The sequence below is a fragment of the Cibotium barometz genome, chromosome 12 (genome assembly GCF_041138505.1).
Source record: "Cibotium barometz isolate CiBa-2024 chromosome 12, ASM4113850v1, whole genome shotgun sequence".
Classification (NCBI taxonomy): domain Eukaryota; kingdom Viridiplantae; phylum Streptophyta; class Polypodiopsida; order Cyatheales; family Cibotiaceae; genus Cibotium; species Cibotium barometz.
This window is the reverse complement of record NC_141057.1, coordinates 52,261,305-52,333,393: the sequence shown is the minus strand read 5'-3', so window position 1 is coordinate 52,333,393 and position 72,089 is coordinate 52,261,305. Positions and strand designations below refer to the sequence as shown.

Below are 72,089 nucleotides of genomic sequence, written 5' to 3'. Positions count from 1 at the left end.
ATGTTATAAGTTGGCAATAGAATATGAAGACAACATGCTTAAATTACCACAACCTGAGGATGCCAAGGCAGTGTCAGTAGTAGGCACCAACATCACGAGTCTCAAGTCACCACAGGACACGGGAGCCCAGAGTAAGCAAGTTGGAAACATGACTGTAGACGCGAGCTCAGTAATGCCATACTAGATAAATCAAAAGTCAAGGATGGAAGAGAAGGATCAGGGCATGCTCATCTCTACCCCCAGAGGGATCTAGTATGGTGCTCCCTTTGCAGAATGAATCACACCACTACCAAATGCCCTCAATTAAGAGTAAGGCAGTTACTTTATTGTTCTTATTGTGTCAGACTAGGGAACCATGAAACTTCTATGTGTAGGTACCCGAGGCTCTAGCCTATAGCACAATTGTCGGCACCTAGAGTGCCACTAGCTTTACCAGCACCACCAGTGTAAACCACTATGGGCTGCAAGGCAGCCAAATCCATCCTACTTACCAAGATGGATGTTCTAGATACAGGATAGGTCGTCCTTGCCACCACCTGTTCTACCACCACATGCTAAAATCAATCAGGTGTTGATTGAGGAACCCTTGGACAAGGATGAAGTCATGCGTGAGGTAAAAATCAATAATGACTACTACGAGGAGACTATGGAGATTGCACCAAAGTTTTACGTCTTACAAAATTACATGCCAGTGCCAATGTTTCAAACCGTGGTACAATGGAAAGGTAAAGACATAAATTCAACTATGAGAAGGGGGCCACTACAGTGTTTTGGGTGTGGTGGACCCCATCAAATAGTAGACTGTCCTAATAACAAGAATGTGGTTCATGCACACCAAGCTCAACCAATGGTAGCACAACCTAATGATATGCCAACACTTACTTGTGTTAAGTGTGGGATTGATCATTTGATCAAAGACTATCCATATCGCACCAGTGCTTCTGCTTCCACTTCTAATCAAGCTACTATCAGGACCATAGGTGTACAACCTAGGAACATTGCGCCATTGAATGTATTCACACGGGCACAAGCTAAACAAGGCGGGGAAAAGGGAAAAATCCAGCAGGTGTTACAACCTCTAAAATTGGGAGAAGGGAGGAGTCAAAAAAATGGGTAAAGGTGACACCATGGTCACAATCCAGGATGGATCCGAAGAAGATACCATTGACCGGATCCACCCTATCAAAGGAAGAGAACGACCAAGCGTCGAAACCAGATGATAATACTCAAGATACATCAAAAGAGAGACTAAGAAACCCTAAGGGGATTGGTGAATATCCGAACATTGAAGAAGAGAAAAGGAAGCTTGACGAACCTAAAGCCTTGGTGGAGGAGTGACAATGCATTCACAAAGCTAAATTAAGGGCTAACAAGGTCAAGGATACAATGTATCCCAGACATGAGCTGATAAAGGAAACAAAAATTGGAGTTGCCTACTCCAATTCCAGAAAGAGAACAAGGCTTGTCAATTCATTCATTCCCTAAGGGTGAATATGAGACAAACACATAGAAGGAGCCCTCATGTGCTAGGGAACCAAGAGACATAGGTAGTCTCATGGCCTACTATCCACCACCATCCAAATGCCATTAGGACCATTGTTACACAGTTCACAGATATAAAGGATTGGGTAGAGGGAAGAATAAACCCAATATCCATTGTAGAGGAGACCCAGTCACCTTTAACAGAGAAAGACCTAAGGCATGCAAAGGTGAGAATCCCCAAATTTGACAAAATATCCGTTAACCAAGTGGGCCGATATTATGAGAGTGATGACACAAAGGATACAATCCCAATCCGTCATAATGGGTACCAAGCATTAGCTATCTTGGGGATGGAGGAGCGGGGGTGAGCATCATTACGAAATGATGTTGGAAAAACTGGGGTAAACCAAATTTGGAAAGAGCAGATCTAACTGTCAAATGGTAGATAGAACATCTTCAAGACCTATGGGACTATTGAAAAACGTTAGACTTAAAGCTCTTTTCATTCCGCTACCATCATACATTTGTTGTGATGGACTTTCTGTGCCAATTGGATTCATACGACATCATCTTGGGCAGACTACTCATGAGAGAATCCAAATTGGTGCATGACTGGGCATTAGACCATGTGTATGTTCGAAAGGACTTGCAAATACTAATGGAAGGACAATTGTTTGGCAATGATTCAGTAACAATCGAGCGAACTACGTCTTTACAAGTATGCCAACCAATGGTTGAGGGTTCAAGAGAAGAGGAAGAGGCTGCAATGTATGCATCGCTTCCACCTCCAAATTTCAGAAAACTGGATACATGTGCTTGCCATTATAGATATGTTGCAAAACCCAGAGGAACCCAATATGTTGAATTAGTGTTATATGCACATTATGTATGCATATACTAGGAGGCTAACGCACATTAGGCTTGTGAGCATGGGAGCATGGGAGGAGCATGGGTTAGGACTAACCTAAAGGGTTAAGGTTAGGGTCATGCATACAAGGGTCACACATGGGAAATGGAGAGTCAAGAGTCACTTGAGGGCCCTCCTATATAATAGGGGCATGGGGCACACTCAAGGGAGGCTTGGGGGCTTGGAGTCCAAGACTACGTTATCTTGAGGCTTAGGCTGTCGTCTCTTGATGTTAGCTTGAGGCTAGGTTCTGTTATGCTCTCTTGTGTAGAGGATCATAACTACTCACCTACCATTTCACACATGGGTTAAGGTTAGGGTCAGGCATATAAGGGTCACACATGGGAAATGGAGAGTCAAGAGTCACTTGAGGGCCCTCCTATATAATAGGGGCATGGGGCACACTCAAGGGAGGCTTGGGGGCTTGGAGGCCAAGACTACTTTATCTTGAGGCTTAGGCTGTCGTCTCTTGATGTTAGCTTGAGGCTAGGTTCTGTTATGCTCTCTTGTGTAGAGGATCATAACTACTCACCTACCATTTCACACTATAGCTACATGCTATTGGATTGGAGTTATACCTTGATGGTATGGGACATCAAGGTAAAGGTATGATGTATTTCATTTTAATTCATGTGTGCATCCCTTGGGCTCAGGGTGGTCGGGTGAATGAGTTTATGCCTGATTTAGCATTGTTTATGCATAACAATTATCTGGAGAGATCTTAGGGTTTTAACAGTGGTATCAAAGCAATCTCTAGTTAATTGTTGTTAATTTTTCTTTCTTATTGTAATTTTTGATATTTTTTTAAGTAAATTTTAATATTTACTAAATAAAAATGTTATTTTGTTGATTTGTGTTGATGATTTGCACGTGGATCATCGATATGGCGATTAGAACACGTGCTACTACTATTCAATGGATGAATCGACGTTGCGGGAGAATTCTGCTAGTTTAATGCTATTTTTTATGGTTTAAAATAAGCATTAATAGAAATTTTTATAAAAATACTACATGTTTTACTGTGGATATTTTTGGTAGAATGGATTCCCTAAATTTCTAGAATTTTTAGAAAATTTTTAGAAAATTTTTTAAAAATTTTTGAGCATTTTTATGGTAAAAATATATTTTTAATACATTTTTGCGGGTTTTTCCACGGGTATACGATCAAGTTTCTGCCAACTTTCTGCTGAAATGTAGTAGGGGGCAGCATGTTGATGCATTGAATGCTCTCCTGTGTGCATGGGACCCTCGTCATCTCTCAATTCCGAATTTTCCTCTCGCGTGTATAAACACCTCTTAAAAAAATATTTTTTAAATTAATGTTAATCATAATTAAGATTTAATTATGATTAAAAAAGATTAATTAAAAGTTAATCCTTTTCTCTGATTAACAAAGAAGAGAAGATGGTGAGTAGAGAGAATGGAATGGAGAAGAAGGAGAGGAAAGAGGGGAGAAGAGAGAGGGAGTCTTCTCACTCTCTCCCTCTCTGGATTTTTTACACAGATAGGGGGGGTTTTCACTGCAGGCAATGAAAAAAATCGCCACCCCCCCAAAATTCTTTCTTTAAAGGTTTTTTAAAAACCTTAGTTACAAAGGTTTTAATTTTTGCTTTTTAAATATTTTTTAAAAAAATCCCAAAAAAGAGCTTTTCAAAGCTTGAAAAAAAAGCTTTAAAAAAGGGGGAGAAAATATGAGATTTGAGAAAAAAAAAATCTGTGAAATTTCTAAATTTTTTCTCTTAAAACCTTTAGCTTTCCGCATTCTCGGGAAACCTTTTGGCTTTCCGAATTCCGAAAAATTTTTTGACCTTTCGGATTCCGGAAACTTTTGACCTTTCACATTCCGATTTTTTTTGTCTTTTCATTTTCCCGAAACTGTTGGCTTTCTGTATTCCGGGAAGATCGTTGGGATTCCAAAATTTTTTGACCGTTCGTATTCTAATGCGTTCGGGGTTAATTAAAATTTTTTAAAAATTCTTAAAAATTAGTGAAAAACTAGACAAAGGTCATTTTAAATTTCAAGAAAATGTGGAGTTGGTGATTGGCATGTGGTGTGTCCATTCCGGCGCCCGTGAATATTCAAATTCCTTTAAAATATATTTTTTGACCCATAAAATTAAAAAATCCATTTAAATTATAAATTTTTATTGGATTTGAGAATTTTTGGGCGAAATTAGAAATTTTGTGAACGATGGGATTCTCATGAAAAATTAAGAATATTCTAGAAATTATTTTTAAAAATCCTTAAAATTGGTATTTTTTAAAATATCAATGGTATTTTAGCAAATCTATTCACTGAAAATTTTCTAAAAAAATATAGGCTTAGAATGCCAGAAGATAAATATTTTTGAGAGTTATTTAATGTTGAAGTACATTTTCTCGTGCTGACATTAGATAGATGCGGGTTATTCGCATATTATTAATATGATTATATCTTGTATTAGTAGGTATTTTTGTTTAGATTAATTCTAAATGATTTTTTGTCATTCTTTTTGAAAATGTTCCTTACTTTCTTCAATGATGGCTAGGATTTACGTTCAAAGTGTGTTTCACCTTTGACACTTTTTCATGATAATTTATTTTGCACTTATTTAATTGTGGTCTATGCTTAATTTCCTAAGCCTAAGACAAATTCTATCATGGGTTAGTTGATTGGTTTGTTTTGGTGGATTTTATTGGATGTTTTCCAAGTTTTATATGGACTCATCAGGTTCTGCCTGGATCACTTGTATCTCGGGGTTTTTTAATGAGTGTTACACACATGTGTTTCACTTGCTTACTTTGGAGTTTTTCTTGAATGACACCACGTTCATATACTCCGGATTGTTGAGTTGGCCACGAATTTTAATACTTCTTTTGGCATGATTAATGACCATTAGATGGTATGCATTGATTTTTATGATCAATTATGGTTTTCATGGATTTGAGGAGCTTCTATACTTTTATCCATGGTTTTATAAGGATCTTTTGACCTTTTGGCTAATATCATGTGCTTTGAAGGTAGCATTTGCCTTCGTTTTTTGCACATAATTTTGGAGTATATTGCTTGTACTCTTGTACATGTTCCAACTCAGATACCTAGTTGTTTATGTAGCTTGGTGAGTTATTTTCCTACCCTAACTTTATTGTGTTTTGGGTAGTTATCATTAGAAAGGCGCCAATAATTCAATTTCTTTTCTAATGATGTACTCAAAAAGAGTTATTCCTTAATGTAGTCTCAGGTATATAGAGATAGATTTTAGTATGTGAAAGTCTAGGATAAGGTCCTCTTATTCCTTTTATACATGATTTTATTCATATTTTCTTAGACGGCATACTAGGGAGTTTCAAATTGTTAAGGTATGTATGGGTGGTATCATGGTGGTATGGGGGGATGCTAGTGATCCCTCACATATATTATCTTATGGGATAATTTGGGCTCAAGATTGTTGCTTTGCTTACATCACTTAGCATGTTGACCTCAACATTCAAAGACAATCTCATTTTCTAAATTCACTAGAAGTTATAGTGTGGGCATTCTCTAGATAAACTTCTTATATCTATAGCCTTCATGTTTTGATGAGTGTAATCTCGTTGGTATTTTCACTTGTTGAAATCTCTTTCTTTAGAGTTCAACGAGTTTATCTTCTTGTGTTTGGATTAAGGAAATTTGGATTTTTTCTTTGTTGGCATTTCTTTCTTTAGTTTTGTACTTTAGGTGATTTATACAGACAACTTGATGGTTTACGGATGGACATATGTGACTCATCGAGATGTTGATGACTCTCTATATTGATATGGATAACTCGGGACGTCGATAATTCCATGTGTAGACGTGGGTACGTCGGGGCGTCGATGAATCCCTAGTTCCTACTGTTATAATGTCATGTTTTCCTACTTTATTCCGAATGGTTTATAATGAGGAAATTACTTTGAGTATGAATTCCTCTGATCATCCGAAGTCTGATTGGGCAAACAGAGCATATGAATCAGATTGTGGAGGATATGTTTTGTGCATATATCTCTGGAAAAGCATCAAATCGAGAAAAATATCTTCCAATGATGGAATTTGCCTATAACAGTTTTAAACATACAGCTATTGGTTTTAGTCCGTTCATGTTTATATATGGGTATCAACCCAGGGCACCTATTGATGCCGGTCTTAATAAGGACATCAAGCTTACACATCGAGGGATTTCTTGCATGATATGTAGGAAATGCTAACTGAAGCTCGGGATTCTATCATGAGTGCTCAGGATAGGGCACGGTTCTATGCTGATAGAGGACGCTCAACTTGGTCTTTTAAACCAGGAGCGTTGGTTTATTTTAATATTCCTAAAGATTCTTAGAATTTGTCAATAAGAAAATGCTCGAATTTATCTCCTAGATATTGTGGTCCATTTCGAGTTATATATCGGATTGGCACGATTGCGTATGAACTTAAACTACCTCCACATGTTAACGTTCATCCAGCTTTCATATCAATAGATTGAAAGAGAAACTAAGAGGTGAGGATAACACAGTTACTCCTCAAGAACTCGTTGAAGTCGAAGAATTGTCCTATGTTCCACATGAACCTGATAAGGTACTTGAATTCAGGGAAATGAAACTTTGTAGTTGACTAATCCCTGAGGTTAAAATTAGGTGGAAAGATAGGGAAATAGAGGATTCGACTTGGGAGTCGGTTGAGATTGTTCAGCGCAGTTCTCCTTCTTTTCATTGCAAGAGTGCTATGTTTTGAGAGAGGGAAAGTATGTTATATGCACATTATGTGTGCATATACTAGGAGGCTAACCCACATTAGGCTTGTGAGCATGGGAGCATGGGAAGAAGCTCTAGTGGAGCATGGGTTAGAACTAGCCTAGGGTCAAGATTAGGGTCAGGCATCCAAGGGAGCATGGAAAAAAGCTCTAGTGGAGCATGGGTTAGGACTAACCTTAAGGGTTAAGATTAGGGTCAGGCATCCAAGGGTCACACATGGGAAATGGAGAGTCAAGAGTCACTTGAGGGCCCTCCTATATAATAGGGGCTTGGAGGCCAAGGCTATGTTATCTTGAGGCTTAGGCTATGGTCTCTTGATGTTAGCTTGAGGCTAGGTTATATTATGCTCTCTTGTGTAGAGGATCATAACTACTCACCTACCATTTCACACTCTAGCTACATGCTATTGGATTGGAGTTATACCTCTTGATGGTATGGGACATCAAGGTAAAGAAATGATGTATTTCATTTTAATTCATGTGTGCATCTCTTGGGCTCGGGGGTGGTCGGGTGGATGAGTTTATGTTAGATTTATGCATGTTTATGCATAACAATTATCTAGAGAGATCTTAGGGTTTTAACAATCAGGGAATGTTCTTGCTACCTCGCTGTGCATGTTAAATGTACAACCAAAGGAAGAAGATACGGAGGATGAAGTCTCCAGAACAAAAGGGACTGGATCACATGCCACACGAGTGCCCAATGCCTCAGAAGATGGTGGAAGTAGAAGAGGTATATTGCTTGGTAAAATGCCCTGTTTACGAAGTAAACCCACAAACGCCTAGTGGATGAGATATCTCAAAGCCACTAAGGTGCATGAGGAGTTTTCTACGAATTGGGGTGAAGAGTTGAGTAAGATATCCCTAGAAGGTAAACATGAGGAGAAAATTACCACAAGAGTCGGAAATGCCCAAACTTACAAAAAAGCAAGGTGACAAAAATGGAACAACGCCTGGTTGAGTCTGAGCACGAGGCTAGAAAAATAATGGCTCAAACAAAAAAAGAGGATGAAGATAAACCAGACATACTCTCAGTGCCAGACCATTTTAAAACTTACACTATTGAGACGAGCAAAAAGTGGTCCGATTGATGGCTAAAATAGTAAAGGAAGATGGTCTATCCCCGTTGTATGACGGTCCAGCCGAAGTTAAGGAAATTGATATTGCAGAGCCAGGGGAGGAACCCAAACTTGTCTATATTGCTAAGGACTTAACTGCGTCTGAGGAAGAAGAGCTAATATCTCTCCTTAAGGAATTCAAGGATTGCTTCGCCTAAATACACCAGAGATGAAGGGTGTACCGCTTGAAATGGTATAACACACGATTCCGAGCATGGAGGGATTCAGACCATCTAGGCAGAAGCCGTACTAGATGAATCCAAAATATGTAGTGATTATAAAGGAGAAAATTGACAAACTCATTGTCTGTGGATCTCATCTACAAAATCGAGTACACCGATTAGCTCTCACCAATCGTGATAGTGCAAAAAATAAAATTAAAAAAATTGATGGTTTGCATTTATCTCAAAAAGGTCAATGCAGCCACTAGGAGGGACCATTACCCAATTGCCATATATCGAGCATGTATTGGAAAGGGTAGCTGGTGAAGAAGCTTACATCTTCTTAGAAGGATTTAAAGGCTGTAATCAAGTGTCCACAGCACCAGAATACCATCATAAAACGGCCTTCAACACAATGTGGGGAACATATGCTTATAAGGTTATGCCTTTTGGCCTCACCAATGTCCTAGCAACCTTCCACAAGGACGATTGATGTGCACAGCCTTCAAAGACTACTTGCAAAAGTGGTTGGAGGTATTCATTGATGACCTGTGTGCACACTCATGATGGTCTGAACATTTGGCTTGTTTGAGAAGGGTGTTTGAGTGATGCCGACTGTATCGTATATCCTTAAACCCTTCGAAATGTCAATTCTGGGTCAAGCATGGTGTAATCTTAGGGCATATTGTATCTTAAAATGCTATTTCCACGGACGAAAGCAAGGTAAAGTTGATCTTGGAATTATTGCCACCTACTAATTACAAAGGTGTATAAAGATTTGTGGGCCACGTTGGGTATTATCGTTGCTTCATCATATTCTATGCTGAAATCGCCATACCATCGTAAAGAGTGCTCATTGTCTTTAAATGGACTAAGGAATGCCAAGAAGCATATGATAAGTTGAAGAAAGCACTAGCCAGTGCACCTATCTTGACACCACCTAACTGGGATCATATATTCCACGTACATATCGATGCATCAAACTTTACAATAGGCTGTGTATTAGCATAACTTGGGGAATTCAAATTGGATTACCCATTTTTCTTTGCCAGTTGTCAGAGCTATAAACAATGTAGAGATAAATTACACAACCATGGAGCATAAAGGATTGGCCATGGTTTATGCTGTAAAAAAATATCGACATTACTTATTATTGGCCAAAAAAAGTATATTTATTGTGGACCATCAAGCCCTATTATATTTAGTGAACAAGCCTTGCACCATGGGAAGAATCACTCGCTGGTTACTTTTACTCTTGGAATTCGACTTAACAGTCACAGTAAGAAAAGGGACACAACATGTGCTGGCCGACTATATGTCTAGACTTTCGAATGGATAACCTGGTGTGGAGGATGACCTTCCAGATCCTTGTTTGCTCAAACTACACATGGTACCTGAGTGGAGTGAGGAAATATCTGAATATCTAGCTCATGGTTTTCCACAAGAACGACCCTTGAACAAGGACAAAATGTGTCGGCTTATCAAGCTAGCTGCACCTTATCAATTGATTGATGGAGAATTATATAAACTAGGCAAGGATGATCTCCTTAGAAGATGTGTGCGAGAAGATGAATTTATCACAATACTAGAGGAAGCACACTCAAGAATAGCCGAAGGACAAATTATACAAGCATCGAGTGTCCAATGCTGAGGCCTAGACAACAATACTATTGTGTTCAGTGCTAGTGTTATGAAAATCATGATACAACTCATTATTGGTACCAAGGAAACCCAACATCACAACCTGTGTTCTGGATGCCAAATCAAACTTGTGACAAATTTCTAAACGAGACGCTTCTCTTCATTGTCACATAGACTCATTTTCAAGCAAGTTTCTATCCACGAGGTGAGTTTTCAAAGTATGGAGATCAACCTTGAGATGGTATTAAAACCTCAACCAGTTTCTCCTAGAGCTGCACTAGTACAATTCTACTCATTGACATTACCAATAGCAAATTCAGAGAGTCCAGAATAGGAGAGCTATGAGTTATATGAACAATATGATTTTATATGGATATCTGGAGTAGCCTCCAACTGTAGATTATCTCTCTATTCAAAGCCACGGTGTAACAAAGAGTGAGAGACCTCAACAATATGGCACACATGCCACCTATGTCATGTTTCAATTGTAAGCATCCACATCGCATTGTGGACTGTGCTCATAGAGTCACTATTGTACCAAGACTTTCAACTCCATTTTTGAAACCACAATGTTATTCCATATGGAGACACATGTTACAAGTGCGGATTTAAGCATATTTTAAAGGATTATTCTAGCAGAGTGATAACCCTCCACTAGTAGGTGTATCAACCAATTTGGTGAGTCTTAACTTGTGAAGGCAGGAACATTATCCTAGTGGCAGAGCATTTGGGTCACTTCGAGGAGCCTTAACTTGGTAAGTGTACAAGGTGGTCTTATTCATACAGTCCTCCTCAATGCTATCATAAGGTTCCAAACCAAGTCAAAACATCCAAGGCAACAAAGAAGAAAAAATTTGAAGCTTCAACCTCGAAGCCTGTAGCCCAAGAGACAGAGATGCAAGTCCCAAAGGCTACAACAATCCCTAAAATTTTCAATGAGCCAAAATCGGATGTCCAAAAGAAGAAGACCTCAAAGAGCACATGGAAATGCAATACACGATCAATTATCAAGGGCAATGACATTGTGACCATTGAAAGTGGTTCAGACGATAGCTCCGAAGTTATCTCCCTCACAGAGCGATGTCTCATTCAAACTAGCACTTCCCAAAGAGAAGAAACCCATTGACTATAGAAACATTCCAAATAAAATGAAAGAGTACCCTAACCCCGTGTTGGAGAAAGAGCATATGAAACAAGTCCAAGAGCTTGTAAGGAAGGTGCATGTTAAACTAGAGCTAGTACTTGAGCAAGTGGTCAAGTACGAATCACTAACTTTTATTAAGCCAATCCTTGATCCTATCTCAAAGTCAATCATCAAACCAATGAAGGAACCTCAGTGCTTGCCAAAGGCCTTGATTGAAACTATAAGCATTCTAAAGAGGCTGCAAAAAGAGTCTTCCGGAGCCTCCACCTCTAGAACGAACTAGATTTTGCATTGCTTGACGTAATGAGGGAGGACTTAATGGGAGGTGAAAGTTGGCCTTTCATGGGTCATAATAGTCACCACAATATTTTCTTCGATGTGATAAGTGATGACTTCATAAAAGGCATCGTCTCCTAGGAAAAGATCAGTGCACATATCCTACACATTAGTAGGTCCAAGTCCACCTCTGAGTGAGTACAAGCTAAGTAAGTGTGATTATCACGGGGGACATAACAGGTCTTAGAGTCTTCTTATCCTTGGAAGCTTGAGTCTTGACAAGTTCTCTAAGGAAATTCTCAATTTGGAGAGACTTATCTGATTGGATAAATGGGAATTTAAGAGCCCATATACCTGAACCTTAAGAGGAGGAGGATGAGATGTACCACAATGAGCATTCTCCCTCTATACCCAAGATGAGAGCATAGCTAAAAGGTTCCATGAATAAGCTGGGGGACTACTTTGAAAGCAACAAAATGAATGTCGTGTCACCTATTGTTTATAAGGGAATGACGATCTTCATAGCCTTGGATGGTTGTGATGGTGTTAGCATAATCACCAAGGATTGTTGGGAGGCCTTGGGAAGCCCACCACTCATAGGCACAAGCCTCATGGTCAAGCTTGTTGATGGGAACACAACTAAACTTTTGGGTGTCCTTTAGGATACGAAGATTAAGGCCTTCGGGGGGCTAAGCTTCCACCACACATTCGTGGTGATGGATTTTCAGAGAAGAGGGTCATACAACATGATCCTCAGAAGGCATTATATAAGAGATGGAAGGCTAGTTCATGATACACAAGGGTAACCAATCTTTGAAAATAAAATCTAAAATAAGGAAGACTCATTCCATGGGTCGAGGCATTCTTTCCATTGAGTTCGACACAACTGCTTGAATCACTTCAGTTTGATATCCGTAGAGCATGCAACACAGAAGCTCACACCACGTCGATTGACATTTATAGAACTTGTAACAAGATGTTGGATGGTGAAGATAAGGACCAAGAATATGAAAATCGTTTACTCTGAGGATTGGATTCATGTTTTTGCAATCATGGACACTCTTCCACAGAAGCTTGGGACAAGGTTTGTAAGATTGGACGGTGTTGATATCACATTCCTATTTGCGCTTTTGATGCATTTGAAATAGAACTAGCACTAGAACCGACTTGCCTTAAGTTAGAGTCCACTAAAAAAGACCACCTAGCTGCATGGCCTGTCTTAATTGACATCGGACTAGCCACAACATGTTGTCTTAGGAGATGTGGACCTCATTAGGTCACCCACCGCTCGCACCATATCTACAACAACCATCACCACGGTAAATAGTTTCCAATCTATGACCATCAGTTGTTTTGAAGTGGAGTTTCTTATTGGATTTGAACTTGTGTCGTATAAGTTTTATGTGATTCTCATGGATACATTGAAACAGAACATCATCCTTGAGAGGGGATGGATCGTAGCCATGGATTGCATTGAAGCAAGTGAAGAAGGACCATGACACTACTTGAGATCCCCTTCAGAATGGTTATTGTACCCTTGGTGAATGAGGTCACCCTGAACTTATCAACATCCCAAGCCTTGTCCTCCACTTATGAGCCACCACCTCAGGTAACATCTAACACTACACAACACTCTTGATGCATCGTCAACCACCTCTTCAAACCATTATGGAGATCCTGAACCTCACCGACAAAGATGAAGATCATTCCCAACCTTAACTTCCGCAACCCTTCAGAGAGGTCACCAAAAAAGAATGGGTACCCAAGAGTACCTTGGCTAGCCAGGGAAAGAACGACGCCTATGCAAGGACTTTGTAGCCACTATTTGGCCTGAAGCTCAACCCTGAATGAAGATCTACCAAATGGGAGTCCCATGCCATAGAGTTCTATCCCCAGACCTCAAGCCTTATTTTGGATCCTCCTCAAGTTGCTAGAAGCCTAGGGCTTCTATGAAGGGAACCCATCCATTTGGATCTCAAAAACCTTGCCATCTACACAACCCTAGAAGCTCAAAAGATCTAGATGACGTACCCAGTACCACCCTTGAAGTCTATACTTCATTAGATCCCAACAAAATGGATCACAACCCCACAATAACTATGTGTACCATGTTGCAACACCAACTCGCAAGATGGAATTGGAAAGACACAGCTCAATCAAGCATGCCAGCAAAGTCGACCGCAGTGGTATCCAAGCTTTCACCGTGGACGAGCAAACAATTCTCCACTCTTACTTGTTGAGTGCACGCATGGTAAGCCTCGAACACTAGCTCATGTGTACATATGTAATGTTTACCTTTCACCCTCCCCCCTGTGTACCATCACGACCTTCATTAGGAATGATAAAAAACGTAGAAATCCAAAAACATAACAAGAAACACCAAAAAACAACTAAAAACATGCACATGCACGTTTACACACTCTGCACGTGCATCCACACATTTGCATTTGCATGTGCACACATCTTTGCACATCTGGCACGTGCACAAGCTCTTACTCCTCCTTTGCACCCCCTACACCTCCATTCGCATGTGCATGTCATCACACAGGCACATCACCCGTGCATAAAACACACCCCTACAAGCACCAACTCCACGTACATACCCTCTTATCTTTTCCCATGCAATTGTGCACACTCACACCTGCACTCAGACATCCACATATGCACTTACATTCATGCATTTTCATGTGCACGCATGTTCACCCATGCACACGCACATCACACACACGCCTACCCCCACATGCACATATTCATTCAATTCCTGTGCACACACCTCGTACGTGTCTGTGCGCACTCATATTTGCACCTCTTGCACCCGTGCATGCCCGTACACCGACATTTGCACCCACACGTGCACAATTGATTGCACACTTGATTGCACACACACACACGTGCACACTTTCCTTTGTACAATTGCACATTCTCATGCGCAAATGTACTCCATGCATGCATCAACACTGCATGCGTCTCCACGTGCACAATGCACACACCCCCCTCTTTTTAACAAAATAAATCCCCCCTCTCCACCTTTTTTTTGGTGTGCTTTTTCTTTTAAAATTCCCTCCCTACTTTTATTGTTTATCTTCTTTTTTACTTTTTGTTTATCTTCTTTCTTTTTTTAACTGTTTTATTCTTCTTTTTATTCCTTCTTGTCTTGCACTTTTTATCCTTCTTTTTCATAAAATTTTTAATTTTTTCTTCCTCTTTTTTACTTTTTTAATCATCTTTTTACTTTTTTATCCTTCTTTTCATTTTATTTTTCTTCTTCTTTTAATCCTTCTTAAAAAAACAACCCCTCCTTTTAATGCTTTATTTTTTTCTTTTTATCTAAAAAAAAGATTTCCCTTTGCTTTTTTTTCTTAAGTATTAAAAAACACTCCCTCTTTCCTTTTTTTCTTTTAAAAAAATAAATTTATTATATATTTTAAAAAACAAAAAAATCATAAACAAACTTATTAGTTAATTAATTAAAAAATGTTGTCCCTTCCCCTTCCCTTTTTTAAAAAACCTTTTTACTAATTATAAAAAAACTTACCCTACAACCCTAACCCCTGCACACCCTGGGTCATAAAATCCCTAGTGATGGGATCAACTGTGGAAACCCAACCTTGTGGGCACTGACTGATTTCCGACAGCTAATTTGGAAACTCGACCAGCATGTGTCCAAGCGAAATTTGGACGGTGTCCCGCCCACGAGCAGGTTATCCCCCTCCCGTGTCCACTTCCCACCGTGCCTCTTAAATATCCCGTTCTCACGAACCGACCCCCTTGGGCGAGCCTGGATATTTGCTCCACCTGCTGCGTGCCGCTAGCCTGCGTCTCGTGCGCTGCCAAGCTGCTCTGCCTTGACCCTTCGCCCCCATACTTCCACTTCCTGCTGCGCCCGTTAGCAGATTGGAGAGAGAGGAGAGTAGGGATTTGAGGCTCCAGTGCTGCCGCTAGCCCCCTTGCCCACGACGCATCCCATGACCTCCTTGTCTCCGATCTACCCTGCAAGCAGGATTGTCGCGTTGAACCCCCCTCCACTGATAGGGGTGGAATGCCAGAATGTGGGGGAATGTCTTAGTCTACCTCTTCCAGTTGGCGAGCAACGAAGAAACATATATCCCGAGTTCTGAAGGTGTAGGGAAAGGCCATTGGAAGGCCTTTTGCTAGAGGAAAATGGGGGGCTGGCGCTAGTAGCTAGTGCATCATGGTCTTAGGGAGTGGAATAAATTTTTAAAATTCTCTTTGTTGATGTGTTGATGTGTCAAGGTTTTATTGTCCATCTATTTTTTTTTTTTACATTCTCTATGTGTCATCAACTCTTTTGCTTTCATTTTTCTCATTGCCGATGTGTCAATATCCTATGGTGCATTCTTTAAAAACAAAGCTTGTTGATTTGATGGTTGGAATTTATTTTCCCACGACCCAAGACCATGATGGAAACCAGAGGAAGCTGAGAAGCTTGAAGAAGCTCAGAAGCCTGAACTCTTGAGTTATTCCCTATGCTCTTTGCCAGGATCTTTACAAGTGGTATGCTGACAAGCGCAATGCTGGGACTTTCGAGTGCTTGGTCTGTCATAGTGTTGATGGTGAAACAAGCAAGGAGTGTAGGAATTTGATGAGTCTTATCATGCATGCCACCATGAGAAAGTAGAAAGGGCCTAAGCACCGGGGTTATGGGCTAGTTGTGTGTTTTGTGCTCGAATAGGATTCCTTGAGAACCCTCAAACTACCCCGAGGGAACAAGGATACTCTTGATTTTGATGGATCAACCACAGAGGAGAAAGAAGGTGGAAAGCCTAAAAGCCAATGTGAGAGTGGTGAACAAACTACTAAGGGTTTTGACATTAAAGTTGCAAAGGTAAATTTGAAGAAGAAGAAGGTCATGCTAAAGATTCCATAGCAGAATGAATAGTTGATGCTTTGAGTTATCGGGATAACATAGCTTTTACAAAGCTACAAGCCCCTCGATCTCTACACCATCACCTGTGTCGCCATCCCAACCACGATGCCGGCATGCCTGCAAGGTACTCGGCCACACCATGAAGCAACACGATAGGTGTTTCAAGTTTCAACAGTAGACTCATTAGGCACAGACACCATGGGTAGCTTGAGGCCATTCTTTAGTCAAGCTTGGAGGGATTTCTAATGTGTAGCCAATTCTCTTCACTCACATCCTTTCGCCAATCCTCTTCACTCACATCCTTTCGCCAGTGGCACTTAGGCACATTTGACCGGATAGTCCTCCCTACCTTATGGTCTATCCAGCACCAATCCATGCACCCATGCCTTTCATTGATCGCACCCAATGGTCTAAACTATACCTTACCAAGGCACTCCAACATTGCTTCTTGCACACAACATCTATGTCCCATGCCAACACTTTACATGCTTGCAAGAGAGAGGGGAGGAGGTGCAAGCAACCTCTTGTTAACAGCAAGAGAGAAGGCGCTAGCGGTGTATCTATATAGGCCTGTATATACGAGGTGTTTGTTGCGGTCATAGTCGGTGCCATCGTCCATGGTGTCGGTCCATAAAATATGTATACTAAAAACTAGATAGCATTTTTTCCACCTCTTATGGCCATTTAGGATCATCTTGGGCCCCGTTTGAGCCCCAATTAGGACATGGTGTCCAAGAGTAAAGTCTACCTCTACTCCATGTGTGTACAACATGTTATGAGATATAGTGTGCCAAATCTAATCAAAGCCATTTCTAAACCATCTGGCCCAATAGGCCACCTTCTCGTGTAAATACATGGATGTCGCATGCTTAGGCTACTCAACCATGGCTACACCTCATAATCGGGGTCCGTACTACAAGCATGAGCTAGCCGCGGTTCGTGGACAATACAATACTAGGGTGGATCATTGATATTCAATAATACTCATGTAACCTAGAAAACGAAAGCACTCGACCCACCCTAGTATGTTGACCAAACTTAAATAAATGCATGTTACATCATGTAATGTCTTTTGTGCTTTCTTTACGATGAGATAGAGAAAGAGAGAGACACCTACACGTTGAAGTTTTTATCATGAAAATCACCTTTTAAGAGGGAGGCTTCTATTTTTCCTCTCAAAGTAATAACTAATAGCTCTTTGTTCAAAAATTCAAAATTTAAGAAAGGGCGAGCATGAATCACTCCCTTGGCCCTCTCTCTCCTCTCCTTTGGCCACTTGGAAGGGGAAAAGCTTGCATTTAAATAGAGTATAGATTAACTAGTAGAATTATTAATCAATCTCACTTAATTTCATAACACTAGTAAACTTTTTTTTTTTGGGGAGGGGGGGGATGTGAGGGTATAGAATTATAATGCCACGAGGGTAGATTCTAACCTTGTACTTGCATGATGAGAGGCAACTGTGCTTTTGTCCCACGTAATATAAGCCCTTATAGAAAAAACATGTTGCAAATATCCCTTTACAAAAGGGTGTCTTGCCACTATGTAGTGTTTTTATTATAAAAAATAACTTTACTTGCATAAACAATAAATGCTAATCAAAACATATTATACCAAGTCCCCAATTCTCCATTTTTTTTTTGCACAAACAAACCTCTTTCCTTAGATCACTTGATGATTTAATTTTTGTTCTAAACAATAACTATACATGCACAAACAATAAATGCTATTTAAAACACGTACACCTTAAAAGAAGAAGAAGAAGAAGCAAAATAGACCTCTATCCCTAAACAATAATTATACACACACAAACAATAAATGCTAATTAAAACACATGTACACCAAACCCGAAAATATAAAAAAAGCAAAATAAACCTCCACCCTTGGATCACTTGATGATTGACCATCAAGGACGGGGGTCATCAGAGGGGGGATTAGGGCCGTCCAAGCATGCCTTATTTTTTACAAATCCAATCCTGGGCACTTGCATGTCGCCATCGAACTCATTAAATTCTGTAGTGCTGAGTGGTCAGAATCTCCTATAGTCGCATAGGCTAAATCTGAGACGTTGAAATTCGGTCCATTTGCATGTCTCCATGTCATCAGGAGTCGATTCTGTAGATGCATGTAAACTGATTACTTCTTCTCTCACTCCCCCATCCTTGACGACCTGAAAAAGCCATCGGGAGGCTTTTCCCACCACGAGTACGGAAAGGCCTCTTGATAGCCTTTTCCTACTCCTTAATAGCTTTGACCAGACAATTTTCCCCCATTCCTCACAAGGTCTTGGTGAGAAGGCAACCAAAAACAACAGAATGTAGGGTCAAAATTAAATTGTCTTGACCACCTAGCTTTGAACTAGCCACGACAGCTGCACGTTTATTGCTGCAAATAGGAAGTTGTGAAGAGAAAATAGCCTTAAAGCTTAACTACGAGTCACATTGAGGCACTTTCGTGGCTATGGGGAAGTGGCTTGCGTTCATCTTTGCAGCAGCCGTGTGGTGCGCAGCCTACAGCACTGCTGCCTTCCTCTCGGTTTTCCCTATTTTGCAAACCACCCTCTTGTTCTTGCTCAGCTAAAAAAATAAATAAAAAAACATTTAAAGGGAGAAAAGGAAACCAGGAAGCTATGCCTCGCTACGCTCAACTTGTAATCGGGCCAGCCGGAAGCGGAAAAGTAAGTGTTCACGCCAGACAACTTAGGGTTTTACTCTTTTGGCTAAGTTTTTTTTTGGGGGTTTATTTGGGACCTTATTTTTTCAAAATACACACATTCCGAGACAGAGATATCTTGATACCGTAACAAAAATGCACACATTCCCCTAGGATAGGTGATAGCTCAAGTGGTGAAAGTTTTTTCCCAGGACCAAGAGGGCCTGGGTTGAAAACCCGCATTGGTGCTTCCTCGGCGGCATCGCCTATGGGTGGATAAATAAGTGCCTACGGGTGGTGAAAATTAGTAACTATGGGAGGATCTTGGGCCAAAGGCCAGTTGAAAAAAAAATAAAAAAAATAAAAATGCACACATTCCGAGAGAGAGAGAGAGATTGATTTTTGTCCACAGAAGAGTGTTACCAATTAAGAAAATCCATGAAGTGCCTGGGAGTTGGTGCTATCCATGGCCTTTCCTGACCATCATGGTCTTGGGAGTGGATTTTTTTTAAAAAAATTCTCCTTGTTGATGTGGCAAATTTTTATTAGCTTTCTATTTTTCAACCTGCTTATGTGTCATCAGCTCATTTGCTTTCATTTGAGTAAAATTTCCACTGTTGATGTGCCAACATTCTATGTTGCATTCTTTAAAGTTGATTTGATGACTGGGATTTATTTTTCCAAGACCCAAGACCATGATGAAAATAAACCAATTACTATAGAGGTATGGGGGAGTCACTGAGCTGGGGATGTATCGATGACCTCATACATGCTTTCTACATCCACTGCCTATCAAGAGGCATCCCTGTGTCTCTAGGGTATCTCTTGGACCATCAATTGGCTAATGGAGGTATGCCTGGGTCCAAAGGGCCTTGGACGTTTGGGTCATTGCAAGTGGAGTGCTCTATCTAGTGTGATTCCAAGGTGTTGTGGTGGCTTTGGCACTGCCTATGTCTGCTGCTGCTGGGTCCAACTAGTAGTGTTTTCCGAGTCTGTCCTTGCTTAGCTTTGGTTCTTTTAAGAGAGTAGATCTCTATTTTAGAGTAGCTCCATCAAGTAGAGATCTAGGCAGCACAATGTTCTGGATAATGTGCCAAATAGAGAGATCGCCTCCTCTCTTTCTCTCTCTCTCTCTCTCTTTCTTTTGGATTACAACCACTGATTACTTAGGCCCGACAGGAGCAGAAGGATCAAGTAAGTCATTGCCCTTGTACCCAAATGCGTGACCTTTTGGCCTCCCACACCTGGTGGTCTTTGCTTGGTGTCTCCCTCCTGTCACATGAAAGAAACTGGTAAAAGGCAGATGTCAAGTATCTGAAGCCTTAGCTTTAGTCTTTCTATAGAGAGTATATCTCTATTTTGTGACAGCTCCATAAAGTAGAGACGTGAATAGCACAATGATCTTGGATAATGGGCCAATAGAGAGAGCACCTACTCTCTCTCTCTCTCTCTCTCTCTCTCTCTCTCTCTCAGTGTGTGTGTGTGTGTGTGTGTGTGTGTCTCTCTGATTGTAGCCATTGACTACCTAGGCCTGACAGGAGCGATAGGATCAAGCAGGTCATTGCCCTCGTATGCCAATGCGTGACCCTTTGGCCCCATGCACATCGGGAGCGCAATCTCTTCTGAGAGCCACACCATAGTCACAAGAAACGGCCATTTCAGTCCCTAGAAATGCGTTTCTCCATTCTAGGACCCCATCTGTTTCCATGGCCGTTTCTCTTTTCCCAAGTGCTATTGTCATAGGAAATGACCGTTTCCACCCCTAAAAACTCGTTTCCCCATTTTCATTCCTCGAACGTTTCCATTCCCATTTCTCATTTCTGGTGAGTGACTGAGCCACACGCCTGTGACTTGAGGATCTCAGCCCTCCACTATCACTACAGATCCATCCAGGATATCCATCATCGAGGACATGGAGAGCTCCCATCACAGGGAAGAGATGTTCTTACCACCTTCTGTTCTATTCTAGAGGAGAATTTTATCATTGTTGTATGATCCCACACTATACACATTGACATCATCTATTATCCACATGGTTACTTGTATTGTTCTTGGTAGGTAGTTTCTTTTCCATGACTCAATGTCTCGTGGATACATGGTACTACCCTTTGGGTCTTTTGAAGACATGAATACAACCTCCCCCCTCCCCCCCCCATGATGAGATATGCCATGGACATTATTGTTATTGCCCATTGGGTCGCTTAATCTCTCTCTCTCTCTCTCTCTCTCTCTCTCTCTATCCATTGATTTTGTTTTGGGCACTCCACTCAATTATACAATTGTACGGCCAGCCTCTTTCTGATGCCTGCGAGCTGTATTGCAGTTTTCCTCCAATGCTTGCGTCCCCCCCCCCCCCCCCCCCCCCGCCGCCCCCCCATGATGAGATATGCCATGGACATTATTGTATCGCCCATTGGGTCTTTAGTAGACGCTTAATCTCTCTCTCTCTCTCTCTCTCTCTCTCTCTCCATTGATTTTGTTTTGGGCGCTCCACTTAATTATACAATTGTACGGCTAGCCTCTGATGCCTGCAAGCTGTATTGCAGTTTTCCTCCAGTGCCTTGCGGGTTGTATGGCTCTCTTCTCCCTCTTGTGGTTGTATGGAAGTTCCTCCTCCCTTTTGTAGCTGTACAGCAGCCTTTCCTTCGTCGTGTAGGTGCAACCATTTAGGGTTGCATGGAGCTTATGTATTGCTGTCCAAGATTTGGAATACCTGCTTATTTTTTTTCGAGAGCTGGTCCGTGTATTGGGGTGTAACACGCGGAAGCTCTGAGAGTCTTCTTTCAGCCCTAAACACCAGTGAGAACATGCTGATGCAAAAACACAGACAGAAGGGAGAGTAGAGAGAGAGAGAGATAGCTGGAAATTGAGTATATTCATATGGTACAAAAAGGTACCTACATCTACAGCCATAGGCTGCCACATATAAAAGGTGGAATACACCCAAAACTACTCGTAGTACTTGACCCATTCCATAAGGGAATGAATGAGTACAACAATGAGCACTTGTGCCTTTTATAGGCCCTTTGAACCATTGGAGTGCTGGCCGATTGGTCATAAATTCATAGATGGGAATGCGCATGTAGTCGCCTTTGCTCTTGTACAGCTGACAGCTCTCTGTCTCAGACGATAGCACCCAAGTCCTTCTCCAAGTCCAAACTTGCCACTTCTGCACCTTATGCTCCATTTTTTGGTTCTAATGCTCTTTTTCTGGCTGCCCCCTTCTGGACTAGCTCCAGAGAATGTCCATGGCATTTCTTGCACATGACATTCCCCTCTGCTAAACTTGATGACGGGATTCCAACCTGTTCTTGGATGATTGTCATCATCCCATTCTTTTCTCGAAGTCATCCATCCATCTCTGGGAACCCTTTTCTCTGAAAACCCGGCCTGGTCTCCAAGACCACTCTGACTCTAAACAAGATCTATGCACCTGTTCCATCCAGCCCCCAATCCATTCCTGCCCTGACTCTGAACACTGTTTTGGTCTTCATTCCTGAGAAATGAATCTGGCACTCTCACAACACCCCTTGGAGGATAATCCTCCCTTGGGACCGTTGCCTGAGAACCTATATGGCTCACAGGACTGCCATCCCCTCTGGCTTTGTGGAACACCACCAACAAACCTCCAGGGAGCTCTTCCCGATCTTGTGTTCCTTGCCTTGGGCTTCGTACCTGTGCACTTTCCTGCACCTTGGACCTGTACACCATCATATGGGACTGAATCAGCGTTTAGCCTTGCTGATCCTGATGCTCTGATACCAATGTAACACATGGAAGCTCTGAGAGTCTTCTTTCAGCCCTAAACACCAGTGAGAACATGTTGATGCAAAAACGTAGACAGAAGGGAGAATAGAGAGAGAGAGAGAGAGCGAGCTGGAAATTCAGTATATTCATATGGTACGAAAAGGTACCTACATCTACAGCCATAGGCTACCTCATATAAGAGGTGGAATACACCCAAAACTACTCCCAGTACTTGACCCATTCCATAAGGGAATGAATGAGTACAACAATGAGCACTTGTGCCTTTTATAGGCCCTTTGAACCATTGGAGTGCTGGCCGACTGCTGGTCGGCCAACCGATTGGTCATAAATTCATAGATGTGAATGCTCTTGTAGCCACCTTTGCTCTTGTACAGCCGACAGCACTTGGTCTCAGCCGACAGCTCCTTTGTTTGAGCCGACAGCCCTTTGTCTAAGCCGACAGCACCCAAGTCCTTCTCCAAGTCCAAACTCGCCACTTTTGCACTTTATGCTCCAACTTTTGGTTCTAATGCTCTTTTTCTGGCTGCCCCCTTCTGGACTAGCTCCAGAGAATGTCCATGGCATTTCTTGCACATGACATCCCCCTCTGCTAAACTTGATGACGGGATTCCAACCTGTTCTTGGATGACTGTCATCATGTCACGTGCACACCATTCAGGTGTACAGTGACATGGCATCATAAACATCATAAGGATTTATCAGGCATTATTCAGGCATTTAAATGAATGTTTTCAGCATTACCACATGGTATGAGTTGGATTCAGCATTGTAGCATCACCTTAGTCATCTAGGCAAGCATTTGCGGTTTGTGGAGGTAGCCGACAGCATGTATACATCAGTCGACAGAGTATGGACAGCAGCCGACAGCATTTACAGCCAAGTTAGTATTTTATGCTATTTATTTGTCCAAAGTTGCTGGCCGACCAGCCTTATTTGAGCTATATAAAGCAGGCGCCTCTATTCCTCACACGATCCTAGCATTCAGCAAAGCATCTCTCAAGCGTTTCTCCTCTAGGAAGCCTTGGGAGCAGCATATTCAGCCACGCATCAGCATTCAGTACATCATATTCAGCAAACGCATCTATCTCCTCAGCGTTTCCTTCCTAGGTAACAGGAGTGCATCTGCGTTTCATCATCAGATCAGCATCGCATCTGTTCCAAAGCATCCCTTCAGCGTTTCCTTCCCAGGAGACAAGGGAAAGATAGTGGGACAACAGTATTTTCAGCATATCAGTATATTCAGCAGCATAGATCCATTTGGATCTCATTGTAACCGCATTCATCATCTAATATAGCTGCATTGCATTGCATTGACACTATCTGTCTTTCTTAAACATCATTAAGTGCAGTTTAGTTAGACTAAGGTTGTGATTACTACGGTCGAAGACCTTTACATGTCACATTGGTATCAGAGCGTTACAGGGTAACCAGCCTTAGATCATGTTCATTCCATCAGTCAGACATCATGTTAATCGCTTCCGCATAGTTAAACCCAGTTCTCAAAATCTTGCAGGCCACCCTTAGGGATTTTCCCTTAGGTATGCATTAGTAACCCATCCATCTGCATTCTTGCACAGCATATAGGGTTGCACATGGCTTGCATAACAGACATCTTAGCAGTCAGTCTTGCATCTGCAAGGCATACATGTTTACCCATGAACTCTCTGGGAAAGAATGACATCCATCATCAAAGGAGGACATAAGTTTTGGGCTTCAACTGGCAGCAGCAGGGGGTTTCTCTTCCACAGAAGACGGAAGTTTGCTCCAACATCGCCTCAGGAGGTTCAGAGCTTGAGGAACGACGGAGATGGTAGGTGAAAGGTTTCCACAGGCAAGTCAAGGGTGACTCAGGTATTTCCAAGCAGTTTTAGCAGCATTTGCCGTTCAGTTCCCGCAGTACATAGAGTCTTGGCTCAAAGGATTTCACTCCTGCAGACGACCTCAGTCTTGGCAGCAGAAGACAGAAGGGGGCAGTGGTTCGGAGGAGAAGGATCACAGAGGAGTCGAAGGTTGCCAGGTATACCACCCAGCAACAGTTTAGCAGCGGGGAATGTCACGTGCACACCATTCAGGTGTACAGTGACATGGCATCATAATAAACATCATCAGGATTTATCAGGCATTATTCAGGCATTTAAATGAATGTTTTCAGCATGTACCACATGGTATGAGTTGGATTCAGCATTGTAGCATCACCTTAGTAACCTAGGCAAGCATTTGCGGTTTGTGGAGGTAGCCGACAGCATGTATACATCAGCTGACAGAGTATGGACAGCAGCCGACAGCATTTACAGCCAAGTTAGTATTTTATGCTATTTATTTGTCCAAAGTTGCTGGCCGACAGCAGTATGCTGGCCGACCAGCCTTATTTGAGCTATATAAAGCAGGCGCCTCTATTCCTCACACGATCCTAGCATTCAGCAAATCATCTCTCCAGCGTTTCTCCTCCAGGAAGCCTTGGGAGCAGCATATTCAGCCACGCATCAGCATTCAGTACATCATATTCAGCAAACGCATCTATCTCCTCGGCGTTTCCTTCCCAGGTAACAGGATGCGTTTCATCATCAGATCAGCATCGCATCTGCTCCAAAGCATCCCTTCAGCGTTTCCTTCCCAGGAGACAAGGGAAAGATAGTGGGACAACAGTATTTTCAGCATATCAGTATATTCAGCAGCATAGATCCATTTGGATCTCATTGTAACCGCATTCATCATCTAATATAGCTGCATTGCATTGCATTGACACTATTTGTCTTTCTTAAACATCATTAAGTGCAGTTTAGTTAGACTAAGGTTGTGATTACTACGGTCGAAGACCTTTACATGTCACACATCATCCCATTCTTTTCCCGAAGTCATCCATCCATCTCTGGCAACCCTTTTCTTTGAAAACCCGGCCCGGTCTCCAAAACCACTCTGACTCTGAACAAGATCTATGCATCTGTTCCATCCAGCCCCCAATCCATTCTTGCCCTGACTCTGAACACTGTCTTGGTCTTCATTCTTGAGAAACGAGTCTAGCACTCTCACAACACCCCTTGGAGGATAATCCTCCCTTGGGACCGTTGCCCGAGAACCTATCTGGCTCACAGGACTGCCATCCCCTCTGGCTTTGTGGAACACCACCAACAAACCTCTTGGGAGCTCTTCCTGATCTTGTGTTCCTTGCCTTGGGCTTCGTACCTGTGCACTTTCCTGTACCTTGGACCTGTACACCATCATATGGGACTGAATCAGCATTTAGCCTTGCTGAGCCTGATGCTCTGATACCAATGTAACACGCGGAAGCTCTGAGAGTCTTCTTTCAGTCCTAAACACCATTGCGAACATGCTGATGCAAAAACGTAGACAGAAGGGAGAGTAGAGAGAGAGAGAGAGAGAGAGAGAGAGAGAGCTGGAAATTCAGTATATTCATATGGTACAAAAAGGTACCTACATCTACAGCCATAAGCTGCCTCATATAAAAGGTGGAATACACCCAAAACTACTCCTAGTACTTGACCTAGACCCATTCCATAAGGGAATGAATGAGTACAACAATGAGCACTTGTGCCTTTTATAGGCCCTTTGAACCATTGGAGTGCTGGCCGGACTGCTGGTCGGCCAGCCGACTGGCCATAAATTCATAGATGTGAATGCTCTTGTAGCCGCCTTTGCTCTTGTACAGCCGACAGCTCCTTTGTTTCAGCCGACAGCTCTTTGTCTCAGCCCCGACAGCACCCAAGTCCTTCTCCAAGTCCAAACTTGCCACTTCTGTACCTTATGCTCCAACTTCTGGTTCTAATGCTCTTTTTCTGGCTACCCCCTTTTGGACTAGCTCCAGAGAATGTCCATGGCATTTCTTGCACATGACATGGGGGTTGCTTATGTGAGCTACTTCCTCTTGGCTCAGATATGCATGTGACAAGGATTCTCTTGCCTGGTTACTTGTACTAGGTAGGTAGTTTCTTTTCATTACACACATTGACATTATCTATTATCCACATGGTTACTTGTATTGTACTAGGTAGGTAGTTTCTTTTCCATGACTCAATGTCTTGTGGATACATGGTACTACCCTTTGGGTCTTTTGAAGACGTGAATACAACCTTCTCTCTCTCTCTCTCTCTCTCTCTCTCTCTCTCCCCCCCCCCCCTTGCCCCCCCGCATGATGAGATATGCCATGGACATTATTGTATCGCCCATTGGGTCTTTAGTAGACGCTTAATCTCTCTCTCTCACACTACATCGATTTTGTTTTGGGCACTCCACTCAATTATACAATTGTACGGCCAGCCTCTTTCTGATGCCTGCGAGCTGTATTGCAGTTTTTCTCCAGTGCCTGCGAGCTGTATGGCTCCTCCCTTTTGTAGCTGTACAACAGCCTTTCCTTCGTTGTGTAGGTGCAACCATTTAGGGTTGCATGGAGCTTATGTATTTCTGTCCAAGATTTGAAATACGTGCTTATTTTCTTTGGAGAGCTGGTCCGTGTATTGGGGGTGCTTATGTGAGCTACTTCCTCTTGGCTCGGATATGCATGTGACAAGGATTCTCTTGCCTGGTAGTTTGTTGGGCAAAAGACTCAGTGTACCTGTGCCGTCAACACATTCTTTGACCATCAAAGTTTCATGTGAAATCTAGTGATCTTGTGATCACCCACAAAGCATTGACAAAGCGGTCTATCATTGAGGTTGAATGATGGTCGTCTGGGTGTACTACAACTTGGATTGAGAGTAGCAGAGATTGATCATCATTTTCACTTCCAAACAAACAGTTGTGCATTATTTGGTGTATTTAATACAAGGATTAGAGTAGGTTACTCGTGGGCAATGGTGTTTGCAAGTCTTCCGCCGCTCATCTTTCTTTTTCAGCACTTTCACAACGCTAGTAGTTTCAAATCCTTTGTATGTTTTTCACAGTTTATCATTATCTATCACCTATTTAAGAACTCTCTCGTCTCTTTTCGTTTGTTTACTATTTATCAACCAAAGGCAAAATGTGCTTTAATGGTGACGTGTTTTAATGTTGGCAGTCAACATACTGCGCTAATCTACATCAACATTGCGAAAGCATAGGCTGGGTGGTTCATGTTGTGAATTTGGATCCAGCAGCTGAGCATTTCAACTACCCGGTATCTGTAGGTGATATTTTTTGATAGGTTAAAATCAGTTCTTCTTTATGCTTGTTTGTGGTTCTAAGGTTATTAGGTGTATGGAGATCTAACTAGCATTTGTTGTGCCTGAGCACGGGTTAGATATTCGGGAGCTTGTATCCCTAGAAGACGTAATGCAAGAGCTGCAACTCGGACCGAACGGTGGATTGATCTACTGCATGGAGTATCCTTCTTAATTGTTTTTAAGCAGCTGTTTTTTATACTCAATGAAAGTTACTTCTTTGTTTAAGTTGCCTTGACCATCCTTCAGGTACCTGGAAGAGAACCTTGATGATTGGTTGGCTGACCAGTTGGAGGACTATATCGAGGATGATTATCTAGTGCTCGATTGTCCTGGTAAGGTTCTCTATCTTTGTAGTAACCCAATGTGAGTAGAGGAGAAGACTCCCACAAGTCAATCGTGGCTACTAGTCATTTGTCATATGCATCAGACGGTAGACCTCATATGCATGTGCATGGCACTCTATGTGATAAGTTGAAATGAGACGGCCCGTTGTGAGACTTATTCTATAATGCGATAGTGGCTAGAGTGAATGGTGAGGTTAAGGGAGCCCACACGTAGCTTAGGTGCACACTTGTAGTGGGAGTGCCTGGTGGCAAAAGTCGATGAGAATGACAGTTTTGGAACAAAAGAGAGATTGGACGGCTAAAAGGGTGAAAGTCAGGGTCAACAGAATTGCAGCAGATGGATGTAGCTTTGGACAGCCCAATTGAGTGCTCTACAAAAGGCTGCCACTGGCCTGAGAAATGCTAGCAGAAGGGTGGGAATATTCTTAGGATTAGAGCCTTTGGCTTGAGTCCTTGCTTAAGGAGTGATTAGTGTTAATCATTTTCGAAATTGATTTTCACACAGTTTTCAGATTTGCTAATTTCTTGTTTGACAGGATTAGCAAAGAGATTTCTGTTAATCATTTTCGAATTTGTATTAAACACTGTTATCTGAATCCTAATCTAGTTTACTATTTGATTCTTGAATTTCTTGATCTTCTTGATCTTGATTTTCTTGATTTTCGAATTAGGGTTTACAGAGATTTTAGCAACCAAAATTGAGAGATTTTCTTGCATTATCCTGCTTGAAGAGCTTACAGTTCCAATTATTAATCCATTAAACCTCTACTTCTGTTCTATTTTCCAAAATCTTGGAGTTCTAGGAGCAGATTTACAAGAAGATGGTTTCTTAAGCAGTTTTGCAGAAAATTCCATTGCAGTTTCAAAGATTATTGTGCAGAGTGCAGATTGCTGAGCAGAACAGAATTCTGGTGCAGATTATTATAACAGTTGCAAATTTTGTGCAAAAAATTAAAGATTACTCCAGTTCATTGAAGTTTGTGCAGTTTCTTGAAGTTTGTGCAAAGTTTTATGTAACTGTGCACAGTTTCTTGAAACAGTGACAGTCAGTCCAAAGATTATGAAGAAAATCCATAAAGATTATCAAGAAAACAGTCGTGAAGAACTTAAGTGTTTAAAGCAAGATTGGTGCAAAACTTTACAATAGTAAAAGTGATCTTTACCCTAAACTTCATTCTATTCTTGATTTTCTTGTTTTTGTGCAAGAAAGAGTGTTCAGCAAGTTGATCTTGGCAAGAAAGTTCAAAGATATACCACTCCCTCTCAGAATTGAACTGAGATCATTGGCAAGCCAATGTGTTACCATTTACACCAAGGGATTCTACTGCTATACAAGAATTGACAGATCTTGCTAGATATCTAACAAACAATACAAACAGTTGTGAATCTTTCTACATTCAAGGCAGTTACAGGCAAATCTTGATGAATGTTTAGCAAGAATGGTCTGAATCAGTCCAAGCAAACAGTTTGAATGCATGCATGAAAAAACCATTGAAATGCATCTATGCAGACAGTTTGCAAGCCAGCTATTGGATGTATGCTTGTGTGTCACTGACCGACATCAACAAAAAGCAACAGAGAGTGGAGATTTTTGAGGTTGTGCAGAACTCTACAAAGTCTATTCAAGAAAGCTTCAAGAAAACCTGTCTTTAATCTTGCTTAAGTTTGATAAGTCGCATCAGAAATGAAAGAAAGAGTTGAGCAGATCTAATGCATTGAGAAAATAATAAGATGAAGAAGGAAGATGCAAACAATGTGTGGCACCTGTGATACATGTATGGCATCAGTTTACAACAAGATATTGTCATTACTAGCTTAATGTGTTAGATTCAAGTAACAACACATCAGAAGGAGAGCAACATAGTCATCTTCTTCATACTATGACAAGCACATGCTATTGAGTGCCTGAAAGCAGGGGTAACAAAGGCGCACAGGAAAGCCGCCCTCATCCTTGGTGTGAGAGAGAGTGTGGCACAGGCCAAGGTTAAAGAGGCAGTGATTACTTGGCATCTAAGATAAACGAGGCAAAAGACTTGCTACTTGGACAAACAAGGGGTGGTGCTTCTGCTTTCTAGATTTCGCAGCACACAGCACACATCGACGACGCTTCGCACTATGTAGACAGTTTCAATCGCAGCCGCACAACAGATCGCAGAAGAAACAACTAGATCGCAGTCGCCAACCAGAGGAGGCGCAGCTCAGCTCAGGACATTCGAACGCTCCTACACGGCTTGCTAACAAAGGCGACCTCAGCAGTGGCTCTTGCAGGGGAGGCGTAGCTCATCAGAAGATTCCTCCCCTCCAACAAGCACACGGTGCCAGTTACCTACGTTCAGCTGCTACTGGTGAGGTCTTGGCTGGTGTTTGCAGATGTTCAGCTGCTACTGGTGAGGTCTTGGCTGGCGTTTGCAGACTTTCAGCTGCTACTGGTGAGATCTTGGCTGGCGTTTGCAGGCAGATAACTTCAACACCTCTGTGAGGCTCAGCTGCTGCTAGTGCACAAAGACTGAGGTCTTGGCTGGGTTTCGCTTACCTACGCTCAGCTGCTACTGGTGGGGTCGCAGCACCATTCATCCAGGAGGCAGTAGCAGCAGAGAGCAGATAAGCAGCCTTCAAGAAATCCTGTGCTGCTGCTGTTGCGTGTAGGCTGAGAGTCCTGGGGAGGGGGTACAACAGGAGGCGGTTGCTGGTAATAGCCCTAGGGAGCGTAACCTTGTTGAGGCGGGTAGCCGTATGGCTGTTGTGAGGGATAACCTTGAGGCGTCACAACAAGATTCGCAGCACTAAAAAAAAAAAAAAAAAACCAAAACAAAACAAAAACAAACAAAACAGCTTCACAGCCTTCTCAAAAGGCTCAGCTTAGCCTAGTACAGAGACAAGGCTGCTGCCAACACCAAAGTGGGGAGGAAGAAGCATCCTTGAGCTGTTGAGCTCTCAGCATGTGCAGAGAAAAAAAAAGTGGGAGTGAAGAAAAGTAAAGTGAGAATAAACGTTTCAAGCCTTAGGGTTTTCTATTTTTCTTTTCACATTTCCCACCTTCCATACCATTTTACTTTGTCCAACTCATTTCTTTGGCCCATACCCCAATTGTCCACACGTCTTCGCATTTTCACCCATTTACATGGTTGTGCAACCATCTATCATTGGGTCATTTCACATGCATGGTGATGTGAGTATGTTTATACATTTTTAGGATTTTGTGGAGAGTGTTCACGTGCGCTTGACATATTGGGTGATTATTCACACGTGTGAGGTGTGTCACACGCGTTGATGCTCTTATTTTGGGTTGTTCACATGTTTTGAGCCTCCTCGTGGAGGTGGTTAGTGTGTTGTGTGGTCGATTTGGTGTATTTTTGGGCATTCACACGTGCATTTTAGCCCTTGTTCATGCACGGTTGGTCATCTTAAACGTAGTGTGGGATTCTTGAGCACATTTAGTGGTGTTTCCACACTTTCGGGCTTTGGCGGGACGACATGAGTTCCCATTACTACTTCTACCCCGCCTATGATGGCCGTGCTACCCATCATCTTCGTCGTCGACATCATTATGTCTCCATCCCAGACCATGATTGTGCGATATCTGCTCATATCCTATCATTATGGCTTCATCGCCGTTATCTTGATTTGCCATTTCAGGTGAGGAGTTACATATCATTTGTCGAGTTCATACATGCATCTGGCACATCGCGGCTTTGACCTTTGAATCCTTCTTCATCGACATCATGCTATGATGACACATCATATTCATGTCACATATGGATGTTTGAGCTTCAGATGTTATTATCTAGCCAGTGTAGACATTTATTTGATAAGGAGGATGTTGGTGCTAGATGGTCTAGAAATTCTACACATGGTGATTTTGTTGAGGATCTATGTGGATATCTTTACATGGATGGTTCGGCATTGATTGCATGGGAGGATGTATATAGGGATTTGATTGAGTACCCTATAGTTGTGTGCAGAGATGATTATATACCTGAGGATGGGTATCATTATGACATGCATTGAGTGGATGATGAGGAGGATGGTGATGATGATGATCATGTTGATGATGATCATGTTGATGATGATATTGATGTTGATACTTGTACACATGGTCATGGTCATACACATACATGTGATGACATTGATGTATCACATCCACATACATATGATGATGTATCATGCACACACACATGATGATATTGATGTATTACACACACATACACATGATGATAGTGATACACGTGCACATGATGCCACTGATACATATGTACATGATGATGATGTATGTGATAGTGATAGTGAGAGTGATGTGTGTGAGTCTGATCATGTGGGCATGATCTTGATGGGAGAGATGGTAGCGAGCACATCGAGCATTACGAGCATCATAGAGCCACCTATCTCTATTTCTAGTGATCATAGGGATACATTAGATGATCATAGTGATGCATTCCATGATCTTGATGGGCATTTGACTAGTCATGATCATTCGGCTAGTCATACATCTTTAGTCACACATGGGATTGACACTTCACATGTCGTTGAGCACATCATAGACCATGAGGAGCATAGACCCGAGGTTCTAGTATTAGATGTGTTGGGCTACTCCTCTAGATTTGTTACATGTGGAGAGATTTTGGATACGACCACTACTCCTAGTTTTCATAGCATTCTTGGCAGCATTCGAGTGGATCGAGTTGTGGTGATTGAGCAGTCAGGGATAGTGCATGAGAGTAGTGATGAGTTCATAGAGGTGAGACATCGTAGGAGTATGCATATCGATCATATTTTTAGCACCACACATGCAAGTCTATCAGATGGATGTCGAGTGCCTTCCTCAATGGCATTCTTGAAGAAGAGATTTATGTTGACCAACCTCTGGGTTTCCCACTCCATGGATATGAGGACAAAGTCTTCCGCCTGCATAAAGCTCTTTACGGGCTTAAGCAAGCCCCCCGGGCATGGTATCATCGTATCGACAAATTTTTTTGCAGCCAAGGTTTTCAACCATCTCACTGTGATCCCAATATCTATATCCACACACATCAAGGGATGGTTTGCTACCTAGTTTTGTATGTCGATGACCTCATCATTTATGGTTCACATCAAGCCAAAGTGGCTGACATCATGGCACAATTGAGATGGACTTTTGAGATGATTGATCTTGGTCCTCTCTCATATTTCCTTGGCATGGAAGTGGTCCAACATCCTAATGGTATTTTTGTTTCCCAACATAAGTATTGTCTTCAACTCATTAAAGCGAGCCTACCGTCAAGTGGTTGGGAAACTTATCTGGCTCACAAATTCTCGTCTTGATATCTCCTTTTGCACATCCATTTTGAGTCAGTATTTCAACGCTCCTAAGGGGCCACATTAGAGTTCAGCAATGAGGGTTGTTCACTATCTAGTAGGTACCTATATGTATGGACTTCACTACAGTCGTGGGATCACCCTGTGTGGTTACACGGACTTTGACTGGGCCGGTGATTTCGATTCCCGGTGTTCTCATGGTGGTTATTTGTACTCCCTCGGATCTGCCTCCTTCTCTTGGTCTAGCAAGAAGTAGGATACTGTTGCAGGTTCTTCCGTTGAGGCCGAATACCGGGCCCTCTATGACGCCACCACTGAGGCTATGTATCTTCGACAATTTCTTATGGAGATGCGCGTTCCCATTGACACGGCTTCTACCATCTTCGTTGATAGTCAGAGTGCGATCACCCTTGCTGGCAATCCTATTTTTTCTAACCGTACCAAGCATGTGGGTGTATATTTTCATTTTACCAAGGAACAAGTTGAGCTTGGTACCATCAAACTCTAGTACATTCCTACGGCGGACAAGCATGCAGACATCCTTACAAAGTCCGTCAACCGGCCCATCGTCGAGCGTCTTCGCGACCGGATCGGCATCGGTCCTCCACCATCACCCTTTGCATATTGAGAGAGGGATCTTCCTCTCCTTTCACATTTTTTTATCATTATTGTATCGGGCACATGAGTCAATGAAAATCCCACGAGGGCGCGGCTCATGTGAAAGCCCACTGCATTGCATTTTTTCCATCTTGCATTCCCTCTGCATAGCATTCTGTTTTTTGTTTGGGGTGCATGTGTGAATGAAAACCCAAAAATGGGCATTCATACATGTGAAAACTGTCAGAATATGTAGCGGAGATGATGAGAAAATCTGAGAACACAAGAGCAAGTGCACTGCAGAAAAATACAGCAATGGAGAAGGAGAGAGAGAGGCGTGTAACTCTGCTCTATATACACAAGAAAATCTCGAAAATATGATACAATGAGTGGGGGGCCATGGGGCCATTTTATATGACCCCATATGAGCAGTCGGCCAGCATTAAGGACAGCCGACAGCCTCACGACCAGGTCAGCTTCAGTCAGCCAGCCCCAGATGGTCCACGACCTGGTCAGCTTCAGTCGGCCAGCCCTAGATGGTCCACGACATGCACCAGCTTCAATCGGCCAGCAGTAGAGAGAAGCAAGACCAACTGGCTAACACTTGGACCACTCAGGACAGCCTCTCATACCTGAAAAATAGGGAAAAATATGGAGAGTGGGGAAAAATGAGAAAACACCTAATCCGGGTGGGCATACCCACTGTAACTCGCGGCGGGTGCCCGGGGGACTAGGGCCTTTGACACTTGTTGATACCATCAATGCATATTAAAACATTTAAACATGGCCACGGCCTTAACACATATCCATCATCACTTTGCATAAAACATAAAGCTGGACAAAACATCCACAAATGCTAAAAATGGAGCTTGCACATGTGACACCGCATAGAGGCCGGAATGGGCCGACCCCCCCCCCCCCCCTTGGAGTATTTTATTACCCAAGGAGAATAATATCATGTACAAGCTCTGAGGGCCTTACTCTCCCCACGGGAGATGCCGGATTATCCATATACAAATGCCATAACACAGCCCTACACAAGGCAACTGAGCCGGAACATAGGCTGTAGAAATGCCGAGCCAACAACATAATCCATATACCTCTGTGTGGGTACTGATTCTTCCCCCAAAAACCACGGGTCTTCATGCAATAGAGCTGGTACAGCAAGTACAACTCTCCATGCAGCCGATACAGCAGGTACAATGGCTGTTACAGTGGTTGGTACAGCCGGTACGGTGGCTAGTACAGCAGGTACAACAAGTACAAATGTTGGTACAGCATGTACAATGACTAGTACAACAGGTACAGTGGCTTGTATAGCAAGTACAGAAGCTGGTACAGTCGGTACAATGGGTGGTACAGCAAGTACAACAAGTACAAGGATTGGTACAGCCAGTACAATGGTTGGTACAACAAGTACAAAGGTTGGTACAACAAGTACAATGGCTAGAAATCATAATAAATGATTAAATACCCTTGCCTTCAGTATTTCTTAAAACAGTCCCCAACAGCCGGTATTCTTCATGGGCAGCCTTCAAGAGAGAGAGAAAGAGAGTAGCCATCATTAGGGCAGCCTGTAACGGTGGTAGAGGCTAGTGTGCAGCAAGAGAGCCTCCATTAATGAAGAGAGAGGGCTCCAATTTAGAGATTTGGGCCTCCCATGAGCTAAAATGGCAAGAGAAGGCTAGTGGAGAGCCACACAATAGCTGAAGTGACAAGTGTGAGGCCACTTGTCTCACTTTGATCCACTAACAAGTGTCAGGCCACTTGTCTCACTTTGGTCCACTTTCTTGCCACAGGGTCCTTCCATAAACTTTATCTCTAAAAATATCCCAACTGGTAGACATTCTGTCATAGGCACTTTGCCAACTCCTGGTATCTGCTCAATTCCAGATGTAATGACGCGAACAGAATTTCCATCGGAGTCGGGCCAAAAATAACAACTCTCCTAAATTTTAGGAGTGTGGTCCTTTGTATTCTAGGATAATCCCCCATCCCAAAGCTTGTACTTTCCAAATATTTAGACATCCTGGAGTCCACCAAACTCCTTTCATACTGGGAAATGTCCAGGCTAGTGACACCCACAACAGAGGCCCTGGTGTATATGTACAGTTAGGAGATGACTTCTAACACCCTCTCTCAGTTCCTGGATGTGGAACCAACCCTAGGGAGCTGGAGTGCCGCCGGAGCATAGCTTGAGGTAGAGACTTCGTGAAGAGGTCTGCTACATTGTCCTCTGTCGAACAATAAAGCAGCAAAATGTCACTAGCCAAGATCTTCTCACGCACGAAGTGATATTGTATCTCTATGTGCTTGGTCCGGGCATGGAAGACCGGGTTCCGAGCAATAGCTATACAGCTCTGGTTATCGCACTGGATGATTGTGGGCTCCTTCTGTGGAAACCCAATCTCGCCAAACAACCTCCACAGCCACACAACCTTGCAAGCAGCACCACAAGCGACCCGGTACTCTGCCTCTGTTGATGATAAGGCAATAGTTGGCTGCCTCTTACTGCTCCAAGAAATTGCTCCTGAGCTGAGGGTAAAACTGTAACCTGAAGTAGATCTCCTCGTGTCTGGATCTCCTCCCCAATCTGAGTTACTCAATCAATCCCCCTCCTGTGTAGAAGAGTCCAAGATCCTTCGTACTCTGCAGATACCGCAAGATCCGCAATCCTGCCTCCCAAAGAGTCCTCTGCAAACATGAGCTCAACAGCCTCATCAGGAAGCTCCTGTCCAATTTGGTATTCAGCAACCAGATCAATGAACCATTCTGCTTCCTAGTCAAGGAGGCATCATACTGCTCACAAGGATCAACACCTATTACGGTGGGATGCCAAGTCCTGGAAACCTGTTGAAGACCACTCAAGGCCTTCGGAAACCTGTAAACCACTCCCTCTTAATCCGGAACCACAAAGCTTGAAGAATGTGCAACATCCACCTCCTTCTGCAAGTAATCAACTGTCACCTACCTGGCTTTCCAAGAGGTCCCCGTGGAAAGAACTTTCTCATCTACAGGAGTTTCTTTGTCCCGAATACTACGAGACATCATAGCATAAGTTACCTGTAAAGTTTCCTCTGACCTGACAAACACAAGAACTACCAACATCTGTACTGGAAAGTTCCTACCAATTGTTGCCATCATTTGGCAAGCCATCCACCATCTGGTCCGGGAAAGCCTGCACCTGCAGTGTATCCACACTTAAGTGGCCTTTACCAGACTGCCACTCATCACAAAACTGAGGACCTGGGAGAGAGTGCTGAAAGTTTGTAAACTCCATTCTCCACTCCGCCTTCCCAAACTACCTGGGCTGTTGCCTTGTCCTGGAGAGCAACAAAATGCTTATCAAACTCCACCCATACGCCAGTCTTGCAAACCTGATGCAGTGTTCAGATAAGAGATGACTGCTAACACAGAAACACAGCAAGGTACTGAAAACGCAACAACTGTATGGACTGATTTGCAGTCGGAGAAGTGATGGAGGCAAAACGCACAGCAGAAGTGGGTAGATTTGCAGGGTTTGTAGCAGCCTGGACCTAAGCGTATGATACCATGAAGGAGATAGCACAGGCGGAAGCATAAACAGTAATGACATAAGAGCAGAACGGCACCACGACACAACCAAGCGAAGCAAAATGTAGTGTGAAATGTGCTTTGTTTATTGAATTTCACATGCACGGTGCTTGATTTACAAGACGAATTATGTAGCTCTTTATGATGAGAAAAAGAGAGAGAAGAAATCTTATCTAGCCACTTTTTGCTTGATGTTGATGAAGCTTTTGCGCGTTTGCCCTCCACGAGAAACAATGCCCTCATGGCCCTCAAGAATTGAATTTTACAATGCTTTCAATTTTTGAATACAAACAACTTACTAGGCTTGCTAACGCGTGACTATGTGAGTGTGTGAGTGCAAAGCTATGCTATTGCTTGTCGCCGAAAATCGCACCTACTTCTTTATTACAAAGATCTTCTTCTCTTCCGCTTCCCTTTTCACATGCAAGGAAAAGAGACAACGTTATTATGCTTTTTTCTTTTCCTTTAAGACTAGGCCAGCGGTGGCTGTGCCTTGCATGGATGAGGAAAAAAGCGTTGTCTCTAGGAATCAAGACTAGTAGTTGTCCAAATTATGATCAATTACCCTATGGGTGATTTGATTTTTAGAAGACCACGCTCCCCCTGCGGGATAGAACTAGGTCTTACCTATATGAATCGTATCCTTGAATCTCTGCATGGTCAAGGTGTCGATGAGTAGGAAATTTTCTCCAGGATAAGACTTAGTGGACTATCTTAAGTGTTTCCCCTATTTTGGAAGGGGGGAACCTTACAAGTGGTATCAGAGCCGATCTTAGTTCCTAGGATTTATTTTTCAAAGCCATCGGGAACTATCTCCAACCTGCCCTCACTGTGAACTGGGATAGTGGATGTATCCCCAGTAAGAATGTGACCAGAATACCTGTAGAGATCCTGTAAATCTGAACGGGAAGGAGTCATGTGCCTGGAAGCACCACTATCTAGAATCCAGTCCTAAGTATCCGTAGCGGAGAGTCCTCCAACCTCCTCCTTGCCCGAAGAAAATGAAACATCGGTGTTCATCACCTGGAGGTGCACAAAAGCTAAAGTCTTCACGGTTGCTGCTGAGGATTCTGCACCCTTCTCGGTGCTCTGCTTGGGACACTGCCTCCAATAGTGGTCTTTCTCGCCACAATCATCACAGGTCCTCTCTGTTGAGATATCGAGCTCATCTAGTGAGGCGGTGGACACTGATGACCCGCCTGGGGGATAGGCCCCACACTTACACCACTGGCATGGTTGGTGAGATCATGGGTGATATGCGGCCAGTTGGATGACAGGCTGTGTGACAGCCATTCTAGAGACTGGCATAGTTATAGCGCCAGCTCATTTAGTTGGGTTCACATATAGAGAACCCTAGTATGTATTTGGTTGAGTACCTTTCATATGGTGTGTACTCTTATCTTTGTATATGGTGTGTTGAGTGTTGAGTGAAGAAGAAGATTTTCAGCCTCTCACCTTGTGTGTTCTCTATTAGGGTTTTGTTAGTGTGTGTGTGCTTGCAAGAGCTCAAGCACTCTTCTCCCCTGTATCTTTTCATGGTATCAGAGCCTGGTTCATGCTAAGGGCCGAGCTGCAAGCAAGAGAAGCACAGGAAGCGGTACGAGGGTAAGAGCTTCAACCACTCTTCCCTATTTGTGTTGGCGACTACACCCTGTTGGGAGCTCTACAGGAGGCACCGGCAAACGATCTCTGATTGAGGAGCTTTCTTCGCGGGAGTAAAGCTATAGGGCAACTATAGCGTCCTATCAGACAGATTTTTTGTGCTGAAAACGTGTTTCGGGCGCGTCTCGACCTCCGTTTTTCAGAAAGCAGGCGATTTCGAGCACTGCAGGTAAGTCATCGATTCTCTGCAGAACTCTGTTTTAAGAACTGCAGGAAGACAGATTGGTTGTGCAGACACTCTGTGTGCTGCAAGGAGGTCAACAGTTGCCATTGGGTGTATGTATACACATTGAGGTCACTGGTTGTGACAAAGTGATGCATATGTTCACATTCCAAAGAAGCAGAGGGGCAAGCTTGACTCGAAGTCCCAGAAGCTTGTTTTCATGGGATATAACTCTCTTTCCAAAGGATACAGGTTGTATGATCCGGAGCGGAACGAGGTTGTCGTTAGCAGAGATGTGGTTTTTGATGAGCATGTTCAAGCTTCCACTGTTGATGAGCCCTCACTCTTGGAGACCCAGACGAGTCTGATGATGATTCCTAGTGGATAGTTCTAGCTGGACAGCCTCAGTCAGTTGAGGAGGTTGAGCTCGTGGCTAGAGATGAGCCCCCGCAGCAGCAAGAGGCTCCGCGTTTTGTTCGAGTACCCAGGCGGTTGTTAGACACCCGTTGGGAGTCAGGTGTTTAGGTGCTTCCATCTTAATGGACCTCAGAGGATGGACCTCGAAGATCGTATAGAGTTCGTGATAAAAGTCATTCAGCGGAGCTCTTACAGGTAAACTATGCTTTGATGTCTCGTATCATGCGAGACAAAGAGCCCACTTTCGTAAAGGAAGCCCTTGCACAGGATACTTGGAGGAAAGCCATGCAGGTGGAACTGGATGCCATAGAGAAGAATAAAACTTGGGAGTTGGTTCCGAGGCCGTCAAGACGGTCTGTCATTGGTGTCAAGTGGGTCTTTAAGACCAAGTATACGTCAGATGGGTCGGTGGACAAACACAAAATCAGACTTGTGGTTAAGAGTTATGCCCAGCGGCCTGGCATCGACTATGAGGATACCTTTGCACCGACAGCGAGGATGACCATGATTCGGACCGTTCTCGCCCTTGCTTCTTCTCAACAGTGATCCGTATATCAGATGGATGTGAAATCTGTGTTCCTTAATGGTGACCTATAGGAGGAGGTGTATGTTGAGCAGCCTCCAGGCTTTGAGGTTCCAAGATCAAAGGGGATGGTTTACAGGTTGCGGAAGGCCTTGTATGGTCTTAAGCAAGCTCCCAGGGCTTGGAATCAGAAGATTGATTCCTTCTTTCTACGGATTGGATTTCAGAGATCAGTTTTGCAGATCCTAACTTGTATCTCTTTCGGGAACGCGGCATGGTCACGTTGATCATCCTTTATGTGGATGACCTCACTGGCGGTCATGTGGAGCACATTGCAGTGACGAAGGTTGCCTTGTGTCATGGCCCTGTGAAAATGGAGCAGGACAAGTGTGGGCATGGTGGTTGCAGAGTCAGAATATTTTATGATTCACATGGGGGGTGCCCGGACAGTGTTTAAGATGTGTGGACATCCCTAGGTGTGAAGGGGGAACATTAAAACATTAAGTTTGAATGTTTATTGAAGTTTGCCCCTAGGCCTTAGTGGCCCTAGGAACTTATTAAGTTGGGGCCCTAGGGATTAAATTGGGAAGGGGTTTTCTCTCTCTTCCCTCTCTCTCTTCCCTTTTTGGGAATCGTGTAGTAAAAGGGGAGCTTTCCCTCATGCGCATGATGAACTAGCGTGGAAAAGCACAGGAAGGGGAGGCGACTGCTGAAGATCAGTTGTGCTGCTGTTTTTCTGAGTGGAACCAGCCGTACAGCACTGTACGGCCAGAGCTGGACACTCTCTCTCTCTCTCTCTCTCTCTCTCCTCTGTTGCTGGCGGCGCACAGGACAGCTGCTGGTGGCTGCGCAGAAGCTCTGTACAGGCTGTACAGCCTGTTTTCCAGCCCAAACCCTACTGTACGACTGCCGTACAGTGTACGGGCAGTCAGGTACAGCAAGTACAGGTGCAGGCGGCGCTTTTCTGAGTGCTGGACAGGCCTGTGTACTCTGATTCAGGCAGGTACAGAAGTGGACAGCAGACTGTTTATGCAAGTACAACGCCTGGCACGTATCCCGAGGCGGTACAGACGGGTACTGTGCTGATTTTCAGATCTGTATTTACAAGGACAGCATAGGAGTGAGCATCAGGAGGAAGATACAGGCAAGTGCAAGCACACGTGTGAAGCAGGGTTGTGGATTCAAGTGCCTGCAGGCACAGATTGGTGCTGTTGCTTCCTCCAGAGTTGTTTCACGAGCTGAACTTGGTAAGCCTTGACTCTGTTCATCTATCTCTCTTTCTATTGCTCGATGTCTGCTACAGGTATGTGTTATCTGGCTCCTTGTGAGAGGAGGAGTTTGGCAGATTGACAAGGGATTAAGACAGGGATTGAACAGCACATGTATGTTGAGCTGAGAAAATGTATCATGCTCTTGAGTTATGCCAGATGTATGCCCATGGCTGGCCTGCTTTGTGAACTTGGCTGATCAGAGGGAGGCACAGTGTGTTGTTTGAGGACACAGATCTGTGTGCATAGATCCTTTGTGCTGAGAAGAATTTGTGGGCAGTCAGATTGGACTTACAGGTGTAAACTCTTGGCTGGTTTTTGTGTTGTACTCAGCCATACATATTATTTTAATTGAATAAAGAAATACCGCAAGGGGCGCCAAGCTTTGGGGCCAACAGGTGTCGCTGTGTATTCAGATTTGGGCACTCTAGCTCCAATCTGTGTTTTGTTTATCATCTAGACTACAAGTAGACGGGTGTTTGCTCCTACCGCACTCTGGTTTTCTATCAGAGGCCGGTTTCAAGGTTCCGTTGCCGGGACCAATCATCAACTTTTTGAAGGGGGTGAGCTCGTGGTTGTTTTGGAGAAAGCCATCGCTGAAAATTCAGCAATCATGTCTGATACAGAGGAAGAGTACTTCTATCAAGAAGAAGAAGAGCAAGAGTCTTCTCCTGAAAGAGATGTATCTGAGGATATTTTTGCAGGAGAACAGGCTGCAGATGTTGAGCCTTATGAGGATGTAACACAGCCAGAAGATGTGCATGGTAAAGAGGATGATGATGCTCGGTTCAAAGATCGCTTGGCTAGTGTTATGGATACTTTTATGCAGCTCACACAGAGTGAGAGATTTGCTGAATTTTTGAGATCTCGCTCAGAGCCCCGCACAGAGCCCCAGAAAAAGAAGAAGAAGGTTCGTTCAAAGAATCTTTCTCAGGGTCATAGTGGTACCACTCCACAGGATCCATCTCCTGGACAGTTTCCGAACATGCAGCATGCTTTTGGTGCTAACCCACAGAGTTCCTTCTATGGACAGCCACCTATTCCTCAGCAGAACATGCATCCAGGGTACTTTGGTGGTGGCTCGGTGTTCCAATCCATGACTGGGGGTTATCCTCAGGGAGGCATGGGTATGTATGGGCCTTTTGGAGCCAATTTTCAGCCTGGCATGCAGGGGAATATGTATGGTGGTATGCAGTCCGGTATGCAAGGAAATGTGTTTGGAAGCATGCAACCTGGGATGCAAGGCAATGTGTTTGGTGGCATGCAGCCAGGTATGCAGCATGGAATGTATGGAAACATGGCTGGGATGTATGGTATGCCTGGTGTTGGAATGGGAAATGTTGACCCAATGATGGGTATGAATGTTGGGGGCAGCAATCTTACGAAACCACTTCCATATGATAATCTAACGCCTATGGGAAAGGCGAAGGATTACAAGGAAGGGGGAGCTGCAGTGAAGTTTGACACTTTCAGTGGGGCCAAGGATAAATTGAAGGCACTTACCTTTTTACAGCAGTTTGATGCTGCTTTTTCTGGTGGGAATTACACAGAGTCCTCTAAGGTGAGGAAAGCTGCCACTTTTCTCAAGGGCAATGCTTTGCAGTGGTGGTCTACTCTTCTTTTGCAGGGCATAGCACCCACCACATGGGTTCAATTCAAACAGGTTTTCTCTTCCGTATGGCTCACATCTACATTTGAGGTGGATGTTATGACAGCATGGCACAAGCTGGATGCTTCAAAGTGTGATAGTTTGGAGGATTATAACAAGAAGTTTTGGGAAGCTCTACTCCCAGTGACTTCTTATCGTGCCGTGCCATTATCTGAGCAGGTAGAGAAGTATTGTTGTGGGCTGCCCAAGGAGGTACGAGATTATTGTATAAAGACAAGAGTAACGAACATGTCACAGATGATTGAAAATGCTATGACAGCTAATGCGTTACTCACAGGTGGTTCATCTGGATTTAAAGGCAGTAAGAAATTGGGCAAGAAAGCTGAAAAATTTGGGCATGCTTCTCGTGATGCTAAAGGGTCTACAGAGACAAAGTATAAGAAGTTGCCAATGCCCAAAAGGACTTCTGAGGAAAGACAGGCTTTGCGAGATGCTCAAAAGTGTTTTTACTGTACTGAAGAGGGGCATATGTCATTCAATTGTCCCAAAAGAATGTCCAAAAAGGATCCTGACAATAAAGGAGAGCCCAAGCCAAAGAAACCAAAGCCTTCTGCAGGCTTAGTTCCTGATCTTGTGGGAGAGCAGCTAAGTGGTGAAGCTACAGAGTTGTGCAGGGCATGGGGCAAAGTGAGAGATCAGAATGCTTTGATCTTCTTTGACACAGGTGCTAGAGCCAACTTCATTTCACCAGATTTGGCTGGCCGATTGGGGATTCGCGCAGAGGAGATGGGGCCGTTACATGAGGCAAATATGGCTTGTCCAGGGTATGCAGAACCCGTTACTCCTATCATTGGGAAGCTTCGGCTTCATTTGCAGGGTTATGTGGACAGCGAGGAGTTCTTCATCATGCCTTTGGATGGCTGTGATGTTTTGTTGGGGATGCCATGGTGCCACAGGGTACATGCGGTGGTGGATACTTACAACAGGAAAATTACTCTGACTCATAGAGGGAAAGAGCATGTATTGGATGTAAAACTCAAAGGGGAATCTGTTCCTATTGTATCCGCTTCGGCGATTTCATCAGTAATGAAAAAGCATCTTTCCGCGTACTTGATTTATGTAAAGGATGCACAGGATGATGAGTCTAAGTCTAATTTGTCAATGTTAGATAAGGACAGGGCTGATTTCTTAAGTGGGTTTCAAGACTGTTTTTCCGAGTCATTGCCAGGAGAATTACCTCCTGAGAGGCCAGAAGATCATGCTATAGATCTGATATCTGGTAGTACTCCACCGAATAGACCGCCGTATCGTGTTAGTGCAGCCCAACAAGAAGAGATTATGAGTCAGGTGCAGGAGCTATTGAATAAGGGGTTGATTCAGCCTAGCTCATCACCCTTTTGCTCACCTGTGCTCTTAGTGCAGAAGAAGGATGGTTCTTGGCGCATGTGTATTGATTACAGAGCGCTGAATAAGAATACCATCAAGAATCGATTCCCCATACCGAGGATCGATGACATCTTGGACCGCTTACAGGGCTCCACAGTTTTTAGTCGTATTGACTTGAAAAGCGGGTATCATCAGATACGCATTAGACCTGAGGATGTGCATAAGACAGCATTCCGAACCACATTTGGGTTGTATGAGTTCTTGGTTATGCCCTTTGGTTTGACAAATGCGCCTGCCACATTTAATAGAATGATGGACAGGATTTTCAGGCCTCATAGAGAGTTTGTGGGCACATTCTTTGATGATATGATTGTGCATTCACGAACTGAGGAAGAGCATAGAAGGCATTTGGCCATTGTGTTTGCAGAACTCAGAAACCATAGGTTGGTGGTTAATGGCAAGAAGAGTGAGTTTTTCTTGCAGGAGATACATTTCTTGGGGCATATTGTGTCTGGTCATGGAGTCCGTATGGATCCAGCAAAGGTGGAAGCAATACTTAATTGGCCAGCTTTGAGGACCGTGCATGATGTACGCAGTTTTCTAGGATTGTGTTCCTATTACAGGCGTTACATACGGCACTTTGCTGAAATTGCTTCACCTCTTCATGCTTTGACGAAGAAAGCAACTCCGTTTAGATGGGCTGATCGGGAAATTACAGCATTCAAAAAGCTCAAAGAAAAGCTTACTTCGGACCCAGTATTGGTGTTACCGGATCTCCGAAAGGCTTTTGTTGTCCAGTGTGATGCATGTGGAAGTAGCATTGGTGCACTTCTCATGCAAGAGGGACATGTGATAGCCTATGAGAGTAGAGTTTTGCAAGATGCTGAGAAGCATTTACAGGTGTATGAGAAAGAGATGTTGGCTGTAATTCACGCTCTTTCTACATGGAAACACTACTTGCTTGGGGCTGATTTCACTGTGCAGACAGATCATCAGACCTTGCGATATTTCCTCACGCAGACTAAGCTTTCAGAGAAGCATATGCGTTGGGCAAACTTTTTGTCAATGTTTCACTTCCAGATTGTGCATGTGGAAGGCAAAAAGAATGTAGTGGCAGATGCTTTGTCACGCAAGCCACAGGTCTCTGCAGTTTCACTTGCTTATCATCATGAGCTTGATGAAATGAAAGAGCAGTATGCCCATGATGAGGATTTTGAAAGGTTGTATGATCAGATGTCTGAGGGTCAGCGGCATGAGCATTACACTCTCAGAGATGGGTTTTTATTGATGCATGGCAGACTGTGTGTTACCAGGCCATTGCGACTCAAGGTTATGATTGAAAGTCATGCTCCACCGTATGCAGGTCATAGAGGTATTGACGCCACGGTCAAAGCAGTGGAGACTTTCTTTTATTGGCCAACCTTGAGAAGAGATGTTGATGCCTTTGTGAGGCAATGCATCGTATGTCAGAAGGTAAAGTTTGACCGTCAGAAGACACCAGGGTTATTACAGCCTTTACCTATTCCGGATAGACCTTGGGAGAGCATTGCCATGGATTTTGTATTTGATCTTCCACGGACACAAACGGGAAATGATGGCATCTGGACTATCATATGCAGGTTCAGTAAGCAGGCTCATTTCATTCCCGTGAGGAAGACAATTAAAGTGGATCATATGGTGAAGTTGTTCATGGCGAACATCTTCAAGTATCATGGCTTGCCTACGTCTATCATTAGTGACCGTGATCCACGGATGACGAGTTTGTTTTGGAGAGGGTTGTTTGACAACATGGGTACAACTCTCAAGTTTTCATCGTCATTTCATCCACAAACAGATGGTCAGTCAGAAGAGGCTAACTCTACAGTGTTGGATCTTCTCAAGTGTTATGTGTCAGAGCACAAGCAACAATGGGAAAAGTATCTTTCTTTAGTGGAGTTTGCATATAACAACACTGTACATAGCTCGACAGGCAAGGCTCCTTTTGAGATTGTAGAAGGAGGGAAGAAAGTTCCACCCATTTTGCATACAAAGGATAAGATCTTTGAGGCTGATCAGTATGTGGAGAGCTTGGATGAAGCTTATCGGAGAGTTAAGTTGGCCCTCCAGAAAACTCAGCAGAAGCAAAAGAAAGCCGCAGACCGTCACAGACGTGATTTGCAGTTTGCATTGGGTGATTGGGTTCTTTTGCGTTTTGAAAAGGCTAGACTCAAGAAGATGAAGGGTAAAGAGCGCTTATTCCCTAAGTTGAGCATGCGATATTATGGGCCTTTTCAGATTTTGGAAAAGATTGGTGAGGTAACCTATCGTTTGAAGTTACCAGATCACTGGAGGATTCACAATGCTTTTCACGTGAGTCTTCTTAGACCTTTCCGTGGGGATGTGCCTGAGGATGTATCAGATGAGGCTCAGCCGGAAGTTGAGGAACTTGATGAGGTTCTGATTCCAGAGCAGATACTGGCACATAAAGAAAGGAAGGTACAAGGTAAAGTTTCCCGTCGCTATCTTGTGAAGTTCAAGAACTATTCACCGATGGATGCGAAGTGGATGGAGGAAGGTGACTTAACAGATTCACCTCAGGTTTTGCAGCTTTATCTCGATGCCTTTGAGTTAGAGCCGACTCTTATTGTGACTCATTCAGGTTCAGCAGAGCATGGGTCTGGAGCATTACCTGATGCTCAAGAGGGGGGTAGCACCTCCACTCCCTTGATTCAGACAGGCTCAGATGACATCTAGAGGTTGCTTGGTGCAGATTTTATCTCATCCGAAGGTACTGAGGCTGACAGTACATCTGTTTATGGGACTTCTATGATATATGTGTACTAGTCACATGGAGATTTTTGTGGATATGTATGGTTCACAGTGGTATACAACTTGGACTATTACTATGCCATTGGTTTGCAGTGAATGTTGATACATGTGTATGGCTCAGAGAGATTGGGACGCTGATCTTGCCATATTGTATATTTCATTTTGGATATTTTGATGCATCACCAGAATGCAATCGAGGACGCTTGCCATCTTTCAAGAGGGGGGTATGTCATGGCCCTGTGAAAATGGAGCAGGACAAGTGTGGGCATGGTGGTTGCAGAGTCAGAATATTTTATGATTCACATGGGGGGTGCCCGGACAGTGTTTAAGATGTGTGGACATCCCTAGGTGTGAAGGGGGAACATTAAAACATTAAGTTTGAATGTTTATTGAAGTTTGCCCCTAGGCCTTAGTGGCCCTAGGAACTTATTAAGTTGGGGCCCTAGGGATTAAATTGGGAAGGGGTTTTCTCTCTCTTCCCTCTCTCTCTTCCCTTTTTGGGAATCGTGTAGTAAAAGGGGAGCTTTCCCTCATGCGCATGATGAACTAGCGTGGAAAAGCACAGGAAGGGGAGGCGACTGCTGAAGATCAGTTGTGCTGCTGTTTTTCTGAGTGGAACCAGCCGTACAGCACTGTACGGCCAGAGCTGGACACTCTCTCTCTCTCTCTCTCTCTCCTCTGTTGCTGGCGGCGCACAGGACAGCTGCTGGTGGCTGCGCAGAAGCTCTGTACAGGCTGTACAGCCTGTTTTCCAGCCCAAACCCTACTGTACGACTGCCGTACAGTGTACGGGCAGTCAGGTACAGCAAGTACAGGTGCAGGCGGCGCTTTTCTGAGTGCTGGACAGGCCTGTGTACTCTGATTCAGGCAGGTACAGAAGTGGACAGCAGACTGTTTATGCAAGTACAACGCCTGGCACGTATCCCGAGGCGGTACAGACGGGTACTGTGCTGATTTTCAGATCTGTATTTACAAGGACAGCATAGGAGTGAGCATCAGGAGGAAGATACAGGCAAGTGCAAGCACACGTGTGAAGCAGGGTTGTGGATTCAAGTGCCTGCAGGCACAGATTGGTGCTGTTGCTTCCTCCAGAGTTGTTTCACGAGCTGAACTTGGTAAGCCTTGACTCTGTTCATCTATCTCTCTTTCTATTGCTTGATGTCTGCTACAGGTATGTGTTATCTGGCTCCTTGTGAGAGGAGGAGTTTGGCAGATTGACAAGGGATTAAGACAGGGATTGAACAGCACATGTATGTTGAGCTGAGAAAATGTATCATGCTCTTGAGTTATGCCAGATGTATGCCCATGGCTGGCCTGCTTTGTGAACTTGGCTGATCAGAGGGAGGCACAGTGTGTTGTTTGAGGACACAGATCTGTGTGCATAGATCCTCTGTGCTGAGAAGGATTTGTGGGCAGTCAGATTGGACTTACAGGTGTAAACTCTTGGCTGGTTTTTGTGTTGTACTCAGCCATACATATTATTTTAATTGAATAAAGAAATACCGCAAGGGGCGCCAAGCTTTGGGGCCAACAGGTGTCGCTGTGTATTCAGATTTGGGCACTCTAGCTCCAATCTGTGTTTTGTTTATCATCTAGACTACAAGTGGACGGGTGTTTGCTCCTACCGCACTCTGGTTTTCTATCAGAGGCCGGTTTCACCTTGTCAAAGGAGTTTGAGACGACAGATTTAGGCTTACTCCACTACTTCTTGGGATTGGAGATCTAGCAGACCCAGAGGGGGTTCTTTGTCTCTCAGCAGTGGTATGTCCATGAGTTGCTTGAGGCCTTTGGGATGGAGAACTGCAAGCCTATCACGTCACCGATGGACCCGAACACGAAGCTTATAGTAAATGATCCTTGTGAGCCAGTTGATGCTTCTCTGTACCGGAAGCTGGTTGGTTCTTTGATCTGCTTGCTGAACACCAGATTGGACTTGAGCTTTCCTGTGGGGCTGTGGAGCTCGTTTATGCAGACGCCATTGAAGTCTCATTGGGACGCAAGATTGTGGATCTTGTGGTATCTACAAGGTACAAAGGATCTTGCGGTATCTGCAGGGTACAAAGGATCTTGGACTCTTCTATGACACTGGAGGTGAAATGAAGGACCGAGTTCGAGTCCAAGGTTGGAGTGACTCCGATTGGGGAGGAGATCCAGACACGAGGAGATCTACATCAGGCTACAGTTTTACCCTCGATTGAGGAGCTGTTTCATGGAGTAGCAAGAGGCAGCCGACTATTGCCTTGTCGTCTACAGAGGCAGAGTACCAGGCTGCTTGTGGTGCTGCTTGCGAGGTTATGGTTGCGGAGGTTGCTTGGCGAGATTGGGTTCCACCAGAAGGAGCCCACGGTCATCCAATGCGATAACCAAAGCTGTATTGCTATTGCTCGGAATCCAATCTTCCATGCCCGGACCAAATACATAGAGATACAATATCACTTTGTTCGTGAGAAGATCTTGGTTGGTGACATCTTGCTTCTTTATTGTTCGACGGAGGACAATGCGGCGGACCTCTTCACGAAGTCTCTACCTTAGGCTATGCTTCGGCGGCACTCCAACTCACTAGGGTTGGTTCCACATCCAGGAGCTGAGAGGGGGTGTTAGCAGTCATCTCCTGTCTGTACACTATACCAGGGCCTTTGTTGTGGGTGTGCCCGTGCGTTTTAGTGTTTTCCCATTTTTCCTCACTCTCCATGTATTTTCCCATTTTTGCCTGACTCTCCATGTATTTTTCCATTTTTCCTCACTCTCCATGTATTTTCCCATTTTTGCCTGAGGTGTGGAGGGCTGTCGGCTGTCCTCAGAAGCTGGCCGACTGCATGCTTTGGTACCCGACCTGTCCAGGCGTCCTAGCCGACTTGCTTATTTGCTGGTCGGGGGCTGCCCATTGGCTGGTCGTGAGCATGGGCTGCTGTTGGCCTGTTTTAGGCTGGCCGACCAGCAGCCTGGGGCCATATAAAATGGCCCCCCTGCTCCCACACTTCTCACTTTTCATTCCGGGATTTTCTTTGGTGTATATAGTAGAGTTACACAACTTCTCTCTCTCTCTCTCTCTCTCTCTCTCTCTCTCTCTCTCTTTCATCTGCGTTTTGCTGTCTACAGCAGTTGTCTTCATTTCGGCTGTGCATTCTGACAAGGTTGGGGTCATCGGTGATTGGCAAGCTCGTGGCAATCTGACCTTAGGCTTGGGGGTGGTTCGGGGTATTGAACCTACGGTTGGAATTAAATCTCCAGGGCTAGGAAGTTTTGGCTCAAGAGCCAAAACTCTTGCTGTGGTGGTAAACTTTTCTTAATGCGGCTTGGTGGTATGGGATGCCAGGTTGGGGTCATCGGTGACTGGCAGGCTCGCGGCATTTTGACCTTGGCTCGCGTCGGGGGTGGTCGGGGTACTGAACCTACGGTTGGGTAGTGAATCCCTAGCCTCTATTGCGGTCACGCAAAACCTTGCTAGGGTTTCTCGGGTACGTCCTCTATCCTGATCCATAGTGGTTCTATGTCAAATAATCCATGGGCATGGTCTAGTGAGGAATTTACATTGGTATTCGAGCCTGGATCTGACAAAGCATGAACCTGAGGCATGAAGGATGTACAGGATCGTACCCTCGTGCGGGTGTGCAAGGAAAGCATGTGGAACACCATTGAAGGTCTGGCTTGACCAGGAGAGCATGCATGCTCATGCCTTGCACATGGCGAGTATGGAGGTTGGCGTGTCGAAGGCTATGACATGGGCCTATGGGATTGTGTAGGAAACCCTAGCCTTTGGCTCGGGGGAGATCGATGGATGCCGAACGTGGTTGGGAGGTGAGCTAGCCTGCTACCTCATGATTTGGTTTAGAACTAACCCTATTTTCAGCTGTGTTTAGGGCTGATTTTGGGAAGGACTTCACAGTAATTCCTGTTGAGGATATGCACCGCTGTGTTAACTACCTCAACCATACATGGCCTGGCACATTGTCATGTGCACAGTGTGTATCTACCGTGTGCTACACGCACACAAGACTAGCTTCGAGGTTTGGGGAAGCTTGGAGCTAGGCAGGTTGATTGGCGAGCTGAGTTAGGGATAGACTAACGGGCGGGCACCCAAGTATGGACGGGCGGGGTCCAAGTGTGGACGCCCGATGACCGGCCAAGAGCCTATAAAAGGGTGGCCAAGGTTAGTCACTGGTCATATATAGTCTCGCATGTTTTATGAGAGCTCTATGGTCTGGAGCCTGGATCTAGTGCAGACGTGCACCTGCTTTACGCGGTATGGGACGTCGTGAGGTAGAGATTGGTCGGTACGTCAATCTAGTTAGCTCAGCTCGTGGCTCGGTGGGGACAGCCAAGTCTGTGGGCTTGCCCACGGCTGTCATGGTTGGGTGGTGAGTCAGGCTTGCACCCCCTTGTTTGTTTGTTTGTTTGTTTGTTTGTTTGCAGCTTTTGAGTCTCATTCCAGGAGCGTTCTACGAGGAGATCTATGGGGATTTGACAGTGGTATCAGAGCGTGCCTCGTGAACGAGCAAGTCGGTACGTAGAGAAGAAGAGGTCGAAGAAAAGGTATGAGTTCGAGAAGCTTGCTGTTTTTTCTATACATACTACTGTTTTTTCAAATTAGTATGTTGCTTTTTCATCGTAGGAGCCCGTGGTGATGGAGATGGTGGTCTAGAAAGGGCTGTTTGTTTAGCAAGAAGTAGGGCTGTATGTTCTTGAACAGTTTGAACAATTGAAGAGAGAAAAAGAGAAAAGCCAGTCGGCTAGATGCAAGAGAGAGAGAGAAAGAGAAATAGCGCTTGTATGCTTATTGCGCTGTTCTGTGTGTGAAGAATCTCATCACACGTAGATATACGCAGGGCGGCTGTTTGCAGGCATTTGTACGTAGGCAGGCGATTGCTTTTGCTCAGCCAAGTGTGCGCAGGCCGGTTGATACGCAGGCGGTACAGCCGGTCATCGTAATGCTCAGACGGGCCAAGTACGTGTGCAGGCGCGCAGGCAAACGTTGGTGCGCAGGCGGCGATTTCAGTCGCATATTCACAGTCGGCTCCGTACACAGACTGGTCTCGCAGGCGGCGCTGGCAAGTGAGCGCAAGGCGGCAGGAAGGCACTGTAGAAAATAAGCGAAAGCAGGTGTCGGATGGCAGTATTTTTAGCTTTTGTTTATTTTTAAATAAAAAAACATAGAATGAAGATCCACCTACGCTACCTTTCTTTCGTTTTTTTTTTTTTGGGCTAAACCTTATAAGAGGGGTTTTAAGACTTTAAAGCTTAAAGGTGTTTTTCTTTAAGAAAACAGAATATATATATATATATATATATATATATATATATATATATATATATATATATATATATATATAAAACACAAAAGCAAAAGCTCAAGTTTGCTTTTGGGGAAGCTTATATAAACCCCTTAAGTGGGCTCCACAACCCCATATGGAATACTGAGTGGACACAAAAGTTGCGAAGTATTGCGAGCATTTGGGACCTTCATAAAGCAGGGTTTCTATTTTTTTTTAGCATTTGGAATTTTTTTTTCAAGGAAAAAAAAATTTTGGGAGAAAAAATCGTACGAATTCGTACGGTATCGTACCGTACGGTATCGTACGTACGAACAGGTTCGTACGCGTACGAGAAACAACTATGCTCACAGCACCTCATTTATGAGGTCTACCTCCAGAAGTTTAGGGACTTGCAGATGAAAGCTACAAAGATGGATCCCATAACTCTTTTGGAGTTCTTCGTAGCCGGTTTACCAGACTCATACCGTTTAACAGGTTAAAAATAACAAATGTAAAACTTTGGACGAGGCCATTCATTAGCTTGTATCTATGATAATACAATGGTCTCTTCCAAGTCTAAATCCGTTACCGAGCAAGGGAACAAGCACAAAAGAAAGTTCTCCGCACCAATGGCTAACACGACTGAAGGAAAGTCTTCGGACCAACCTTCGAAGAATTCAAGTTCGACACCAGCGAAGAAGAAACAACTCTTTAAAGCTTCGAAGCTCAAGAAGGAGGGACGTTCTTTCATCTGCGAAGAAAAAGGACACATGCGTAACGAGTGCCCGAAGCAAAAGGGTGCAAAGACCGACGTAGGACGACCCAAGCCAAAGGCAGCTAACTAGTTGTCTTTGACAGGTACGTCAGTTACTGTACTTACTCGCCCTAGTTTATGTTCTGATTGTTTGTTCAACTCTAAAGTTTTTGGCTTGCATGATCTTCTCCGAGTTTATGGAGAAGTGAATGGCCATAGAATCCACATTCTTCTAGACCCTGGCAGCTCACACAATTTTGTTAACTATAAACTTGTGTAGAAATTGAGTCTTGATACGTCACCCAACGATCATACCTATGAGGTACCCCTACCTGTGGGAAGGCAAGTATGGGATCGAAAGGTGGAGATGCTACCAATCCGGATTCAGGACTACAAAGATACTCTGGAATGCTATGTTATGCACTTAAAACATGTAGACTTGTTATTAGGGATTGAGTGATTTAAGACTCTTCAAGTCCAGATAGGTTGTCTAGTCATATTTTTTCTTTTCAGCATAGAAACACCCAGTATAGTATTTTAGGTGATTGTATACATCTCTCTCAGGGACCTCTTGTAAATACCATTGATTTTGGAAATATAATGGATTCTTCTTTGTATACCGCTTTCCATTGTGTATTGATTCCACTTTCTTCATTTCTCATATCTTCCATGGATGTTAATGAATTAATTGTATTTGAAAGCAAAGAATTACAGAAGATACTTGATTCATTTCAAGATGTATTTCCTAAGGAACTGCCATCGGGTTTACCACGTGAAAGGGCAGTAGATCATCGTATTGACTTGATTCCTGGTGCTCATCCTGTTAGTATTCCACCTTACAAGATGAGCCAAGTTGAGGAAGATGAGTTGGCTAAACAACTCGAAGATTATTTGAGGATGGGCTAGATCCGTCCAAGTAAATCACCTTGGGGTGCACCTGTGTTACTTAGAAGAAAGAAGGACAACACCTGGAGAATGTGTATAGATGACAAGAGATTGAACAAGCTGACAATTAAGAACCGTTATCCTCTCCCTAGATCAGATGACCTGATTGACCGGTTAGCAGGAGTGAAATATTTTACGAAGATAGATTTACGTACTGGTTTTACGAAGATAGATTTACGTACTGGCTATCACCAGATACGTATTCATGAAAGGCATGTCGAAAGAACTGCCTTTCGGACTAGGTATGGCCATTACGAATTTCTCGTATTACCTTTTGGGTTAACCAATGCTCCAGCCACTTTCCAGCAAATGATGAACGATCTTTTTCGTGAACATTTGGGAAAATTTGTGGTGGTGTTCCCGGATGATATTTTGATATATAGTCGTACTCTTGAGGATCATGTTCGACACCTCACGATTGTCTTATCTATTTTAAGACAGAATCGACTATATGCTAAGTTAAGTAAATGTGAGTTTTTTATGATAGACATCATTTACTTTGGACACAAGATCACTAGAGATGGATTGAGCATTGACTATGACCGAGTTCAGAAGGTTCGGACTGGCCTATACCGCGAACAGTGAAACAACTTCGTTCTTTTCTCGGTTTTGTTGTTTTTCTTCGGAAATCTGTGCGGGAGTACTCTCAGCAGCTCACACTACCGATGACGGACTTGTTGAAAGATCGTGGACGTAAGTCAAATCAGCTTATCACTTGGAATAACGATTTGGATATGGCCTTTAGACTTTTGAAAGATAAAGTCAAGGAAGCACCTATCTTGGCATTACCCGATCCTAGGCGACCTTATGTTCTTGAAACTGATGCCAGTGACTATGCCATCGGGGCTGCTTTATTTCAAGATGGTAGACCTGTTGCTTTTGAAAAAAGTAAAAAGCTAGACGACACTCAATCTTGTTGGCCAACCCTTGAGAGAAGGAGCTTTATGCTGTGATTCATGCTCTCAAGGTTTGGAGACATTATTTATATGGCTCCAAGTTTGTAGTATTGACGGATCATCAGTCAATCAAGTATGTGTGTGATGCGGATGATTTGAGAGGAAGGAAAGCTCGTTGGGTTGAGTTAATGCAAGATTTTGATTTTGAGATTCGTTATCGGAAAGGGTCCATGAATAGTGTTGCAGATGCGCTTAGTCCAATTAGAGAGGTGAATACTTTGTCGTTCACTGAGACTTCTACTGACTTATTTCAGTCATTGAGAGGGCTTTGCAGGACTGATTGTTATTTTGGTCCATTTTGGCAGAAGATCTAGGACGGGAGCTCATTGATTGACCAAGACTCAATGACTGAACAGCCTACCATTCAGGCTGCAGGAGGCCAGTGGATGATTCGGAATGGTTTACTATTCCGTAATGACAAAATTTGTGTACCACTGATCTCGGACATTAGGTCCAAGATTCTTAAGGAGTGTCACGACGCCCCTTCTGTTGGACATCCTGGGGTACAAAGGAAGTGAAACACACTTTTTATTGGCCAAAGATGAAAGGGTATGTAGAATATTATATTCTCAAGTGTCAAGTTTGTCAAGCAAATAAAGCTGACGCTTTAGACAGGCTGGGTTGTTGCATCCTTTTCAAATCCCAGGTAATAAATGGGAAAGTATTTTCAATTTTATTACCGGATTTCCAAGAACACATCAAGGCCACGATTCTATTTGGGTTGTGGTAGATCGCTTGACAAAAATGGCTAGATTTTTACAGACCCGGAAGACTATTACAGCTACGCAATTAGCAAGGCAGTTTATCGAGCAATTGTTTAAACTGTACGGGTTACCGCAGGACATAGTCAGTGATAGAGTGATTTTTGGAAACTTGTTTTTGAGAAGTTGGAAACAACTTTGAATTTGAGTTCCTCAGATCATCCTCAATCTGATGGCCAGACTGAAAGAGTGAATCAGATTTTGGAGGATATGCTTCGAGCATATGTATCCAAAAGACAGTTCATGGGAGGATTATCTTCCTATGTTAGAATTTGCATATAACAGTACTAAGCATATGAGTACAGGTTTTAGTCCTTTCATGCTTATGTATGGTTTTCAACCTCGATCACCTGTTACAGTGGGATTCTCAGGACTTCAACATGATGCAGCACGTAATTTTTTGCAAGATATGCAAGAAATGTTACAAGTTGCGAAGGAATCTATTAGAAGTGCTCAAGATCGAGACAGATTTTATTCTAATAGACATTGTTCACCCAGAGAGTACTCTGAAGGAACGATGGTATATTTGCGAGTTCCGAAAGATTCCGAGACTTTACGGACAGGTCGATCTCCGATACTGTGGATCATTTCGTATTACACGACGGATTGGTTCAGTTGCATATGAACTGGATTTACCTTCTCATGTGAAAGTTCATCCTGTATTTCATGTCAGTAGACTTAAGGAAGTACTGTGTGGAACATACCAGTTAGTTACTCCTCAAGAAATCATAGATGTCGAAGACACGACATTTGTTCCACACGAATCTGAAAAGATTCTTGGATTTCGTGAAAGAAGATTGCGTAATACGCTTATCACGGAATACAAGATCAAGTGGAAGGATCGTGTTGAGGAGGACGCTACATGGGAGACATTGACTACTCTTTAGAGAGATTACCCTGGCTTTTCAGTGAGCTCAGGAGTGAGCTCTTAGAGGAAGGGGAGTATGTCATGTGCACAGTGTGTATCTACCGTGCGCTACACGCACACAAGACTAGCTTCGAGGTTTGGGGAAGCTTGGAGCTAGGCAGGCCGATTGGCGAGCTGAGTTAGGGATAGACTAACGGGCGGGCACCCAAGTATGGACGGGCGGGCGCCCAAGTGTGGACGCTTGACGACCGGCCAAGAGGCTATAAAAGGGTGGCCAAGGTTAGTCATTAGTCATATAGAGTCTTGCATGTTTTGTGAGAGCTCTATGGTATGGAGCCTGGATCTAGTGTGCAGACGTGCACCTGCTTTACGCAGTCGAGGCCGGCAGCAGTCTCGAGGCCCGCGAGGGTAGCTTCGTGGCGGTATGGGGCGTCGTGAGGTAGAGATTGGTTGGTACGTCAATCTAGTTAGCTCAGCTCGTGGCTCGGTGGGGACAGCCAAGTCTGTGGGCTTGCCCACGGCTGTCATGGTTGGGTGGTGAGTCAGGCCTGCACCCCCTTGTTTGTTTGTTTGTTAGTTAGTTAGTTTGTTTGCAGGTTTTGAGTCTCATTCCAGGAGCGTTCTACAAGGAGATCTATGGGGATTTGACACACATGCATCTGAAGCCTGATGCTTGAAACATAATGGAAGGCTATTTGCACTTCGAGAGAATGGAGTTAACAGGGGAAGAGACACAACTTTCTCAAATGCAACAATCTAGTGAACTACTACTTAGTTCCTGCAGGCAACAACTTAGATGTGCCCTCTATTTGTCGTAAGTACACCACAAACGGTCACCCTGGATATCATTTTAGGTCCAGGCAATTATGCCCTCGCCTTGCTTTTATGTGGAAAATCTGATAACGAATTTTTTTGCATCTCTTTTTGGATCTGCAGGGCAGATAGAACTCTACTCTCATATTCCAGTGCTAAGGGCCTTTGTCGATCGATTGAAGCGCTGGGACTTTCAAGTCTGTGCTGTGTATCTGCTGGATTGCCAGGTGTCTGTTTTTTTCTCACCACATTGTATTGGTAGTCCTTCATTTCGAATATGCCTTCTTTGTTTTGATTAATATAGGGGGTGTTGGTTAACATTAAACTCACTTCTTATGTCACTCTATCCACCTCCCATAAGCCCCCAAAACGTCCTATATAATGTTCTTTGCAGCAAGTGTCAAAGAGCCAGTTGGCAGGTTTCTCGCTTCTAATCCCATATACCCAAGTGGGGTATAAACCCCACACGAGGATCCCATATGACCAAAATGCTTGGGCTTGGCCTCTACAGCTCCCGTTTAACACCGCTGGCTTCTGGGCCTGGGCCTTGTTGCCAGCATGGCACTTGGGCTTTGCCCTTCTGTTGTATTGTTCTAATTGATGTCAATATTGATTCTTTTTATGCTGTTTCAATTGATGCTTTTGTGTGTCTATAGCATCACATAACCGTGGTTTTCCCCTACAGTTTGTTTCAGATGTGGCAAAATACATCAGTGGCTGTCTGGCATCTCTTTCAGCAATGATACAGTTAGAACTGCCGCATATCAACGTCTTGACAAAAATGGACCTTCTAGAAGACAAGAAAGGCATCGAGAAGTAAGTGTAGCTTTAATTTTAGACTCTCTGTTCCTTGGGCCAATGCCTCGGTGGTATTTGTACTGCCCAGGAGGGAACACCTAGCTAGCTACAAGTATGCACGATTACGTGCACAGAGTGTGCGCACAAATGTAACTCTCAAAGAAAAAGAGGGACTGTTCTGAACACCCCATTGATCTCATGATGCTGTTGTGCTCTAGGTTCCTGGATCCGGATACCAGGCTGCTCTTAGCTGCTCTTAATCAGCAAATGGCGCCGCGGTTCTCGAAGCTGAACCATTCCCTAGCAGAACTTGTACTCTCTGTGCGGTTTTAACTCTTGTGCAGGAGCTTTGATAGGGGAGACACCAGTTCTGATGTGTGTGCTGCTTTCAATGCAGGTAGATGACTACAGTATGGTTAACTTTATACCGCTTGACATCAGGAAAGAGAAAAGGTCTGTGTCTTGTTGAATATAAGGCATCTGTTGCAACCAAAGCTTCTTTTGAAGATGAAGTCTTAAGCCCACCTCCTTTTTGCAGCATTCATTACTTGTTGTCACACATAGACAACGCTATCCAGTTTGGAGAAGATGCAGAGGTGAAGGTAAGGGAATTCGACCCTGATTTGAGTGCATCAGATGCAGCAGATGAGGTCGACGGCTTCTAAGCAAACATGCAGAGGAGCGGGGTGGTATTTTTTTTCCCTCATGTGAGCTGTATGTGTTCTAGTGAAGCAACAGCTTTTTAGGATTTGAGATTCTGACATACATACTGAGTTATGGTGCCCCTTTATGAAAAAACCTCAACTGGCACAATCACAAGCGGTGATTGGCACACTTGATGCTCAATTCATGCTTGCAATTCTACAGCAAAAGGGTGAGTGGAAGCATGTAAATTCAGAGGCTTTGAAATATCTTTTTTAGCACCTCTAGATCATCCCCTTAATACAGACATAAACCCTGCTTGTGCAAAGGAGCCTACTCGCACATGTGGGGGGTCTTGCCTGTCCAATCTGCATGCATTCCAATGGATGGGGAAGACCCTGATACACACTAGTAACATAGCATGCAAAGTTGTGTGTTGACAATGAATTTAATAATGTAGAAGGGACCTCCAGTTTTCTTAAAGGAATGATTTGGAAATTTGCAACTAATGGATGTGACTAGCCACCTCTGCTACATCGTGCCAATATTGAATTGACAAATACAGAGAAAGGTAATGAACCTTTCTAGCAAGGTGATAAGCCAATTGGCATATTACCATTTGAAGGTTGGAGCTCTTTTCATATGTCAACAAGAGATGCATGTAAGATGAACGTGAAGAAAAACCAAATGTACATTGTATAAGAGATTGGGTTGATGTAGAGAAGACCGACACCACCCTTTCAATATGCATCAATCTACGTGTTTTTGATAGAATTTATCGTATTTGTTTTCAATTTAGTGTCACAACTTTTCCAAAGAGCATGCGGTGATCATTTTGCTTTTATAGCATTCTCAAAGATCACCTAATTGCTATGGAAATTTGTACAAATATGGCACCAAATATGTTTTTTGCATTTCCATTAAATATTATCTTGAGATTTTCAAGAATAAGAGGGTTTTTCTATGGTTTCATTTCAGTATGGTTTGAAAAAGTCAAATGTAATGATGACCCTCCATATGGTTTCTATTTGCATGCATTTACCTCCCCATGTCCTCTCTATCCAAGGCAATGAAATCATAATCTTTATATGCTTTCTATTTGCATGCATTCACTCCTCCATGTTGTTTCTATTTCCATGCAGTCACTCCTCCATGTTGTTTCTATTTCCATGCAGTCACTCCTCCATGTTGTTTCTATTTGCATGCATTCAGCATACCATTTCTATTTAAGGTCTCACAATTCTCTATAAAACCCCATAAACGGCTCATATGACGAGTAAAGGGAGGGAAAGAGAGGAGAAGGAGAGGCAAGGGTGGCCGTGGGGGAACTCAAGCCTAAGGTTTGTATCAATTAAATGCTATGTTAGTGGCATTTAATTAATATAGTACAAAAAAATTTGGGGGCTTGATAGGTAAGGCACAAGTTGAAGAAGGTGGTCAAAGTTTTTTAATCATCAACTTCCCATAAGGTATCATTGTCATAGTGGCGGGGATAATAGCCTAACGGTACACGAGCTTGAATCTTGACTCACCCCTCCCCTCCACTCTAGTGAAGGGATGTAATAAAGATGGAGTGAAGGATGTCATAAAGGGTGTGTTGGGTGAAGTCATGGCAAAAAAAGAAGAGATATTTATCTACTTGTAAGATCTTTTAAAAACACTCATACAAGTTGGATAGGTATTCGACACTCCTAGAAACATGGTGTTTTGCCCTAATTCATAGGAGTGCAAATATCTAGATACATAGAATAGATCTATAAAATCTTAACATAAATAAGATAAGAGTATATTCTAGTAATTTATTTTATTTGAATCATGATGCAAGCTATGCATAGAACTATCGAGAGAATATGATTGGTTGAAAGCATACTAACGCGAAACACTATTTGTGCAATATAGTACTTGTGATTGAAACTAATATAGTATCCAATAGTACATTTTATTCATACATTTTCATTTATAGAATTTAAAATGAGGAGCGGTATCATTACTCCTACTAGGTAAGGTTCCATAACTTACCTTTGAACTCAAATTCTTGAATTCAGGCATGCAACCGTTTCTCTCCACGTAAATCCGTTTTCTCTGTTTACCCATTGCCTATAGGCTCCCTTTACTAACTCTTTCTCAACTCTTGCCAAGGTTTCCTCTCTTTGCAGTACACATGACAAAAGATCAGCCCGTCCAGGATCACACTACAAGCACACACTCCAACTTCTTCTAGGTATTTCACATTACCTCAGTCACTCCATTACTTTACATGTTCATGGCAATTTGATTTTCTATAAATGGGTTGCTTGCTATCTTTCTTGAATGGCACTCTCCTCCCTTGTGGGTAGCATGCAAACCACACTTGCAAAGCATGTGTGTGTGTGTGTGTGTGTGTGTGTGTGTGTGCGTGTTTTAGAGAGAGCGAAACTTGTGCTGCAAACTAAACATGCAAACCAAACCTAGAAGTCTATGTGTGTATGAGAGAGAGAAAAACTTAATAATGTTGTGCTGTAAGGGTTGTCTATGTGTTTGAGAGAGAATGCAACTTCTAATGCTGCAAATCAAAGGTTGCTTCTAATCTGTGCTATGTTTCTGTTGTTTGAGAAAATGCATGATTAAATATTTGATGAAATGCATGAAATATATTGTTAAATAATGTTACACAAAGCTCTGCTAGGCTAACAGTGCTGCAATCTTGTTTATCTCAAAAACTTAAAAAAATTTCATTTCTATAAAGTTTAAGTTTCTTGTTTTATGTTGGATGCTGGGCCTGTAGCATGGGAAGGGCATTGGGCTCATCTACAAAGCTTGTGAGAGATGTGGGTGCACCCATCCATAATAGATTTTGTAGGTTTAGGCATGAGTTTCACTACTAGGATTGTGGGCTTAGCCTCCTAGGTGTGGACCCAAGGAGTATGCGAGGAAAGGATGATATTAATGCAAAGGATTGGAGTGATGTGTTCTCTTGTCCCAAGCCAGGTATAAGGCAGACAGGGAAGCTAAAGTCATACGATCTGAAGGCAGAATTTGCGGAGCGCATTGTTCATAGGCATTGGGATGTGCACTAGAAGGGGCCCTTCAATTATGAGATCCGGTAGTTAGGCGGAGAAGTCTACAATTGCATGGGCCACATTTGTAGAAGTAGTAATGGCCCAATTAGGATCAAACAAGCTATTGTAAGAGGGGAAGTCAAAGAGCTTACACCTTACACCTCTCTTACAAACAAGGACACAAACATCTCCATCAACTCTCTCTCTCTCTCTCTCTCTCTCTCTCTCTCTCTCTCTCTCAAATCAAATACATAAACTAAGCAAGCTTCATAGCCTAGAATTATGTGTAAATGGATTGACAAGAAATAGAGAGAAAGAGATGCACGACAAGGGCACAAACATCTCCATCAACTCTCTCTCTCTCTCTCTCTCTCTCTCTCTCTCTCTCAAATCAAATCAAATCAAATACATAAACTAAGCAACCTTCATAGCCTAGAACTGTGTGTAAATTGAGAAGAAATAGAGAGAAAGAGCTGCACGACACCACAATGGGTTAAATCTCTCCTACATGCTTGATAGCTCTCTTCTCAAACAAGTGTATTTTTATATATTCCCCAAAAAGCTTGCATGAGCCGAATCGTACAATCCACTTTGGGCTTGACCATTCATTTTCCCATAAAAATAGAAAAGTTGCATGCATCAATTATTGTCCTCAAATTTCACTAAGTATTACAATGAATTAACTAAATTGACTACACTAAGGGAGTCCAAACAAATTAAATAAAAGGGTAAGTGAATAGTCTAAATAGTTGATGGCCGCCCGTAATGCCAAAATGGGCGTGGTCATCATGCAAAAATTAGAGTAGAGTCAGCGAGCACCGTGCAGCCCTGCCCACTGATCTTCTTATTAAAAACCATCATATGTATTATATGCACATAGTGCTCACCATAAAAATAAATCCAAATAATCATTTAAAATATATTTCCATAATATGCCCTGAGGTTGAGGAGCAACTACCCTCAGTTGTTCATAAATTTCAAAGATCTTGTTGCTTTAAGCGGCAATTCGACATGAAGTAGAAGTGTGGTACCTCATGCGACGATCTGCATACTAATGATATGAGCAATTGTAATGCCTACACAAACTAGACGTGTGCTTTCTCAAGTGATGATCTGCATATACTAATGATATGAGCAATCATGTTGTCTCAAGTGATGAATCAACACGAAGTAGAAGTGTGTTGCCTTAAGCAACGATCTACACAAATTGTTTAGGTGTTGCCTCAAGCGGAGAATCTACACCATAGTTGAGCATTATGTGTTGCCTCAAGTGGCAAACCTACACCCTATATATCACCTCATATAGTAAACAACTATGAATAAAATCAATGTAAATGATTATGATATGGAGCAATCAGGGTAGTAGGTAGACTCAGGCATCCATTGTGGTTCTTCAACTGAGTGATTTTTGTACTTGACTAAATATTGATGGTAAACATGTCCTCGCCGAGTGGTGGTCTGCTGGTCATGGTGGTCAATGATTGTTTCTGGAATTAAAATTTCAGAGTCTTCCTCAAGAAGAGGAGGGTCACCTATAGTAGGTGAAGCAGGGGGTATCCTTGAAGAGATGCAATATACTGATGTGGAAGGAATTATGTATGCGCCAATGGGCGGGTAGGTCTAATCTAAAGGCATTATTATTGATCTTACGTATTATCTTGAAGGCCCATAAAAGCATGGAGCAAGCTTCACTTTGGGGTGTTTTTCAACATTCTTTAGTCTCCGTTTTTCAACTCCTAATAGGAAAAAATCATTCTCCTTAAATTGCATTGGTTAACGTTTTTTATTGGCTTGCTTTGTGTATTTTTCTTGAGATCTTTGAATAGGAATAGTTACTTCAATGAGTATTTGTGTGTGGTTTTGAGCCAAGGCATCAACTGCACGGCCGCCAATGGGATTTCATTACCAATTCTAGAGGTAGGTGTAGGCAACTTCTTACCATAGGCAATCTCGAATGGAGCTTTGCTTGTGGCCGAATGAGGAGTGTTATTGTAAGAAAATTACAAAATATGCAAATGCTCATCTCAATTTGAAGGTCTATCTATAGTGTAAGATTTTAAAAGGTCCATGATAGTGCTATTGTTGGTAGCCTCTGTTTGGCCATTGGTCTCAAGGTGAAATTCAGAACTAAAGTCCATTTTACAACCAAGATTTGAAAATAATGCTACCCAAAAGTGACTACAAAAGCGTGAGTCTCTATCATAAATGATAACTTTTGGAAAGCCATGGTGAGTGAAAACAGTTTTAATAAAAAATTTGGCCACCAAAGGAGCATTCAAGGTTTTCTTACACATGCAACAAAGTATACTTGTTTGCTAAATATATCCATACTTTTCCAAATCATGTCATTATGTGATGAGTTAGTGGGCAATCTCGTGATGAAATCCATTGAGATATCCTCCCAAGGACCATTTGGAATTGGCAAGGATCAATAAACCTCGTGCTTTACCATGTCGACGCTTAATGCAGTGACATACAAATATAAGTGGAAATAAAGAATCTGACATCCTTTTGGAGTGTGGGCTAAAAGAAGTGCTCTTGACAACAAGCAACTAGTGTGGATGCAATGCCATGATGTCCCATGTATGCAGGTGCATGCATTTCTTGCAAAGTTATTTGCCTAAATGGTGCATGTATGCATAATTGAGTGCCATGATATAGGAATCCATCAACTTAAGAATAGCCATTCAAAGGTAATCAATTATTATGCATCATCAAAGTAGTCCTTCCTCCAGAACATGGAAAAATCATGCTCACATCATGATAAGTATCACGCATCTTATATCAAAAGAAGTGATTTGAACAATAGAAATATTATTAACAACAGGTTTACAACTTAAAGCATTGGCAGAAACATTTGCATAGCTAGGGTGGTACTAGATCATAGGGTGGAAGCGTTGAATAAAGGAATCCCATTTAATATGGCGATCTGGGAACACAGCCTGACTAGCAAGTGCTTAATGCTTTGCTGGTCCGTCTTGATAAAAAAATAAGAACCCATGAGGTAGTGCTTCCAAATGCGAAGTGTATGGATGATTGTTCGTAGAAGCTCTTTGTCATAGGTGCTATAATTAAGCTCAGTAGGTTTTAACTTTCTACTTTCAAAAGCTATGGGGTGGTCATCTTGCATTAAAATAGCTCCTATGCCCGATCACTAGCATGTGTGACAACTAGGAAGAAAGATATAGAGAAGTCAGGGAGCTAGAGGACAGGAGTAGTAGTCAAGAGGTATTTAAGATGATCAAAAGATATTTGCTGAATATCACCCCAACCAAAAACTATGCGCTTCTTGAGAAGCAGGGTCAAAGGTAGAGCAATGAGGATAAATTTACGCACAATTTTCTTTATAAAAAGCAAAGAGACCTAAAAATGATCTAACTTCATGTAAATTCTTTGGAATAGGCCAGTCTCTAATGGTACCTACCTAAATTTGGCTCAACATGAATGCCATCTTTAGAAACAATGTGTCCTAAGTATTAGATTTCACTTTGAAAGAAAATTCCTTTATCAGGGTTAGCATACTAGTGATTCTCTTTAAGCAAATGAAAAACATTGTTTAAATGATGCTCATGTTCACTTGTAGAGTTACTAAAAACCAAAATATTATAAAAAAAGACAATATCAAAATCTTGGTGGTGCAGGTGCATTAGTAAGGCCAAAAGGCATTACTAAGAATTCTAAATGACTTGACTGAGTGCAAAAATCAGTCTTGTAGATAGTAGTTGAGTCCATGCGAACTTGGTGATAACCAGACTTGAGATCTATTTTACTAAATACACTTGCACCTTTTAATTTGTTAAGCAAATCATCAATTCCAGGAATAGGATAATGGTTCTTCACTTTGTTCAAGGCACGATAATCTATGCACATACCATAGGCATTGTTTTTCTTTTGCACTAAAAGAATTAGGGCACCAAAGGGGGAACTACTAGGACATATCAATTCTTTATTCGATGCTGAATTTCCATTTGTTGTGCATAGGGTTTTGCCTATATAGGGAGCCCTATGGGATAGCTGACTACTAGTAAGGAAAACTTCAATTTTATGGTCTTCGAGGTGAGAAGGGGGAAGGTGGGGAGGGTAACCATCCATAAAACAATCTTTAAATGCATCGAGAAAGTGATTTTGGTGCTCTTTGTCTTTTCTGCTTCCATCACATAGATCATATATGCATATTCTCATGCTTTCTACGTGCTCGTTTTTCTTGTGTGTGAGTAATCAATGCAAAAGTTTGAAGAGATGAATCACTAACAAGAGTGAATGATTGATTATTATACTCAAATTGCATTGTGTGTGTGTGTGTGTGTGTGTGTGTGTGTGCATAATAATCCATTAGGGGGCATTTGAACATATTTTGGGTCTTTTGCTAATGAAAGTAATTTTTAATGGACCAATAGGAATAGAGGATTGTGCACATTTTATCTCCTTTGAATATATGGAGGGAGCCTTAGGCTGTAGGGAGGGAGACTAGGCTTTCAGTACTAATAATTACACTTGTCCCTTTCAAAAAGTAGGGGGGGTTATGTTAAAATTACAGCAATGTGATGAGCTATGGTGGATCAAATGCTAGAATCAACATCATTAACAAAGTGATTAGATGATAATTAAGACGTGATTAGTGAGTAATTGACTAATAGCTTAATGTAGGCATGGATAATAAAAAACCAGCAAATTCTCATTAGGCTAATGCCTCAATTTATAGAGTTTACATCCAAGCATCTAATTCCACTGATTTCTCCTTGATTCACTCCACCTCTTTTGCTTGATTCTCTCCACCTCTCCCAGAATATCTCCACACTTCCTAAATCTTCTCATGCTACCCTTTATTCTCTCCTAGTAGATTCTTCTCACCTTTTCATAGGTTCTCTCACATTTACAGATTCTCTTTTACAGCCTCTAACCAAGGGCTTGTTCCCGCACACACCCTATTCACTTGTATATTTCAACACCTCCCCTCAAGTGAATACTCCTAGTACACTTGGACCCTATACCAAGTTTCCCTCTTACTTGATAGTCTGCGCGACTAGTGCCTAGCACACCTCCCCTCAAGTTAACTTAGCACACACCTGGACCCTGTACCAAGTTTCTCTCTTACTTGATAGTCCGCGACTAGTGCCTGAAGTCCCTAAACTCATAGTCCTTGACACTCTCTCTCTCTATGTGTCCAAGGCTACTACAAGTGCCCGTGACCTTGACTAAAGTGCTCACACATACATCTACCATGTGGCCTACATCATCGGTGGCTCAGAGGTGGTTTTACTTTGTTGGGGCAGGTTACATTGGGTTGTGGGGTTTCTCTCTCTCTCTCTCTCTCTCTCTCTCTCTCCCTCTCTCAGATTTTCACATGGCCCCTCACTTCTTGGAGCCTCACATCTTCTCTTGTCTTCAGTCTTCTTGTCGTGGCAGCTTCTCTCCACGCATCCATGTCTTCCTCTTCTTTCAGTCTTCTTGTGGCAGTTTCTCTTCTCGTGTCCATGTCTTCCTTCAATGCTTCCTCTAGATCTTCTTCTCGGTGTGGATCCTCTTCTTGGAAAGAGATGTTCTTCTTCTTTCATGGCTGGGGCCATGAGCTTGTCTGTCAATTCTTCTTGCTCCATGTGAGCAACATGTTTAAATGTTTTGTTGTCAGTTCTTTTGGGCTTTTGATGTTAATCTTGTATCATTATGCAATGCAAACCCAAATCTATGCGGGAGGTCTTACCTCTTGCCTTATTCTGGACAAGGGCAGTGTTTGATCCCATTTTTACACTGATGTAATGTGCCCAATACATAATGCATATAGCATTCATTCTTATGCACATTCCCAAATGCAACTCTAGCTATGAATAATCTTGAATTTGAGTGTGATTTGCAGGCATTAACCAAGGGTTAAATGCAAAATGATGATTACCATAAATTTATCAATATAATTTTACCAGAAATTACATTAAATCAAGGGTAACCAATTTGTACGAAAACGGAATGGTTGGAGTATCAAACCAACTCTGAATTGCAATCTGAAGTTATAGGGATCTGTATCAGATACCTAATGGTTAATTTGAACCCTCAATTGCACCAAAATATAGTGATTAGCATCGATTAATCATTGATTAGCAAATTAATCCTCTGTTTTGTGTGCAAAAAATAGAGTATGCGGGGAGCCCAGATCTGAGGCCTTAGAGTTCAAATGAGCTCAAATATTTTCAAGGCCATCAATAGCAATTAGTCTAGTAGAGGATTAAGCCAAGAAACACAAGATTTGACCAAACATTGAATGCTTAATCTCTGTTTTACCAAAGTCACCTCTGCAGATTGGTTGAAGAGCTTGGATCTCACTGTAGACTTGATCAAATCAATTTTTGATTTCACCAGCTTGTAGAGCATGCTTGAAAACACTTGGGGCTAAGAGGAATTAGACCCATTTGATCTGGAGGAGTTGAAATGTCAAATTTTCTATAAAAAAACACCGCTACAGAAAAACGCGATTTCTCCTAGATGCGTCGGCGGTTTGCGCTTCTGATTCGACTGGCTGGAGCACAAACAAGTTGGCTATCTATGTCTAGAAGGGTTTGGGCTAATTTGATGTGTGCAAGGAGAGGGAGCTCCTTCACTGGCTGGGGGTACAGAGGGTTAGTTGAAAATAACTAAAAAATTGATTATTTTCTAATTATCTACTAATCCTAATTAACTAGATAATGAGCTCATAAACTTGATGGATTCTAGGCTTGGCTTTGATACCATGTTAAAATTACAGCAATGTGATGAGATATGATGGATCAAATGCTAGAATCAACATCATTAATAAAGTGATTAGATGATAATTAAGATGTGATTAGCGAGTAATTAACTAGTAGCTTAATGTAGGCATGGATAATAAAAAACTAGCAAATTCTCATCAGGCCAATGCCTCAATTTATAGAGTTTACATCCAAGCATCTAATCCCACTGATTTCTCCTTGATTCACTCCACCTCTTTTGCTTGATTCTCTCCACCTCTCCCAGAATATCTCCACACTTCCTAAATCTTCTCATGCTACCCTTTATTCTCTCCCAGTAGATTCTTCTCACCTTTTCACAGGTTCTCTTACATTTACAGATTCTCTTTTACAGCCTCTAACCAAGGGCTTGTTCCCGGACACACCACCCTATTCACTTGTATATTTCAACAGGTTAGGGTAGGTATGGTCCCACCATTCTTGTGGCTCAAAAGTTCCTTAAAATTTTGAAATTTTTGAGATTCCCACAAGTCACTTTTCCCCCCAAAAACCCATCTCAAATTTCATTGTAGTCAAAAATTTCATTTTCAAGTGCTTTCCCTCTTGAACGTCCAAATTAAAATCTCGTTAACCTTCCTCCATTCCTCTTCCATCTCTTCAATATCCATCAAGCCAGAAACCCTAATCTACATAGCATCTTCGCGTTTTCTTTCTCTATCTCATTCGCCCAACCCTAATCTCACTACTATAGCTTCACAATTGATATGGCTGTACCACGAAGAAGACCAAAAGATGAGATTGAGGAGATCTCACTGTACAACAAGAGGGACGATGATGGTGCTTGGGTGAGAGAGGCATTTCGTAAGGGTGCTTGGGTTTTCCCTGCAGCCTACTGCTATTGGTCCGCCACCACCGAGTTCGATGATGAGATGTGATGGAGCTTCATTGGAAGGAGGATTCAAAAAATCGAGCAATGGAGACCGGGTGGCCATTGTACAACATGTGTACACGGCACGAGACATACATCTTCGTAAACAAACTCGATTCCCATGCAACTGTAAGTATCATAGGGAAGGAAGGAGGCATGTGATATTACGATAGCTACATCTTCCATGTTTAATGATCTTATTTTTGGGTTGCAAATATTTTTCCTTACAACTTGTTAGAGGACCAACCATTACGAAGCCTTATCGAAACATTTCAAGCACTCCATGTAGACGTTGGTGAGGTACTGTTTTCTTGTAAAACTAGTGCAGACCTTCTTAAGGAAAAGATCTTCTTTTACCGACACTCCTATGTGGTGACAATGCATGACGGTGGGTTTGGCAAGCTAGAGATTATCACATCTCCTCTCTTCTCTTCTGTTGAATGGCCAATTCCTGATGCTTGGACTGTTATGGTCATAAAATCAAAGATGCTTTGTGACATACAAGGATATTTGAAGTTTGTGAAACCATATTGATCTGTGGGTCTGAGTTGGGTATGCCCAATTCATTTTTTTGCTAAGATATTCAATCAATTTACTTTCTCACAAACACTTACCATGTTTGTGTGCAAGAAAGTACTAGGTGATGACATGGTTGCTTGGAGAGCAGTGGAACATTGAGAGGCAGCATAAGGATGATACATTCAAGTGCAAAATAGTAGAGTCTAGTGTTGCATTTTGGTATCTTAAAGTTCGTGCTACCTTACACATTCGCTTTTATTATGAACGGTGGATGAAGAAAAACAGTAGTTGGGTCCCATTGCAAGCGGATGAATAAGTTTTTTTGCCTCTTGACATATGTGTTAGGTTGCCCAATGGTGTGGTGGAAATTGTAAGTGCAAGCAAGCATTGGAGCCTCCTAAATATTAGGGAGCACCTCAATATCATGGGAAGTAAGGATATAAGTGGGGCACAATTCAAGGTGAAGAATAGAAAGATTCGAATGCGAATGGAGTCGAAGACCTTGGTAGATGCTGATTGGGAATATGATTGTATAAGCATGACTTAATAAGAAAGATTTGGAGTTTTTTTATGAAGTCTATTTAGAATTATAATATTTGCCTCTTGGACTCCAATCAAACCAATTTTATAAATTTACATATGTAATTCATCAATGAAAAGTTTTGTCTTGTGATTGCTGTGTCTTTGTAAATTTTTATGTTGTTCTTTTAGAATTACAATATTTGGAGCTCTTTTTATGAAGCCCTTTAAGAGTTCTAATATTTTCCTTTTAGATATGTACTCAAGTCACAAGATGACATTTGAAGGCAATTATGACACAATATCTCAAAACCATAGCCAACCCATTACACTCATGTTCCTACCTTGAAAAATTTAAGTACAAATGTGTTTTGAGTAAAAAACATCATAAAATGAGAAGAGAATTTCTCAATCTTTACAAAAAAGATTATAAAACTAGAAGAAAATTTACAATTATAAATAGGGAAGAGAATGAAGCTTTCTATTTTGTCTCCATGTCCCCCTTTGTCTCCTCTAGTTTTGTGACCTCCTTTGTCTCCATGTCCATTTCCTTTGACTGTTTTTGGTTATTCTTACCAGCAAACTTGAGTTCCTTCTTAGCTTTCTTGCCAACACCCTTCTTGGCACCCACTTGAGGAACACTTTTCTTTGAGGTACCTTCTGGTTTAGTACCATTGGTTTCTTTATGTGTGCCTTGTTGAGGAGCACCCTTGGTTTCTTTATGTAGAGTTCCTTGCTTAAACATAAAATGCTTCAGTGGTGGTGTCTGTGCATGCATTTTCTTCTTCTTCTTAGATGGAGAGGCTTGCCTTGGGGGTGTGGAGAATCTGGATCATTAGGAGTAATTGAATTATTCAAAATAATATTAATTGCTCTTGCATGAACACTCCACATCCAAAACTTGTGAGATCCAAGAGTCTGTCAAATTAAGAAAATTTCTCAGATTTAAGAACCTGAAACTATAGAAAATAAATTGAAAAATTAGATAGAGATTTACTATAAAAATAGTGGGTTTTTAACTTAACCT

General features: G+C 42.7%; 1 protein-coding gene across 2 annotated transcripts; it reads left to right on the top strand.

Annotated features, from left to right (window-relative positions):
- Positions 1-18,692: 18,692 nt before the first annotated feature.
- LOC147633567 (uncharacterized) lies at positions 18,693-60,135 on the top strand. 2 transcript variants are annotated; one of them, XM_086806677.1, is made up of 9 exons: positions 18,693-19,033; positions 27,788-27,896; positions 28,010-28,091; positions 28,179-28,264; positions 58,047-58,150; positions 58,609-58,739; positions 58,940-59,042; positions 59,119-59,174; positions 59,260-60,135. In XM_086806677.1, the coding sequence occupies exons 1-9, from the start codon at positions 18,986-18,988 to the stop codon at positions 59,384-59,386; spliced, it is 846 nt and encodes a 281-aa protein (XP_086662803.1). In that variant the 5' UTR covers positions 18,693-18,985; the 3' UTR covers positions 59,387-60,135. The 2 variants fall into 2 exon arrangements, with proteins under 2 accessions (XP_086662803.1, XP_086662804.1); XM_086806678.1 differs by having other exon boundaries at positions 18,695-19,033; positions 58,940-59,033; positions 59,260-60,134.
- The last annotated feature ends 11,954 nt before the right edge of the window (positions 60,136-72,089 follow it).

What these genes read in the sequence shown, in the direction of transcription:
- LOC147633567 (XM_086806677.1), top strand. Translation starts at nt 18,986, where the DNA reads ATGCCTCGCTACGCTCAACTTGTAATCGGGCCAGCCGGAAGCGGAAAA. An exon ending in GGCCAGCCGGAAGCGGAAAA is followed by an intron (nt 19,034 to 27,787) that starts GTAAGTGTTCAC and finishes TAATGTTGGCAG; the next exon opens with TCAACATACTGCGCTAATCT. An exon ending in GACAAGAAAGGCATCGAGAA is followed by an intron (nt 58,740 to 58,939) that starts GTAAGTGTAGCT and finishes GTTGTGCTCTAG; the next exon opens with GTTCCTGGATCCGGATACCA.